This window comes from Balaenoptera borealis (genome assembly GCF_965194805.1).
Source record: "Balaenoptera borealis genome assembly, chromosome: 5".
NCBI classification, from domain to species: domain Eukaryota; kingdom Metazoa; phylum Chordata; class Mammalia; order Artiodactyla; family Balaenopteridae; genus Balaenoptera; species Balaenoptera borealis.
In genome coordinates, this window is record NC_138862.1 from 133,196,149 (window position 1) to 133,250,644 (window position 54,496).

General features: G+C 43.9%; 1 pseudogene across 1 annotated transcript; it reads left to right on the forward strand.

The window, feature by feature from the left end:
• Positions 1-13,523: 13,523 nt before the first annotated feature.
• LOC309629100 (ras-related protein Rap-1b pseudogene) lies at positions 13,524-31,675 on the forward strand (annotated as a pseudogene). Its single transcript, XR_014249507.1, has 2 exons — positions 13,524-29,773; positions 31,583-31,675. The product of XR_014249507.1 is annotated as a ras-related protein Rap-1b pseudogene (transcript).
• Positions 31,676-54,496: the final 22,821 nt, after the last annotated feature.

Sequence of the window (54,496 nt, forward strand, 5' to 3'; positions counted from 1 at the left end):
TTAATTTCTTTCATCAGTGTCTTACAGTTTTCTGCATACAGGTCTTTTGTCTCCCTAGGTGGGTTTATTCTTGGTATTTTATTCTCTTTGTTGCAATGGTAATTGGGAGTGTTTCCTTAATTTCTCTTTCAGATTTTTCATCCTTAGTGTATAGGAATGCAAGACATTTCTGTCCATTTATTTTGTATCCTGCAACCATACCAAATTCATTCATTAGCTGTATCTTTAGGATACTCTATATATTGTATCATGTCATCTGCAAAAAGTGACATTTTTACTTCTTCTTTTCCAATTTGTATTCCTGTTATTTTTTTTTCTTCCCTAATTGCCATGGCTAGAACTTCCAAAACTATACTGAATAATAGTGGGGAGAGTGGACATCCTTGTCTTATTCCTGATCTTAGAGGAAATGCTTTCAGTTTTTCACCATTGAGAATGAAGTTTGCTGTGGGTATGTTGTATATGGCCTTTTTATGTTGAGGTAGGTTCCCTCTATGCTCACTTTCTGGAGAGTTTTTATCATAAATGAGTGTTGAATTTTGTCAAAAGCTTTTTCTGCATCGATTGAGATGATCATATGGTTTTCATTCTTCAATTTGTTAATATGGTGTATCACACTGATTGATTTGAGTATATTGAAGAATCCCTGCAACCCTGGGATAAACCCCACTTGATCATGGTGTATGATCCTTTTAATGTCTTGTTGGATTCTGTTTGCTAGTATTTTGTTGAGGATTTTTGCATCTATATTCATCAGTGATATTGGACTGTAATTTTCTTTTTTTGTAGTATCTTTGTCTGGTTTTGGTATCAGGGTGATTGTGGCCTCATAGAATTAGTTTGGGAGTGTTCCTTCCTCTGCAAATTTTTGGAAGAGTTTGAGAAAGATGGGTGTTAGCTCTCCTCTAAATGTTTGATAGAATTCACCTGTGAAGCCATCTGGTCCTGGACTTTTGTGTGTTGGAAGATTATTAATCACAGTTTCAATTTCATTACTTGTGATTGGTCTGTTCATATTTTCTATTTCTTCCTGGTTCAGTCTTGGAAGTTTATACCTTTCTAAGAATTTGTCCATTTCTTCCAGGTTGTCCATTTTATTGGCATAGAGTTGCTTGTAGTAGTCTCTTAGTATGCTTTGTATTCCTGTGGTGTCTTTTGTAACTTCTCCTTTTTTATTTCTAATTTTATTGAGTCCTCTCCCTCTTTTTCTTGATGAGTCTGGCTAATGGTTTATCAATTTTGTTTATCTTCTCAAAGAACCAGCTTTTAGTTTTATTGATCTTTGCTATTGTTTTCTTTGTTTCTATTTCTTTTATTTCCGCTCTGATCTTTATGATTTCTTTCCTTCAGCTAACTTTGGGTTTTGTTTGTTCTTCTTTCTCTAGTTCCTTTAGGTGTAAGGTTAGATTGTTTATTTGAGATTTTTCTTTTTTCTTAAGGTAGGCTTGTATTGCTATAAACTTCCATCTTACAACTGCTTTTGCTGCATCCCATATGTTTTGGATTGCTGTGTTTTCATTGTCATTTGTCTCTAAGTATTTTTTGATTTCCTCTTTGATTTATTCAGTGATCTCTTGGTTATTTAGTAACGTATTGTTTAGCCTCCATGTGTTTGTGTTTTTTACTTTATTTCCCTGTAATTCATTTCTAATCTCATAGCATTGTGGTCAGAAAAGAAGCTTGATAGGATTTCAATTATCTCTGAATTTACTGAGACTTGATTTATGACCCAATATGTGATCTATCCTGGAGAATGTTCCATGCAAGCTTGAGAAGACAGTGTAATCTGCTGTTTTTTGGATAGAATGTCCTATAAATACCGATTAAATCTATCTGTTCTATTGTGTCATTTAAAACTTGTGTTTCCTAATTTATTTTCGTTTTGGATGATCTGTCCATTGGTGTAAGTGAGGTGTTAATGTCCCCCACTATTATTGTGTTACTGTCTATATCCTCTTTTATAGCTGTTAGCAGTTGGCGTATGTATTGAGGTGCTCCTAAGTTGGGTCCATATATATTTATAATTGTTATATCTTCTTCTTGGATTGATCCCTTGATCATTATGTAGTGTCCTTCCTTGTATCTTGTAACATTCGTTAATTTAAAGTCTATTTTATCTGATATGAGTATTGCTACTCCAGCTTTCTTTTGATTTCCGCTTGCATGGAATATCTTTTTCCATCCCCTCACTTTCAGTCTGAATGTGCCCCTAGGTCTGAAGTGGGTCTCTTGTAGACAGCATATATATGGATCTTGTTTTTGTATCCATTCAGTAAGCCTGTGGCTTTTGGTTGGAGCATTTAATGCATTCACGTTTAAGGTAATTATCGATATGTATGTTTCTATGACCATTTTCTTAATTGTTTTGGGTTTGTTTTTGTAGGTCCTTTTCCTCTCTTATGTTTCCCACTTACAGAACTTCCTTTAGCATTTGTTGTAGAGCTGGTTTGGTGGTGCTGAATTCTCTGAGCTTTTGCTTGTCTGTAAAGCTTTTGATTTCTCCATTGAATCTGATTGAGATCATTGCCAGGTAGAGTAATCTTGGTTGTAGGTGCTTCCCTTTCATCACTTTAAGCATATCATGCCACGCCCTTCTGGCTTGTAGAGTTTCTGCTGATAAATCAGCTGTTAACCTTCTGGTAGTTCCCTTGTATGTTATTTGTCATTTTTCCCTTGCTGCTTTCAATAATTTCCCTTTGTCTTTAATTTTTGCCAGTTTGATTACTATGTGTCTCAGTGTGTTTCTCCTTGGGTTTATCCTGTATGGGACTCACTGCGCTTCCTGGACTTGGGTGGCTATTTCCTTTCCCATGTTTGGGAAGTTTTCAACTATAATCTCTTCAAATATTTTCTCTGGTCCTTTCTCTCTCTCTTCTCCTTCTGGAACCCCTATAATGTGAATGTTGTGTTTAATGTTGTCCCAGAGGTCTCTTAGGCTGTCTTCATTTCTTTTCATTCTTTTTTCTTTATTCTGTTCTGCAGCAGTGAATTCCACCATTCTGTCTTCCAGGTCACTTATCCGTTCTTCTGCTTCAGTTATTCTGCTATTGATTCCTTATAGTGTAGTTTTCATTTCAATTATTGTATTGTTCATCTCTGTTTGTTTGTTCTTTAATTCTTCTAGGTCTTTGTTAAACATTTCTTGCATCTTCTCTATCTTTGCCTCTATTCTTTTCCAAGGTCCTGGATCATCTTCACTATCAATACTCTGAATTCTTTTTCTGGAAGGATGCCTATCTCCACTTCACTTAGTTGTTTTTCTGGGGTTTTATCTTGTTCTTTCATGTGGTACATAGCCTTCTGCCTTTTCATCTTGTCATTCTTTCTGTGAATGTGGTTTTTGTTCCACAAGCTGCAGGATTGTAGTTCTTCTTGCTTCTGCTGTCTGCCCTCTCTGTGCCACATCTTGTTTATCCATTTATCTGTTGATTGACACTTAGGTTGCTTCCATGTCCTGGCTATTGTAAATAGAGCTGCAATGAACATTGTGGTACATGACTCTTTTTGAATTATGTTTTTCTCAGGGTATATGCCCAGTAGTGGGATTGTTGGGCCACATGGTTGTTCTTTTTTTAGTTTTTTAGGGACCCTCCATACTGTTCTCCATAGTGGGTGTATCAAATTACATTCCTACCAACAGTGCAAGAGGGTTCCCTTTTCTCCACACCCTCTACAGCATTTATTGTTTGTAGATTTTTTGATGATGACCATTCTGACCTGTATGTGATGATATCTCATTGTAGTTTTGATTTGCATTTCTCTAATGATTAGTGATGTTGAGCATGCTTTCATGTGTTTGTTGGCAATCTGTATATCTTCTTTGGAGAAATGTCTATTTAGGTTTTCTGCCCATTTTTGGATTTGGTTGTTTGTTTTTTTGATATTGAGCTGCTTAAGCTGCTTGTAAATTTTGGAGATTAGTCCTTTGTCAGTTGCTTCATTTGCAAAAATTTTCTCCCATTCTGAGGGTTGTCTTATTGTCTTGTTTATGGTTTCTTTTCGTGTGCAAAAGCTTTTAAGTTTCATTAGGTCCCGTGTGTTTATTTTTGTTTTTATTTCCATTTCTCTGGTTGTGGGTCAAAAAGGATCTTGCTGTGATTTATGTCAAAGAGTGTTCTTCCTATGTTTTCCTCTAAGAGTTTTATAGTGACTGTCCTTACATTTAAGTTTTTAATCCATTTTAAGCTTATTTTTCTGTATGGTGTTAGGAAGTGTTCTAATTTCATTCTTTTACATGTAAATGTCCAGTTTTCCCAGCACCACTTATTGAAGAGACTCTCTTTTCTCCATTGCATATTCTGCCTACTTTATCAAAAATAAGGTGACCATATGTGCGTGGGTTTGTGTTTGGGCTTTCTATCCTGTTGCATTGATCTATGTTTCTGTTTTTGTGTCAGTACCATACTGTCTTGATTACTGTTGCTCTGTAGTATAGTCTGAATCTAGGAGCCTGATTCCTCCATCTCCATTTTTCTTTCTCAAAATTGCTTTGGCTATTCGGGGTCTTTTGTGTTTCCATACAAATTGTGAAATTTTTTGTTCTAGTTCTGTGAAAAATGCCATCGGTAGTTTGATAGAGATTGCACTGAATCTGTAGATTGCTTTGTGTAGTATAGTCATTTTCACAATGTTGATTTTTCCAATCTAAGGACATGGTATAGCTCTCCTTCTATTTGTATCATCTTTAATTTCTTTTATCAGTGTCTTAGAGTTTTCTGCATACAGGTCTTTGACTCCTTAGGTAGGTTTATTCCTAGGTATTTTCTTCTTTTGTTGCAGTGGTAAATGGGAGTGTTTCCTTAATTTCTCTTTCAGATTGTTCATCATTGGTGAATACGAATGCAAGAGATTTCTGTGCATTAATTTTGTATCCTGCTACTATACCAAACTCATTGATTAGCTCTAATAGTTTTCTGGTAGCATGTTTAGGATTTTCTATGTATAGTATCATGTCATCTGCAAACACTGATGGTTTTACTTCTTTTCCGATTTGGATTCCTTTTATTTTTTTTTCTTCTCTGATTGCTGTGGCCAAAACTTCCTAAACTATGTTGAATAATAGAGCGGAGAGTGGGCAATCTTGTCTTGTTCCTGATCTTAGTGGAAATGGTTTCAGTTTTTCACCATTGAGAGGTATGTTGGCTGTGGGTTTGTCATATATGACCTTTATTATGTTGAGGTAAGTTCCCTCTTTGCCTACTTACTGGAAAGTTTTTATCATAAATGGGTGTTGAATTTTGTCAAAAGCTTTTTCTGCGTCTATTGAGATGATCATATGGTTTTTAGCCTTCAAGTTGTTAATAAGGTGATCACATTGATTGATTTGCTTATATTGAAGAATCCTTGCATTCCTGGGATAAACCCCACTTGATCATGGTGTATATTCCTTTTAATGTGCTGTTGGATTCTGTTTGCTAGTGTTCTGTTGAGGATTTTTGCATCTATGTTCATCAGTGATATTGACCTGTAGCTTTCTTTTTTTGTAACATCCTTGTTTGGTTTTGGTATCAGGGTGATGGTGGCCTCGTAGAATGAGTTCCAGCTCTTTTGGAAGAGTTTGATATGGATAGGTGTTAGCACTTCTCTAAATGTTTGATAGAATTCGCCTGTGAAGCCATCTGGTCCTGGGCTTTTGTTTGTTGGAAGATTTTTAATCACAATTTCAATTTCAGTGCTGTGATTGGTCTGTTTATATTTTCTATTTCTTCCTGGTCCAGTCTTGGAAGGTTGTGCTTTTCTAAGAATTTGTCCATTTCTTCCAGGTTGTCAATTTTATTGACATATAGTCAATCCTCTCATGCTCCTTTGTGTTTCTGCAGTGTCAATTGTTGCTTCTCCTTTTTAATTTCTAATTCTATAGGTTTGAGTCTTCTTCGTTTTTTTCTTGATGAGTCTGGTTAATGGTTTATCAATTTTGTTTATCTTCTCAAAGAACCCACTTTTAGTTTTATTGATCTTTGCTATTGTTTCCTTTATTCCTTTTTCATTTATTTCTGATCTGATCTTTATGATTTCTTTCCTTCTGCTAACTTTGGGGGTTTTTTGTTCTTCTTATTCTAATTGCTTTAGTTGTTAGGTTAGGTTGTTTATTTGAGATGTTTCTTTTTTCTTGAGGTAGGATTGTATTGCTATAAACTTCCTCTTAGAATGGCTTTTGCTGCATCCCATAGGTTTTGGGTCATCCTGTTTTCATTGTCATTTGTTTCTACGTAGTTTTTGATTTCCTCTTTGATTTCTTCAGTGATCTCTTGGTTATTAAGTTGTGTATTGTGTAGCCTCCATGTGTTTGTATTTGTTACAAATTTTTTCCTGTAATTGATATCTAGTGTCATAGCATTGTGGTCAGAAAAGATACTTGATACGATTTCAATTTTCTTAAATTTACCAAGGCTTGATTTGTGACTCGTGATATGATCTATCCTGGAGCATGTTCCATGGGCACTTGAGAAGAAAGTGTACTCTGCTGCTTTTGGATGGAACCTCCTATAAATATCAATTAAATCCATCTTGTTTAATGTATCATTTAAAGCTTGTGTTTTCTTTATTTTCATTTTGGATGATCTGTCCATTGGTGAAAGTGGGGTGTGAAATTCCCCTACTATGATTGTGTTATTGTTGATTTTCCCTTTTGTGGCTGTTAGCATTTGCCTTATGTATTGAGGTGCTCCTATGTTCAGTGCATAAATATTTACAATTGTTGTATCTTCTTCTTGGATTGATCCCTTGGTCGTTATGTAGTGTCCTTCCTTGTCTCTTGTAATAGTCTTTGTTTAAAGTCTATTTTGTTTGATATGAGAATTTCTACTCCAGCTTTCTTTTGATTTCCATTTACATAGAATATCTGTTTTATCCCCTCACTTTCAGTCTGTATGTGTCCCTAAGTCTGTAGTGGGTCTCTTTAAACAGCATATATACAGGTCTTGTTTTTGTATCCATTCAGCCAGTCTGTGTCTTTTGGTTGGAGCATTTAATCCATTTACATTTAAGGTAATTATTGATATGTATGTTCCTATTACCATTTTCTTAATTGTTTTGGCTTTGTTTTGTAGGTCTTTTCCTTCTTTTGTATTTCCTGCTTAGAGAAGTTCCTTGAGCATTTGTTGCAAAGCTGGTTTGGTGGTGTTGAATTCTCTTAGCTTTTGCTGGTCTGTAAAGATTTTAATTTCTCCGTCGAATCTGAATGAGATCCTTGCTGGGTGCAGTAATCTTGGTTGTAAGTTTTTCCCTTTCATCACTTTAAATATGCCCTGCCACCCCCTTCTGGCTTGCAGAGTTTCTGCTTAAAGATCAGCTGTTAACCTTATGGGGATTCCCTTGTATGTTATTTGTTTTTTTTTCCTTTGCTGCTTTTAATATTTTGATAGTTTGATTAGTATGTGTCATGGCATGTTTCTCCTTGGATTTATCCAGTATTGGACTCTCTGCACTTCATGGAGTTGATTAACTATTTCCTTTCCCATATTAGGGAAGTTTTCAACTATAATCTCTTCAAATATTTTCTCAGTCCCTTTCTTTTTCTCTTCTTCTGGGACCCCTATAATTCGAATGTTGGTGCGTTTAATATTGTCCCAGAGGTCTCTGAGACTGTCCTCAATTCTTTTCATCTTTTTTCTTTATTCTGCTCTGTGGTAGTTATTTCCACTATTTTTTCTTCCAGGTCACTTATCCATTCTTGGCCTCAGTTATTCTGCTATTGATTCCTTCTAGAGAATTTTTTTTTCCATTTTTATTCTTGCTGTTTTTTGTTTTTGTTTTTCCTTCCAGAGAATTTTAAATTTCATTTATTGTGTTGTTCATCATTGTTTGTTTGCTCTTCAGTTCTTCTAGGTCCTTGTTTAGCACTTCTTGTATTTTCTCCATTCTATTTCCAAGATTTTGTATCATCTTTACTATCATTATTCTGAATGCTTTTTCCAGTAGACTGCCTATTTCCTCTTCATTTGTTTGGTCTGGTGGGTTTTTACCTTGCTCCTTCATGTGCTGTGTGTTTCTGTGTCTTCTCATTTTGCTTATCTTACTGTGTTTGGGGTTTCCTTTTCACAGGCTGCAGGTTCGTAGTTCCCGTTGTTTTTGGTATCTGTTCCCAGTGGTTACGGTTGGTTCAGTGGGTTGTGTAGGCTTCCTGGTGGAGGGGACTAGTGCCTGTGTTCTGGTGGATGAGGCTGGATCTTGTCTTTCTGGATGGCACGTCCACGTCTGGTGGTGTGTTTTGGGGTGTCTGTGGCCTTATAATGATTTTAGGCAGCCTCTCTGCTAATGGGTGGGGTTGTGTTCCTGTCTTGCTCGTTGTTTGGCATAGGGTGTCCAGCACTGTAGCTTGCTGGTCGTTGGGTGGAGTGGGTCTTGGTGTTCAGATGGAGATCTCTGGGAGATTTTCGTCATTTGATAATTACGTGGAGCTGGGAAGTCTCTGGTGTACCAATGTCCTGAACTTGGCTATCCCACCTCAGAGGCACAGGCCTGACACCTGACCAGAGCACCAAGGTCCTGTCAGCCACACAGCTCAAAATAAAAGGGGAAAAAATAAAAATAAAAATAAAAATAAAATAAAATAAAGTTATTAAAATAGAAAATAAAAAATAATTATTAAAAATAAAAAAAATTTTAAAGTAATAAAAAATTTTAAAAAAGGAAAAAAAGAAAGAAGAGAGCAACCAAACCAAAAAAGAAATCCACCAATGATAAGAAGTGCTAGTAAGTATACTAAAAAAAAAAAAAAAAGGGCAGACAGAACCCTAGGACAAATGGTAAAAGCAAACCTATACAGACAAAATCATCCAAAGAAGCATACACATATACATTCACAGAAAGAGAAAAATGAAAAAATATATATATTGTTGCTCCCAAAGTCCACTGCCTCAATTTTGGGATGATTCATTGTCTATTCAGGTATTCCACTGATGCAGGGTACACCAAGTTGATTGCGGAAATTTAATCCGCTGTTCCTGAGACTGCTGGGAAAGATTTCCCTTTCTCTCCTTTGTTCGCAGAGCTCCTGAGGTTCAGCTTTGGATTTGACCTCTTCTCTGTGTGTAGGTCGCCTAAGGGCCTCTGTTCTTCATTCAGACAGGACGGGGTTAAAGTGGCAGCTGGTTAGGGGGCTCTGGTTCACTCAGGCCAGGGGGAGGGAGTGGTACAGAATGCAGGGCGAGCCTGTGGTGGCAGAGGCCAACGTGACATTGCAACAGCCTGAGGCACACTGTGTGTTCTCCTGGGGAAATTGTCCCTGGATCACAGGACCCTGGCAGTTGTGGGCTGCACAGGCTCCCAGGAGGGGAGGTGCGGATAGTGACCTGTGCTTGCACACAGGTTTCTTGGTGGCTGCAGTAGCAGCCTTAGCATTTCACGCCTGTCTCTTGTGTCCGCGCTGATAACCACGGCTCATGCCTATCTCTGGAGGTCATTTAGGCAGTGCTCTGAATCCCCTTTCCTCGCACACCCTGAAACAATGATCTCTTGCTTCTTAGGCAGGTCTGGAGTTTTTCCCGGTCTCCCTCCCAGTTAGCTGTGGCCATTAGCCCACTTCAGGCTGTGTTCATGCAGCCAACCCCAGTCCTCTCCCTGGGATCTGACCTCTGAAGCTTGAGCCTCAGCTCCCAGCCCCCACCCGTCCCGGCGGGTGAGCAGACAAGCCTCTTGGGCTGGTGAGTGCTGGTTGGCACCGATCCTCTGTGAGGGAATCTCTCTGCTTTGCCCTCTGCACCCCTGTTGCTGCTCTCTCCTCTGTGGCTCCGAAGCTTCCCCCCTGCCACCCCCCATCTCCACCAATGAAGGGGCTTCCTAGTGTGTGGAAACTTTTCCTCCTTCACAGCTCCCTCCCCCTGGTGCACGTCCCATCCCTATTGTTTTGTCTCTGTTTTTTCTTTTTTCTTTTGGCCTACCCAGGTCCGTGGGGTGCTTCTTGCTTTTGGGGAAGTCTGAAGTGTTCTTCCAGCATTCAGTAGGTGTTCTGTAGGAGTTGTTGCATATGTAGATGCATTTCTGCATCATCTGCAGATGTATTTGCGGGGAGGAAAGTGATCTCCACATCTTACTCTTCAGCCATCTTGAAGGTCTCCCCTGACAAGGATTTTAAAACAAGAAAAAATGCTCCAACTAGCAACTGCCCATGAACACACTTGAAACAGATGAAAAATGGAAAGCCTCAGCAAAAAATCAGAAGTCTCAGCAGAAGACACCTCAGTGGCCAGGACGGGTCACAGAACCTTCCCTAACAGGAAGGCGGGAAACCAGTCTTGTCTCTTTTTGAAGACTCCTCTTTCTTCTTGGGGTCTCCAGTCAAAGGAATCAGGAAGCTTACATTGAGTCCAATCTTGGTGGACACGTGTGACTTCCTTTTCCAAGCTGGCGGGGCCTCGTGTAGGCCGTGTCCCCCTGCTTCTCTGTGGTTTCTTTATATTTGATCTTGGACATCCCTTATAACTCCATTTAACTTAGTTATTAAGTTCTTAAATTAAAAGTGGATGGGCAAGGGGGAACCTGGCTTGACAGGAAGTCTTGGAGACAGTTCTAAGAGGATGAAATTCCTAAAGAGAAATAGAGAATAGGCTTGCCTCCCAGAAGCCTACTGGGAAGGAATTGGATAGGCTCAGGAGAGGTTAGAAGATGGAAAAGCTTTTTGTAAGTGCTGAAAATCTCACTGAGTCTCATTGTTAGTGGCCTTATGTAGAGTTCCATCTTCCTCATTTGTCTGGGACTGATGGGCTCTCTCCTTCTAGACAAAAATGTAACAGGGAATGGAAGATGTCACTACCAAGTGGGTTCTCTAACCACCATGCTCAGGAAAAGAACATGGAAGGCTTCCTATACCCAGAAGCAAATTTTTGGGTGCCAATCATCTTGAATATTGGCTAAAGAAGATAACCCTCCTGTGACCCAAGGTAGGACTGGCTGGAGGCTGAGGCAGCGGGATAGACTAGGGAAATTTAGGGCTGATTAGAAGGAAGCACGATGAATGACATAGGGCAGAAAGAGCAGAAGTGACCAGGAGTGATAAGCATCTGGTTTGGATCTCAAAGGATCACCTTTTAGACACTTCCTCCTCCAACCTCCATAGCTTCAAATAAACCATCTGACTCATGATGTGAAAACCCACATCATTCAGCTGCACCATCAACAGCAGCAACAGAGACCACTGGCTCTGCAGGACCACTGCTGATGCAGTTTATATTCTTTTGGTCTCTAACTAATGAAAAAACAAAAAGTCTCAACAGGTATTATTTAAATCCCTGTGGACACTCTCTCATTGTCTAAGGCAATGGTTCTTAAAGTGTGGTCCCTGGACCAGCAGTGTTAGCATCACCCGGGAAATGTTTAGAAATAAAAATTCTCGAGACCCAGTCCGAATCTACTGTATCAGACACTCTGGATCTTAACTCTGAGCCTTATAAGTGCTCAACACCTAGCAATCGAAAACATATCACCCCCAAAGTTCTGTAATCCCTATGCCCCTTAGCTTTAACCAGGTTACCCTTTTAGAATTTTTAGGAATTTGGGGGGGCATATTTCACCCCTCTCACTTGTAGCATACAAAGGAATAAATTGAACAACCTCAGCGTTTCTCTCTCCTCACCCATTTTTAGAGCTCTTAGCACATAAAATGAAAATAAAAGACTTTTTTTAATTAAAGAAAATCCATAGCAAATTGGAAAGCAGCAGATGCCACATTAAGATCAACATCTTGCAAAATGTATATTCTTATGGAATATACAGATATTTTGTAAAATTCATGGAACGAGAAGAAAGCAGGGTAGAGAGGAGTAGGCTCCAGAGGGTCAGCACCACCTGCTGCTCAGCCTGTGTACATTCCTGGCAGGTGTCCTAATTACTCATCCTTGATAAGGGTGCTTCTCACCCTGAACAGAAGGACTCTCCCAGCAGGCCTGCCCCTGACTTTCTTGTGCAGCATCATCTTCTACTGCCCCAAGTACTGGCCATATTTTCTCTCTTTGCCTCCATTTCCTCCTTCTTTCTTTTGTGGGATTGCCAGTACCTTCCTGTCTATGCTGGGCCAAGGTAGAACACATCTTGGCCCTTCCAACCTCTACTGGCCACCTGAAGACATGTTCCCCTCCCATTACCTTAATTGTGGTTCTCATAGGAGAGAGCTATGTTCACTCACCACTTACATACTCTCTTTTAGCTAAAGAAGGACTCAATTCCAATAATTCCTCTCAGGTTGATAGATTTACCAAATAGAAATACAGGAAGCCCAGTTAAATTGAATTTCAAATAAACAATGAAATATTTTTTGTAGTGTAAGTATGTCCCATGTAATACTTGGGACATACTTATACTAAAAAAGTATTCATTGTTTATCTGAAATTCAAATTTAGCTACGTGTCTTACATTTTACCTGGGAAGCTTACTTCTAGGGAACAGGGGTTCCCATTTCATTTGCTTAACACAGGAGAGTCACTTCCTTTCAGAAAGGAACAAAAATAAGGACAGGCTTACCTGCACACTAGCCACATATTGATTAAATATTGAAATGACAATATTTTTCATATATGGGATTAAAATGTATTATGCAAATTAATTTCACCTGTTTCTTTTTACTTTTTAAATGTGGCTATTAGAAAATCTAAAATTTTATATGGAGCTCTCATTTGCAGTTCACATTACATTTCCAATGAACAGCTCTGGCTTAGAGTCAAAGCCAAGTCAGGGAGACCTAATAATGACCATCAGGCCAGGAGCCAGGTGCCAGCCTGCCCAGAAGGAGTTAGATTTTCCTCATTAGAAGCATGTGTGGCTGAAATGGTTGGGGATGTACAGAATCCTTGAGTGTAGTTTATGTTCACATAGTTTTAGTTTTCATTGTTTTTCTTTTCTATTCTGATCAAACCTTGGTGGTTTTTGAGTGATAACAGAACAAATAGGATTAGGACTGATGTTTCCTATTAAGTATATTTGCAGTTGAATTATGACATTAGATTGAGACACAGTGGGAGGAGGCAGGATGGGGCTGATGAAAGACGGTTAGTTGGGACAGGTTCTGGTTCCTGGAAGCTGTGCTGAGTTGTTCTTGTTTACTCCTTCTTTTTCTTCTTTTGGTTTTATGATTGCAAATTGGTGGTGGCAGGACAGCTCTGATTATATTTGCTAGAGGCAAATGAAAATTTCATCAGTCAATCTCTGTGAGTCTCTTCACTTCTGAAAACTATTTACAGAACTGGGTTCCTGAAAGTGGGACTTTTTTAAAAAATAACTCACAGGGCTTCCCTGGTGGTGCAGCAGTTGAGAGTCTGCCTGCCAGTGCAGGGGACACGGGTTCGAGCCCTGGTCTGGGAGGATCCCACATGCCGTGGAGTGGCTGGGCCCGTGAGCCACAACTAGTGGGCCTGCACATCTGGAGCCTGTGCTCCACAGCGGGAGAGGCCGCGACAGTGAGAGGCCCGCGCAGCGCGATGATGAGTGGCCCCCGCTTGCCGCAACTGGAGAAAGCCCTCGCACAGGAACGAAGACCCAACACAGCCAAAAATAAATATAAATAAATTTAAAAAAATAAATTAAAAAAAAAATAACTCACAATATTTTAGGGTTTCAAAGTTTAGATCTAGGACTTTAATTCTCTTTGATCTCCCACTTTCTTCCTCCCCCAACTGTCTAAGCTCCTTCTGAAGTTCTTGGGAGGTAAAGAAACATTAGTGAAAGCAAAGCAAATAAAAATTCAAGACCTTATGGAGACCAAGGGTTTGGTCTATGGTCAAACAACTTGACCTTTACCAAGTTCCATTTGAAATCTATATGTCAACCATGTCAAACTGAAGAATCAGATCTCAGCTGCAGGATCCACCATCTGTCCATTTCCACTTTTTCTTCTTAGTCTCACTACCCGCTGCCCAGTTTTCCACATTGCCCTCCACAGGCTTTGTCACCTGGTTCTATGATAAGCTATCCAAGATCTCAGGCCAGTGGGAAGGAGTTGCTGTCACAGTTAGCAGCTGGCAATCTAGTGAATCTAGTGGTTATTTCATCTAATCCTGCAGACCTCCCCCAAACCTAGGTCTTCTTGTTGGCATTGCTGTCATTATTTTGAAGACTTTGTAGTACATGTGTGACAGGTACTACCGTAAGAGGAGCTGATGGCATTGGCTGGAAGAATGAGGTGTAGGGGCTATGTGCCAGATTCCATTTTGGGAGAAGGAGAACATCTCACTTTCCTTAAAGCCTTGAGATCTCCGACCCAAAGGAGACTGAGACTGAATGTGTAGAAGGGATGGTGGGTGCTGACAAGGAAATTTGAAAGTGTGAGAAAGTAGTGTTACTAGCTGCACTCTTTCCCTCATGGGGAATCCTGGCTTGTCTAGAGGAGTCTGAGGCAATTGTATCTGGCTTGGAGTTCTGTCAAATGAAGCTGGAGATTTGCCAGAAACTCACCATCTACTGGTCACTGGTCCTTGTCCTGGATGAAATGGAAACTGGACATGTAATGTAACTTTCTAAATATAGGTGCCAGGACAAATAAAAACAAAACAAAAAATTCAGAAGTCTCAGGCTCAGCCCATCATACCATATTGCCAAGTGTCAACTATTAGACTCTGTCTTCCTTTGCCTTAATTACTACCTACTCATAATCATGTTACTCATGATTATGTTTTTGTGCTATCTTGGGTTTCATCCATAAGGCAGTGCAGTTTAACATGTAAAATCAGAGCCAGTAAGGGGAGGGACAGGGTCTGGATCTTAGCTTCATATATTGTGATCGTGGTTGGAGATAGTCAGCAAGACAGGAAAGGAACAGGACCCAAGGGCACTGAAAACTCCAGTCCTGGTTGAAGCATAAAGTGGTGGAATACCTCAGCAGCTACAACAGTGACTGCGAATATAGATAGGTGGTTCCGGTTATGTACTGCAGAAAAATAAACCATCCCAAAGTTAATGGTGTAAAACCAAAGTTATTATGCTCAGGAATTCTGTGTGTCAGGAATTTGGAAGGAGCATGATGGAGATGGCTTCTCTCTGTCCACATTGTCTGGGGCCTCAGCTGGGCAGATTTGAAGGCTGAGGATGACTTGACAGCTAGGGCTGGAATGACTTAAAGACTTGATCACTCACATGTCTTGTGGTTAGACTTTAGCTGGGACTGTTGGCCTGACCTTTCCATATGGCAACTTGGGCTTCTTCAGAGCCCGGTGGCTGTGATCCAAGAGCAAGAATAACAAGAGAAGCAGGTGGAAGCTGCATATCCCTTTCTGACCTAACCTTGGGAGTAACACATCATTACTTCTGCCATACTCTCCTGGTTACTTCTACTCTCCTGTAGAAGTTCCAAGTCCCTGGTCAGAATCAAGTGGCGGGGACACAGACACCACTTTTCAATGGGAGGAGTGATAAAGAAATTTGGAGTCATGTTTTAAACCACAATATCCTCTGACCACAATTTACATTCCTCCCACGTGCAAAATATATTTACTCCTCCCAAGTCCCTACAGAAGTCTCACCCCATTATGAAATCAGGTTCAGCCTCAAGGTCTAAGTGCAAATGAGGTTCCCTGGGTCTGGTTCCTCAAATCCAGCTCCTTGAGTACTAATCTTCTCAATCTGAAGACCTGTGAACTGAAGAGATTATCTGTCCCACTGTAGTGGAACAGGCATGTGGTAACTGCAATTGACACTCCCATTCAAAAAGAGGGAAAACAGGATGCACACAGCAGCCACTGAAATTCTCAAATTCTGAAATCCAGCAATTCTGCAATCCAACAAGGCACATTTGACTAGTTTCTTATCAGGGCTCAATACTACTATCTGGGAATATTAATTCCGTGGCCCTTGACTCTGCTCTCTGGGCTCTTAGTTTTACCCTCAGAGTTACCTTTCCTTGTCCTCAAGAAATAGACTCACAGGTAATGCAAGGAGTTTGGGGAAGGGAGGCAGCTGACACCTGGGCTACTTGTCCATAGGGAGCAGAGCTTTGGCCCCTGGGTTTGGTTTTGGAGCAGGAATCTGGCTGTTCCTAGGCATAGAGACTGGTGGTACAGTGAGACATACAGCCCCGGTCCTTCTTCAGGGGACTAGATAGAAATTAGTGTCCAACATCCCTCACACAAAGTGAGGTAGAGTGGAGGATCCAGGTAGATGGCGGAATATTATTATAAGACAAAGAGTGAAGCTATTTCACTCCATATGAAGTTGGTTAAATCAGCAAAAACTTTATGCTTGCTTTTTTTCCCAAGCTTAATTCACTTCCTAAGAGTCAATCAGGGCCCTTTGAGAGCTGTATTCTTCACAGTAATATTAAAATAATGCATTAACTTGCTGTTTCCAGGTGACACAGTAAAGGAGTTTTAACCTGAAGAAGCTTTCCTTCAGAGCTACTAGGATATTTTAGTTACCTCCTTACAGTTTATATTTCACATACTTCTAAATAGTATTGAGGCAGTATACTTAAAAAAAAACCAAGATTATCAAAATAAAAATAAAGGATCAAAAACTATGCAAACTGTATGCTAAAAATTAGAGTTAATTTATCATTAGTGATTGAATATTAAATTTGCGCTGAGCTTCATTCCAGAAAAAGCTTTAACACAGCTATGTCTGACATATCTTTGAAAATGTACAAACAGCTAAGTATTTGCTTCTGGAAATATTTACTTCCAGCTCCTTTAAAGATGAAATTTCTCTTAGTGTATTTAGAACATTGTTTAGAAGTTTATTCTGAATAGAATGTTTGAAGTTAGAGAGGTCTTGAGCGGTCATCAGTTCCGGTTCTTTCTGTCTGCAGATGAAGGTTGGAAGATCTAAAGAGATTCAGGGCTTTGTTCAAAGGCCAGACTGATTGAGCAGAACTGGGGTTGACTGCTAGCTCCATGTTCTTCCCCTTATACCATAGAGGAGAGATTCTTACCTCTGAAGTTTTCAGAGTTACTGCTAAATAAAGCTTAATGAGAAAAAAATTTTAAACTATATATTTGCAGTAAGAAATTATGATTTGTTATACACTGGTCTTATTTCAGATATAAAGGGACTCTAAAGAAACATGAACCAGCATGGCTGGACAGTGGTGAGTACCAGGGGACTAAGGTAGCAGAATAGAGAGAGAGCAATAGGGTGAGATTGTGGAGAGAGGCCCCAAGGAAGCCAGAAGTCATTCTTCTGGTCGCTGCCTTGCAGGGAGGCTCTAGAGAAAATGAGAGATTGAGTCTGGATGCCACTACCCTCCATTGAGGCGAAGGGCTTTACAAAGCAGAATTTGATCAGATCAAAGAATTTCAGCTTCGGTAAACCAGCCAGATCGGCAGCGGCAGCGGTAGCAGCAGGACCACGTGGCTCTGGGAGCAGCAAGCCGGAGGGAGTGGGAGGCGACGTTTGGCTGCGGGGACCCGGTGACAGCACAAGAGGTACTAGTTTTTACAAGTTTGCACCATGCATGAGTATAAGCTAGTCGTTCTTGTCTCGGGAAGAGTTGGAAAATCTGCTCTGACTGTACAATTTGTTCAAGAAATTTTTGTTGAAAAATATGATCCTATGATAGAAGATTTTTACAGAAAGCAAGCAGAAGTAGATGCACAACAGTGTATGCTTGAAATCTGGAATACTGCGGGAATGCAACAATTTACAGCAATGAGGGATTTGTACATGAAAAACGGACAAAGCTTTACATTAGTTTATTGCATCACAGCACAGTCCACATTTAATGATTTACAAGGTCTGAGAGAACAGATTCTTCGAGTTAAACACACTGATGTTGTTCCAATGATTCTAGATGAAAGAGTTGTAGGAAAGAAACAAGGTCAAAATCTAGCAAGACAATGTGCAGTCTTAGAATCCTTTGCAAAATAAAAAATAAATGTTAATGAGATCTTTTGTGACCTAGTGCAGCAAATTTACAGAAAAACTCCAGTGCCTGGGAAGGCCCGCAAAAAGTCATCATGTCAGCTGCTTTAATATACTATCGATAAATGCATTGCAGCTCTGAGCCAGGTCTGAAGAACTGTTGCTCACTTCAACGGTGCCAGCATTCCAATTTTGTTAAACCTACCAACATGTTAAATGGACTTTCTGTGGCGGTACACTTTAAGAGGCAGATGAAAGCTACTACATCAGTTTGCACATTCTAATCACTTTCCAGTATCACAAGAGAGATTTTTACTTATATAATAGTCCTAGAGTATGCAGCTGGTAAAACCAGAGGCTACAATCCAGTATTACTGCTAAGAGACATTTTTCATCCACCAATGTTGTATATGTATGAAAATGGTGAACACACCCTATACTTTGTATTGGAGAGTACAATAATGTAAATCCTAAAAGCACCACTATTTTACCATAATAAAAGAAAGCCCAAAGAGCTCCTATATAGACTACTCCAGATAACTTTGCTTCTTTGATACTTGTAGCGTATTGTAATTTTTTTTAAAGAAATTCAAGGTCATTATCATTGTATTGTACTCGCTTACATTGTATTGTAATCACTTTGATGAACACAGCTATACAGTTTTTTTAATTAAAAAAAAATTGTGGAGATAGTGATCTTGCCTTTAAAATATGATAGTCCTTTCAGTATAATGTCGTAGATTAAAGACGTTGCCTTTAATATCTGTTGGGAAGGAAATGTCCAGACTTTTCAAATCTTTTATTATATGTTTCTTCTTTTGTTTACATAGGGAACAATGTTTATAGTTGTGTGTACAGTGGGGGGTCTACAACAGGAAGTGTATATATTCAAACAATTTTTTAATGATTTAACAACTTTGTAAATCATGTTCAGGCTTCTACAGCTGTAGATTCTCACGGTGACTCCCCTGCTTGCTCATGCATAAGTGTATTTGCAATACCAAATATACAGGTTTAGTATTTTTGCCTGTTAGTGATTTTTTTCACATGTGTAATGTTTTGGTTCGATGTTAAATGGTGAACGAGTACTGTGGATGTGAATGTGGGAAGTAATTTTAATCATGTGTAATTGGTCACAAGGCCTAAGTTGCAGTAACTATTGCTATTTTATTTAACAATGCCTGTTGCTTTGTATGCATTAACATTTGGGTGTACAGATTGTTGTGTGTCTATCCAATAGGTAGCCACAGTATTTAAACTGACCAACCTAATGTTACAACTACTTTGAGGTGGCCAAATGTAAACTAAAATTCTTAAAGTGGTGCAATTTTGTGTAACTTAGCATCAGTAGTTCAATAAATTTGGATTGCTGTGCAAGAGCTTGCATTATATTAAAAAAGAAAAAGAATTTCAGCTTCTACATGTTGTTTGCTGACTTATTTCCTCCAGTAACTAGTTAGAATTCAAGCAGAAAGGTAGGACCATGTAAGTGATATAAAGGATTTATTGCAGGGACAAGACCTCATGCAGGTTGAGCTGGTTGAGCAGTGTATGTGAGTCTGCTGCCCTGTGTCTGTGCTGGGCCTGCGGTCACTGAGACCAGCAGTCCAGAGGGGAAGATGAATGTGAAGCAGGGGCAAGAAAGGACAAACTAGAATCACAAAGACAAACTGGAACCCACAGCAGTCTCTCAATGTCTCCAAACCTCCAACCTCAACGATGTGGGTGACCTGCTGGCACACTACACTCTAACGCTGCTCATGAACTTGGCCCAGGATTCAAAGAGTTAAGGAGGAGCTCCAGTGCGAAGTGGACAAAGTTGTGAGCCTGGGGCTGCCCAAAGCCAAAGTGGGCCATGAGATTGGTGAGTGTGAGTGGACTGTAGCTGCACCTGCCCTGAAACACGTCACTTCCACCTTCACGTCTCCTGCACATTTCCTGTGGGTGCAGCCCTAACCCAGAACCATGCAGGGAAGGGAATTCTGGGAGATGTAGTTCCATCTTAGCTAGAGACTTCATACCCACCACCACCTCTATGAATTAAATTATCCTCCTTATCCTCACAAAAACCTCATATTCAGTGTGCTAGCCAAAGGGTTAGCAGGTTGGCTATTTTTTGGAGATTTTTAGGAAAGCTTAGAGAGGGGGCATGTATGTCAGCAAAGACAATATTTCATGAAACAAATTAGCAGAAGCATTCATGGAAGGGCACACTGATGGGGGTGTACACAATAACTTAAGGACCAAACTTTCACACAAATGAGGCACATCTCTACCTGATATTGTAACTTCTGAACTAGAACACTGCAATCTGAGTAACTTGAAAGTACTTTGTAAAAGAGCTCTTGTTTCATTTACAGAATAAACTGAACTTGGGAAAACCTAGATTTGAGAGAAAGAAAAAAAGAGGGAAGGGAAGAGAGAAAGGGAGAAAGAGAGAGTGAGTTTGAAAATAAAATACAGCACTTACTATGACCTCAGGGCTAAGTAGAGCAGATAGATTTCCCTTGAAGGTTCTTGAGATATGAACTGCAAAGGCAATTACTAAAAATACCGTTTGGCTAATCTTCCCCTTGACAATTCACTTGGGTGCCCTTTGACTGGGACATTCTCCACACCACCCCACACCGCCACCCTTGCTCTTAATAAAGCTAACATGCACAGTCCCCGACTTTCTTATCTGTCTGCAGGCTTAACAAAACTTGAAAGACTTCCCTAGACCACACGCCACAGAAGAGAAAACCTGGGCACGGGACAGGTGGATTTGCAGCTTTGCTCAGGGGGCTAAATCCAGAGGCCATTTCTCCCAGAACAGAAAAATAGAGGCTAATATTAGCTTTATTTTGCTTTGTTGTTAGGTGGATACTGAAAAGGGACTAAAATCGATGCCCCAGTGACCATCTAGGGAATGAACAGCATCACCTGGTGCTGTGCCCTGTTGGGAGCAGTGAGAGGCATTGGGTTTGCTATTGAGGAAGAGTTTGTCTTGGTCTGTGAATCAGGCAACCTCTGTTCACTTAGTTGGAGGCTGAGGAGTTTACCATCCAGTGAGACAAGTGCTTACATGTTCCTGCCATTTCTACAATATGCGTTTGGTTTTTTGAGGTGGCATGCTTCATTAATGAATATTTTCTAATACCAGAACATAGATGTTGGTTTGTGTTTTTGGTAAAAAGTACATAACATTAAATTTATCATTGTAATCACTTTTAAGTGTACAGTTCATTAGTATTAAGTATATGAAACTCTACATTAATTAAAAATGAATTCCTTCCTCCCCTCAGCCCTTGACAACTACTCTTTTTTCTTTCATTTTTTTAAGCCATTTTATTGAGGTATGATTGCCATAAAAAACTGTGCATATCTAAAAAAGGAAACAATAACTTGATAAGTTAGGAAATAAGTATACACTCATGAAACCTTTACTACATTCAAGGCCATCCAACATCTCGCCTCCAAAAGTTTCCTCCTACCCCCTTTATATTTTTAAATTTTTATTTGTTTATTTTTAATATAGTTTTTCTTTTGTGGTAAGAGCACTGAACATAAGATCTACTGACCTAGCAAATTTTCAAGTATACAGCACAGTACTGTCAACTACATATACACCTTATGTTGTACAGTAAATCTCCAGAATTTATTCTTCTGCTTTAACTGGAAATCTGTACACTCTGACCAATACCTCCCCATTTCCCTGTCTGCCCAGGCCCAGGTAACCACTATTCTATCTACTATCCTATTCTGTGAGTTTGACTATTAGATTCCTCATAAAAGTGGGATCATTCAGTATTTGTCCTTCTGTGTCTGGCTTATTTCACTTAACATAATGTCCTCCAGGCCCATCTGTCTTGCTGCAAAAGGTAGGATATCCTTCTTTTTAAAGGCTGAATAATATTCCATGTATATGTATCACATTTCTTTAGCCATTCATTTGTCAATGGACTTTTGGGTTGCTTCCATTTCTTAGCTATTGTAAATAATGTTGTAGTGAACATGAGTGTGCAAATATCTCTTCAAGATCCTGCTTTGAATTCTTTTGGATATATAACCAGAAGTGGGATTGCTGGATCATATGCTAATTTCATTTTTAATTTTTTGAGGAATCTCTATACTGTTTTCCATAATGGCTGCACCATTTTACATTCCCATTAGCAGGAGGATGCACAAGGGTTCCAACTTCTCTGCATCCTCACCAACACTTGTTATCTTCTATTTTTTGACAAGGGCTATCCTAATGGACGTGAGGTGATATTGATAGCAAGCAGGACCCTGTGGGGCTCCTGGGCACAAAAGTCCTTCTGTGTCCCCCATTTCTTTTCTTTTGTTTTTAAAAAATAGTTATTTATTTATTTGGTTGCACTGGGTCTTAGTTGCGGCAGGCACGCTCTTTACTTGTGGCATGCGTTAGTTGAGGCATGCATGTGGGATCTAGTTCCCTGACCAGGGATCAAACCTGGGCCCCTTGCATTGGGAGCGCAGAGACTTATCCACTGTGCCTACAGGGAAGTCCCCTGTCCCCCATTTCTTGATTATAGGAAATAAGCTTTATGCAGCCTCCATGATCTTCCCTGAGGGCAGGTTCAAACAGATGCTAATTAGGGAAGGGAGGGGATATGAGATAAGGGAGAAACAGTCAAAAGAAACAATAGTGCAGCCTTGGGGCAGGGTCCTGTTTCCCCCTCAAGGGATATACATTACAATGTCTTTGAGCTGTTTTGCAGATACTGAAACCCCCCACCAGGTGGGAGAAGTTAACTGTATGTTGCCCACAAGCCGGGAGTAGACCCCAGACCAGTTGGAACCAGAAGGCTGATGATGCTGACTCCCACTTACCTCACCACTAACCAATCAGAAGAATGTCCATGAGCTGATCATGCCCTCTTTGAGTCATTACTATAAAACTCCTCACTACCCCCTCCAGGTAGGGACACACAGTTTTGTGGGCATTAGCCTGTTGTGTCCCCCTTTGCCTGGCAAAGCAATAAAGCTATTCTTTTCTACTTCACCCAAAACTCTGTCTCCAAGATTTAATTCAGTCTCAGGGTACAGAGGCTAGATTCGGCTTCAATATCTCATTGTGGTTTGCATTTCTTTTATGATTAATGATGTTGAGCATCTTTTGATTGAGCATAGGTATTTATAAGAAAAGAAATCTTGTGCAGAATAAAATGAAGAAAAGTTAGGGTAGTAACATTGATGGTGAATCTTATGGCCATGATAAGAACATATTCCCTTTCTTTTTCTTTTAATTTTTAAAATTAAAAAAATTTATTTGGTCATGCTAAGCAGCATGTGGGATCTTAGTTCCCCAACGAGGAATCAAACCCATGCCTCCTGCATTGGAAGCATGGAGTCTTAACCACTGGACCACCAGAGAAGTCCCTCCCTTTCTTTTTTATGTTGCACTGTATGTGAAACCTCCCACATAGCTTAGTCATCTTTTCTGCTGTTATTTGAGCATACTTGTACTTTCTGACCTGATCCCCCACTAGAAGCTAAATTTCAAATTTATGAGTCATCGATTGCTGGAACTGGAAAGGATATAAGAGATATTCTAATTACAACATCCCCATTTTACAGCTGAGAAAACTGAGGATTAAAAAGTGAAAAAGAATTCAACTGAGAAGAAATATCTTAATATAAGAGGAAAAAATCTTTCTAATTACTGAAAAACCTAAATTCTATTTCATCCCCATTATGAAAAATTTCTATCAAATCTGGAAATATTGGAAGACTCAGTTTCCTGTGGTTGAGCACATTTTGAATGATTATCACAATTTTTCCAAGGTCTCTGTAAGATGTTTTGTGCTGTAATCCCCTCCTCTTTGTAGCTCCAATGTGACTCTTTGAGTATAGGCTTTGGAACTCAGGACAGATTATTGGCTCATATACCTTATAGTTATAACATGTATTAACTTTTTCTTTTGTTTAAGTTTTGACAAAGAGAGTAAATTCAGATACGTGATGTCATGATGGTGAAAGGAACATGAAGTTAGGAATAAAACAGCAGGTCAGCTTAACCATCATTACTGAACCCCCATCTTGTGGCAGGTGCTGTTCTGGGCCTCATGAAGTATATGAAATCTCAGCAATATGGATAGGAGCCTCAAGGCCAGTACAGGCCCAACAAATCTTCCCAGAGCATGTCCTGTGTATTAGGGGTCTCCTGAGAAACAGAAACAATAGGATGTATGTATGTATATAAAGATACTTATGATAAGGAATTGACTTACATGATTATGCAGGCTGAAAAGTCCCAAAATTTGTAGTCAGCAAGCTGGAGACCCAGATGAGCTGATGTTTCAGTTTGATTTCTGATGCCAAAATATTGGCTCTCTGTACACTGTTGCCAAATAGAAATACAGAGACAGAATTTAGGAGGAAAGAAAAAGAGTAGCTTTATTTCTTTGACAGGCAAAGAGGGAACACAGCAGGCTAGTGCCTCCAAAAACTGGGCCCCCTTGGAGAGGGTAGTGAGAAGTTTTTATAGTAATGGTTCAAAGAAGCCATGATCAGTTCATGGACATTTTTCTGATTGGTTGGTGGTGGGGTAAGTGGGAGTCAGCATCATCAACCTTCTGGTTCTAACTGATCTGCAGTCTATGTGCTTGTGGGCAGCATATCATCATTAATCCTTCACTTTTCCTACCTGGAGGGGGTTTCAGTATCTGAAAAATAGTTCAAAGATATTGTTGTACGTGTGTCCATTGATGGGGAACCAGGACCTTGCCCCAAAGCTGAACTACTGTTTCTCTTGACTTTGTTTCTCCCATGTCTCATATCTCCTCCCATCCCTAATTAACAGCTGCTTGAATCTGCCCGTTGGAACTCAGGGAAGGTCATGGAGGCTGAATGAAGGTTATTTCCTGTAATCAAAGTAATGGAGACACAGAAGGGCTTTCTGCCAAGGAGCCCCACAGGGTCCTGCTCAGCATCATTCTGAAGGCAGGAAAAGATTGATGGCTCAGCTCAAAGTAGTCAAGCAGGAGGAGGTACCTCTTATTTGATTATTTTTTAAATTATTGAAGTATAGTTGATTTACAATATTAGTTTCAGGTGTACAATATAGTGATTCAAAAATTTTATAGATTATATTCCATTTAAAGTTATTATACAATATTGGCTATATTCCCTGTGTTGTACAATATATCCTTGTAGCTTATTTATTTTATACATAGTAGTTTGTGCCCCTTAATCCCCCTCCCCTATCTTACCTCTCTTCTCTTTTCTCTCCCCCTGGTAACCACTAGTTTGTTCTCTATATCTGTGAGCCTGTTTCTGTTTTGTTATATTCCTTCATTTGTTTTATTTTTATATTCCACATATAAGTGATAACATACAGTGTTTGCCTTTCTCTATCTGACTTATTTCACCAAGAATAATACCCTCCAATTCCCTATCCATATTGTTGAAAATGGCAAAATTTCGTTCTTTTTTTTGGGTAATGTTCCAATACCTGTATCTTCTTTATCCATTCATCAGTTGATAGATACTTATCTTGGCTTCTATATCTTGGCTATTGTAAATAATGCTGCTTCCATATTTTGGCTATTGTAAATAGTGCTGCTATGAACAGTGGGGTGCATGTATCTTTCTGAATTAGTGTTTTCAGTTACTCTGGATATATATCCAGGAGTGGAATTCCTGGATCATATGGTAGTTCTATTTTTAGCTTTTTGAGGAACCTCCATACTGTTTTCCATAGTGGCTGCCTCAATTTACATTCCCTCCAACAGTGTACTAGCGTTCTCTTTTCTCCACATCGTCTCCAAAACTGGTTATTTGTGGTCTTTTTGATTTACTTGATCTTTCAGTCTTTCAGTGAATTGGAAGAGGCCCACCTAAAAAGAGATCAATCTGCTTTACTCCTTTACCGATTCACATGTTAATCTCATCCAGAAACACCCTCATAGACACATCTAGACACCAAATGTCTGGGCACCCTGTGGCCCAGTCAGGTGGACACATAAAATTATCATCACACTGTGATTATCACTGAGGGTTTCCAAGATAACTTTGGGGAACATGGATAAATTTACCAGCTGTGTGACCTTAGACAAGTTATTTAACTTCACTGTGCCTCAATTTCCTCACTGTAAAGATGACAATAGTTCCTCTCTCATTGGATTGTTTTAAAGATTAAATGAATCAATACTTGTAAATCACTTAAAATGGTACATGGCAAGTAGTTAAGTGCAACATGTGTTAAATACAATTTTAACATATTTCAAAAGCCGTGTATTTATTTTGATGTGCACTACAAAGAAATACAGTTGGCATGATTTCAAGAATATTTTTGCTTAGGATGAAACTAAATATAAAAAAAAAACAGTGGGTTGATTTCAAGACAAATATTAAATAAATATTAGTATAGGAGGTATGTGATAATGGTAAAAAAAAAAAATTGAGACAGTGGAAAGTGAATGATTAGGTTTTGGAAATACTATGAATGAGAAAAAATAAGGTCATATCTGTGGTGACCAAACAACCCCAGCCTGGTTTTCTAAGGGATTTCCCAGGATGCAGGACATTCAGTGCTAAAACCAGGAGAATCCCCAGCAAACCAGGATATTTGGTCTACCTGTATAACTACAGTTTGATATTTATTCCACAAACATTTGATGAGCACCTGCATCATTCCAAGCACTGGGGGCTTCCAAAGAGCCTCTAAGGAGTTGGCAGTGGAATGGACCCTTGGTTCTGTTGCTTTTGCTACTGTTATGTCTGTGACTTTAAGCAGGGCTTTTCATCTTCCCTCCATCTGTTTCTTAGTCTGCAAAGGAAGTGGTTGGAATAAATGATCTCTAAATCCTTTCCAACGCCGGGGTTCTTCGATACAAAGCACACAATACATCTGTTACTGCTAAAATCTCTACTCCCACTGATGTCCCAGGTGAGAAAAGAACAATGAGCAAAGAGTACATGTGATTCTTTTCTTAGCTCTCAATTCCAGCCTGAGGTAGGGGAGAAAATGAATGTAGTGGAGACTCCCCTCTCCTGGGCTCCCAACAAACCACCACCCTGACGCACTAGGATCCTTTGAAAAGATCTCAATAATGTATGTGGTCAGAAAATTGGCAGAAGAGAGCCTTCCCAACAGGTCTAAGATTCCATAAGAAGCACATGAAGAATTTATTAGGGAGAGAGGGGATGTTTATGATGCCCAGAAATACAGGTTGCTCCAACTGTGGTGGTGTTTGGAAGTTGAAAAGGAATGGTAAGACCATGATAAATAATTTACTTGATTAAGAAGCTCTTATTTGGAATCTTGTTTCTCTTCATAAAATGACATTTTGGAGTTGGCAGTATTCCAAGTTTCAGGCAAGTTATGTTACATAAGAGTGTATCTCCTTGGCCATCTGTTTTTGTGTGAGTAAAAACATCTTACAGTCACGTCTTGGAAAAGCTATCTCACACAAACAATTATTTATACATATTTTTTCCAGCATCAATTTAATGCAACAAATGTCTATTGAGTGCCAGTTACAAGCTCAGTTCTGTGAAATCAGAAGAGCAATGAAGATCTCAGTTTCTGGGAGCCGTGGCTAAGGAAGCATGACAGGAATCCAATCATCACATTATACTGATGATGCTATTTGTGGAAAACCTGATGATTTTTACCTGGAACAGAGGTTCACTTTGTATAAGATATGGCAGACAGAAGAGGCTTTGAGTATGGAAAGTCTAAGAGAGTTTCTAGACTCAGAGAACTTAATTCTCAGGAGTCAGGTCTTTTTTCATAATGAAATTCTCTGATGCCCAGACTCCTTCCAGGCAACATTCTCTCTAATTATAGCTTCCCTGAGTCACTGCAGGTGTTTAGAGCTATAATGCTGAGAGAGAGATAGATTATAAAAACAAGGCCATTTCACTGGGGGTATAGCTCAGGGGTAGAGCATTTGACTGCAGATCAAGAGGTCCCTGGTTCAAATCCAGGTGCCCCCTGCACATTTTTCTTTTTGCTTTAGAAGAATATGGATTGATTTTGACTATATTATCTTCTGTAGCTCATGACTGGTTGAATAATAACTAATGTCCCTTGTATATATTCCAGGCAGCAGACTAGGTTCTTTACATTAATTATCTCCTTCATTTCTCACTAAAATTTTACAAGATACATTATCTCCATTTTACACAAGGAGTCTGAGACTTGGAGATGCTACAAAGGACAGGCCCAGGATTTGAACTAGGAGAACACGTTCTCAATGACTTCATTATACTACTCATTCTGTTCTCCCTTCTGTTAAAAGCTTTGTCACAAATTTCCACTTAGCAATGCTCCCAAAGTGCTAGGACTGTCCATAGCCTTTTAGAACCTTTTGGCTGCAGGGCAAACCCAGTAACTTAGTGATGGTGCCCACACTTTACAGTGCCCTGGGGTCAGTCAGGGAATAGAGTCCTTGTTCACAGAACACTGCTGTGGATAAACATGAACTGGCCTACAGTTTAGGTAACTGCACTCCTTTCCTGTTCTAAAGCTTGAGGACTTTCTATTACCTTTCCACCCCCAGTTCATTTCCTGCAGCGAGCACCCCACCTTGGGTGCCTGCATTCCGGACCCAGGCTGGGGTCAGAGGTCAGGCCTTAGTCTAGGTTTAACTCCTGCCTGCAGCTCAGGCACTGCTGCATTTTTAAATCAGCTTGAATGACATACATTGAGTACCTACTCTATGCCAGAATTGTGCAAAGTGTGAATCCAGAAGTGAATAAGACACAGCCCCTGGACTCAGTGTGCTCTCAGCCAGGAAGCAGGCCTGTAAAATAAGAAGTCAGACAGCTGTGGGCTGGACTGAGCTGGGCCAGCTTCAGGAATGCAGAGGAGACAGCTATTACCTCTGTCCAGAGGAGGGAGGTTACAGGAGGCTTCCAAGAGGAGCTGATGGCAAGTCAGGGTCTCACAGAAGAACAGTATCACACCAGAGGGAGGGTGGAGGAGAGGCAGGGGTGCGGTGAGTGAGGGTTGGGTCCCAGGCAGAGAGAACTGCATGGGCAGAGGCTGGAGCCAGATGGATGCAGTTGGAGGCAGCTGGAGCACAAAATGTGCTATGGGGAGTGTCAGCAGAGGAGGCTGAAGCTGAGGAGGCAGCCAGGGATCAAAATGTAAGAACTCTTGTTGTGCTGAGAGGTTTGCAGTTTATCATGGAGGTCTTTAAGAGGAGTGGCCTAGATGCACCTGATTTTAAAATGACTGCTGTGGGAGCAGTAGGGGATGGACGTGAGGGGTGGAGGCTGGGAGACCATTTAGGAGGTGGTGGCACTGCGGTGCAAGGGTGGGGGTGGGCATAAGTGATGTCAAAGCTAAAATCAGCAGTACCCAGTGATTAACTGGCACTGGAGAGGAGAGGTTGGAAGAAGTCCAGAGTTGTGTTACATGCTTTGGCCAAATGACAGTACACAGTGGTGTCACCAACCAAGGCAGGGAGGAGGCTGATCAGATGGTTATATAGGCAGGCCTGGCACCCAGCTCTGAGCCCACACTGAAATCCTGGCCCCACCACCTCCCAGCTGCATGGCCACTCTGTGCTTCAGTTTCCTTACTTGCAAAATCAGTATGCTAACAATAATACCTGTTTTGTGGGATTTTTTCTGATGATTCAGCCGGAAGTTATGGCTAGAACTGAGCCTGGCACATAGCAAGTGTTTAGTAAATATGGACTATTATTATCACAACAAAGCAAAATAGGAGGAGATGCAGGTTTGAGCAGGAAGACAGCAAGTGTAGTTTGGGGTTTGCACTGGGTTTGCAATCTGAAGCTTCTGTAGAACCTCAGAGTGGAGCGGCTGGGAAGGGTCGTCTACGGCCCTCAGAGAGCTGTGAGCTGGAGCTCTGGGGGCTGTGGGCTCCTTAGCTTCACAGCAGCTGCCAGGCTTCATCAGGGAGAACTTACTGCAGTGACAGAGATTTCCTTGACCTTTCTTCTCCATCTTGGAGATACACAAGATTGAAAGTTCTCAGACTGGAACTCAAGGAACTAGGAACCAGTGGTGTTCAAAGGTGAATTTTGGACTTCTTAACTGTTATTTTTTTCCAGCTGTAAAATGAGACAGTTCACCTGGATGAGATCCTCTTGAAAATCTGATGAAATCATGTACAATATACAATCCATGCACACATACAATATTTGCCTGTAATTCAGAGTTGAACATGAACCTCTGTAGTCCAGTTGTGGATTCCCAGTTAAGACCACCTCCATGTCCAATACTTGATGGCAGCACATGATATTTACAACATTCACTGATGTGCCTGGATATTTATGGGCAGTTGGTGGTGTATTTTAAACACTGGCGAGTTAGACTGAGAATATAGCACCGAGCTTTAAGTTCGGAGAAGAGAATGAATATACATGCTCTGGGAAAAGTAGGAGGTGATGTGGCTAGAAGGGAATCAGGGATGAAATTAAATCTAGGAGGAATCTCAGCAACACAGATATTTATGAAGTATGATGAAACTCATAAAATTTGGAATAAGTGCTTATAGGGGGCATAATAGCATCTGGGGGTATAGCTCAGTGGTAGAGCATTTGACTGCAGATCAAGAGGTCTCTGGTTCAAATCCAGGTGCCCCCTTCTTTATTTTTTCTTTTGCTCTTCCTGCCAGCTTCATTAAAAGACTGGATCTAGGGTGAGGTAAGCAAGGTGCCTAGGGCTCAAAATTTAAGGAGGCACTCACTCTCAGGTTCATGGAGGCGCCTTGGTTTATTAATTCCCTCACGGTAGAACTATGTGCTCATGTAAACCCACCCTGCCTGCACCAGATGCACACAAACACAGCCACATACCCAGAGACACCCAAAGACACCCACCCACACACACACAGATCCACACACAGTCACACACAGACACAACAATAGACAAAAATACACACACACATGCACTTTCTCAAATGTACCTTTATTTCTCCGGTTCTGTATATTCAAGTCTTATCAACCAGAAATTTCCAGCTTCCTTTCTACAAACTTTTTATCTTTTAGTAATATTAGAGTTACAGAAGAGTTGTAATGATAGTACAGAGAGGTTCCCTATAACTTTCACTCAGCTTCCCCTAATGTTGACAAGCTTATGTAACTGTGGCATATTTCTCAAAACTATGAAACATCAGTGCAGCACTATTAACCAAACCAAGACTTCATTCAGATTTCACCAGTTATTCCACCAGTGTCTTTTTTCTTTTCCAGGACTGAATACAGTGTACCATGTTGCATTTAGTTGTAATGTCTTCTTAGTCTCCTTCAGTCTCTGACAATTGCTCAGTCTTTCCTTGAGTTTGTTTGTTTGTTTTGTTTTGTTTTTTTCTTTGGTTTTTTGTTTGTATTAACACTTTTTAAAAGTCCTGGTCAGATATTCTGTAGACTGTACCTCACTTTGGGTTTGTCTGATGTTGTCTCATGATTAGACCAGGGTAATGAACTTCTGGGAAGAACATTACAATGTTGCCATGTCCTTTCTGTCACACCTTCTTAGGTGTGGAAGAAAAACACTGCAACAGTTTAGGAGTCTGCTACATTGGTAAAATTTTTAGAGGTCTGATGTGTGAGGTATGTCAGGTTATGCCTTCTAAAGTGAGAGACACTACACAAAACAAGGTACGTCGCTTGGTGAGCCTCTTTGGGTTTTGGTGGCACTGTATTTGGGTGTGTTTCTCTGCTATGTTTACTAGACAAAAATAACCCATGAGATTGTCAGGTTTTGTGTGGATCCCAAAGCAAGAAAATAGTCTGTACTCAATCTGTGGTGAACAATAAAGATTTGTATCCTATTCATGCAAGGTCTGATGCAGGTCTTGTGGTCCTTGTCCCTCTTGTAGCTATGTCATCTAGCAAAATGTGGCCCTTAGGATCATCGCTCCAGGGGGAGAGGACATCAGTTCATAGTTGCCTTAGTCCAAGGGTGACATACAACTCTTCTGCTCACAGTTCCTTGGACAGAACTAGTCATGTGGCCCCAACCTCATTGCTCTGGAGGTTGCAAAAAGTAAGAAATCTTTTGGGTACTTGGTGAGTATGAATTTTCTTTGCTATAACCCATCTACCATTCCAATATGGGCCCCTAGTTGGTGGAAATTTTTTCTGATTCTTCTTGTTATCACCAGTGACTGGCAAGGACCTTGCCCATAATGGGGGCTTAGAAAGTATTTGGTGAATAACAGCTATTCAGTGAATGAATAAATAATGAAGCAAGATACATAAAGAAAGTACATTTTAAAATTACTTGGAAACTAATTTTATTATAAGGCAAGAGTTATCCTTCTCACATTTAAAAAACTACTTATTGATACTTTTCTAAACAATCTCTTAAAATATTCAACCTTCATTAAAGAAGGTAATGTTGTCTGTGCCCATCAAGTAAAATACAGAATAATAATCGTTCACTGGTTTGTTTTACTTTGGAAAATAAATTTTTCCTACTCTGCCTCCCTTTCTAAAACAGTCCACATGAACTTTACCTATTATAAAATCAAAACACCTTTATTATATAAAATTTTAAACATATATCAAAGAAAAAAGGAGGGAATAAAATGTGGTTGGCTCTTCACCACTGTCTTTTTAAAAAACTGTTGTTTTTTTTATATGGGATTGTGTTTGTACATGTGTGTGCTTTTTGTGTGAATGTATGTAAATATTTATTAAACAAATATGCATTAGGCATGTCTTAGGCAGCATCTCAGATCCTCTTGGCCTTGACCATTTCTGAGGCCCTTGACCACCTTTTCTGCCCTGGCTGCCACGGGGGTAACTGAGTATGAAAGGACCTGTCAGCTCCACCCAGGCATGCCCTGCAGCCTTCCTTCCTGTCCACGCTGGATGCCCCGGCCTCCCACTCTTGGCTTCTTTCATGCTTTTGAGGTGTGAGAGGTCATGGGCCCAGTTGGTGCCCCCACATACAGAACCTGGAAGTGTTAAGGAGCTCATGCACCATGGGGAAATTTTTCACCAATGAGATGTAGAAACTGAGGCTAAAATCTTCTCCTCATTTCTTAGGACAGATTGTCTGGGGATGCAGTTGTTCACACATCCTCTCAAGAGACAGTTTTCTGAGATCAAGCAACTAGTGCATTTGTTACCACATGGAGGCCATATTGGAAATTCACCCTTGAACTGATTGAACCTTCTTTCTCTGCCTTCCTCCCTTTCCCCTCACTCCTGCTCCCTGGGATGGCACTTTCTGAAAAACAGTACACAGCTTTTCTCAAGCTCTAGGTTCTGGGGTACAGGGGTACAGCAGACACTCTGGATGCTTTGCCAATTTTCCTTTCAGCCCTTCCCACACAGTTCACCCTGGCTTGATTCTAATTGCCAGCATCTACACCTCTTCCCCTAAGGGTTTTTTTTTTCCCCCCATAGCCTACTTTGCATCGTTCATGGCAAGCTGGAAGTGCCAGAGAATTAATGGCCCTTGGGAACAACCCTCAAACAGTGACTGACAGAAGTTGCTGTTTAAATACCGGATTCTTTACCCTTTCTGCAGGATCAGGCTGAGCCATTATGCCGTCTGGCTGGGCTCCAGAGTTCCCAGTGGAATTGATTTGGGTTGTCCACGGTAGTAACTTGCATGACTGTGCAAACTTTATTTGCTTCTCCTTTCCTGTCCCACTTCCCCTCTCCTCACAGTGTGCCTTGTTGTCACCTCCCAAATAAGTTACTTGAACTTGAATTCTTGACTCATAGTCTGCTGCTGTGGGAACCCAAACCAAGATAGCAGTCTGACATTTTTTTAAGTTGATATAAACTGATTTTTCTTTCATTTAATAATATATCCTGTACATGATGTTAAATATTTTAAAACTTTTCTAAAATATATGTTTTGAATGCTGCATGTTATTTATCATATGGATTATATAAATAATTCATTGGACATTTCAGATGTTTTCAATTTTCCTATCCAACTGTAATTAACCCAGTGCTAAATGGAGCTGGAGAGACTATGTCTCTAGGGCAGAGATAAGCCACAGATGGGTCATTTGTACACATGATAGGAAAGAAATAACCAATGTAGAGATTTCCCCTGACTTCTATTTGATGTTTCTTGAAGGTTGCCATAAAACAAGAGTTCTTTAGAGAAAGATCCAAGGAATCTCAAATACATTCTACTTTAAAAGGATATGAGCTGCATCCAAGCTTTCATTAAACAATGAAATTCTTTTCTCTTTGAAAAGAAATGACAGCTAAAGTTCATTATGTGGTACTTTGGTGCCCAGTGGATTCTATTTTTCTGTGAGGAAACTTTGGCTTCCTGCTTCCAAAGAGATATACCTTTGTCACTGTTACACAGTTAGAATAATGTCTAAAGGTTTATTCCAATTTCCTTAATGATTTGGGCCCACCCAGTTAATTAACCACTATAAACTCTAGGTTCTCTTCATTTGTACATTGGGGATAATAATAGTACTCCCCTTACTAAGTTTAATGTCAGAATTGTATAATATAAATAGGGTACATAGTAATGGCTCAATAAATGATAGCAATTATTTTACAGTTACTTCATTTTCAATGGTAAAAGGAGTAGCATAGAGCAGAGGGTGGGGCTTAAGAAATATGAAGGGGCATAAGGGTGGGACATGCAGATGTCTAATTAGATTCAGGGAACATGAACGGTTCTCTGCTCAAAGCGATCTTCTTTACAGATTCTTCCTGGTGACAGACCCAGGACATAGCCCTGCATAATCCCAGCCTTCCTGCCTTGCTCAGTGCTTCTCAAAGTACCCCAGGAGCATCAGCAACACCTGGGAACTGATTATAAATGCAGATTGCCAGGCCCCCCCCCCCTTTGATTTTTAGGTTCAGAGTCTCTGGGGGAGGGCAGTAATCTCCGTTTAAAGAAATCTGCTGATGCACATTAAGGGCTTGGGTATTTGTACCTGGCCTGCCCTGGGGCTCCTGCCTGATTCAGGTCCCCCCTCTTACAGCCTTCATCCTGAGATGTTACTATTTGCTCTGTCTCAATTATGTATTCCTCTCCAGCTCTGATTTTGACTTCTCAACTTTCAAGTTCTACTAAGACCTTTGATCTGCCATGGGATGTGATTTCTACTTGTCTGTTGGTCCCTGTATCTGGCGGCTCCACACAACTCATCCTGGGACAGTTTAACCCCTGGGACCTCAGTCTGCCTGGAGCCAGACCAGGAAGCCAATGTTTCTACCAGGTTTCGGCCCCTGCAGGAGGACTGGCCCATTACTAGCCCAACTTCCAGGCCCAATCCTGCCCCAGCCTCTGCAGCAATGGGACTCCAAGTCAGGGAAATAAAAGAACCTCTGGATTCATAGCTCTGTCCCAAGGACTCAGTCCAACATGTGGTTCCTGTTGCTTTGACTGCTCCTAATTTCCACCTGAGTCCCTGTCTTCGTTTCCTGCTCAGTGCCCCCTTTCCTCTAGGGCTGGAGCCCTGCTCACCTCTCATTAGTCTTAGTGGTTGGAGTCTTACTGCTCTCAGTATATTAGTTACCTACTGCTGCATAAAAATTTACCCCATCACTTACTGACTTAAAATAATGATGAACTTTTTTTACCTTACACATCTTCTGAGGTGCAAGAATTCAGGAGCAGCTTTCCTAGGTGGTTGTGGCTCGGGGTCACTCATGAGGTTGCCATCAAGCTATTCATGGAGGAAGGCTTGGCTGCCACTGGCCGTGCTGCTTTCAAAGGGGCTCACTCACTCATACAGTAAACAAACTAATGCTGGCTGTTGGCAAGAGGCCTATGCTCTTTGCCATCTAGACTTCTCCACAGGAGGGCCTGAATATTCTTAGGATGTGGCAGCTACCTTCCCCTGCATAAACCATCATTTCTGTCACATTTTATTTGTTAGAAGCCAGTCATTAAGGATAGTCCACACTCAGGGGAGTCTGTACCTTCTAAAGGGAGGAGTATCAATTAATTTGTGGCCTTATTTTAACACCACCAATCTTTGGGGAAAAGCTTCCTTCCACATACCACTCAAATTATATATTCTTTTTCAGATTCTTTTCCATTAGAGGTTATTATAAGATACTGAATATGGTTCTCTGTGCTATACAGTAGGTCCTTGTAGTTTATCTATTTTACATATAGTAGTGTGTATATTTTAATCTCAAACTCCTAATTTATCCCTCCCCCACCCTGCTATCCCCTTTGGTAGTCATAAGTTTGTTTTCTATGTCTGTGAGTCTATTTCTGTTTTGTAAATAAGTTCATTTGTATCATTTTTAGATTCTACGTATAATTGATATCATATGGTATTTGTCTTTCTCTGTCTGACTGACACTTAATATGATAATCTCTAGGTCCATCCATGTTGCTGCAAATGGCATTATTTCATTCTTTTTTATGTCTGAGTAATGTTCCACTGTGTGTATGCATATATATATATAATTTATTATATATAATATATATATTATGTATCATAAATTTTTCTACATTATAAATATATAATACAAATGTATATTATGCATGATATATGTACATATATATGTATATACACATCACAGAGACACACACACACACAAACGATCACAGGCGAGAGGAATTGAGTAGAAGTCACAGACTTTTCCTAAATCCATCTAGGGGCAAGGACCAAATCACAATGTCCATGCATTCTGGAGGGATGGGGATTTCCACAAGTATATGTGACCAGGAGGCAAGGATGCTGGGAGCCATTGCAGGGTCAGCCCAACCCAGAGACGAAGAGGTGACACTTGGACCTGAATCTACCTGCAACAGGAGGACCTGGAAGGTTGTATGCCACAGTGGGTTATGTCTTAAGTTTCTTGACTTTCAGTCTTCGCACGGCAGGACTGGGAAGTAGGCCGGAAGACTAGTGACTCTCTCTAGATCCCAGAGTAGACCCAGGCCAGTTTCAGTTGTATTCTGCTCTAGGCCAGCCCCTGAGTGAATCCTTCCTTTGTGCAGTGTGTGCCTGAGCTCCATGTGATACCAGGCCACAGGTTGGACAAGCACTGTAGGTGTTTCTAGGTCTATCCACCTGAAGGCTTCCCTAGAAAGTCAATGCCAGAATGAGCACCACTGTGCAGATGGGGAGATTGGGGAGGCCCTGAGAAGTGCCATGGCTTGTCCTGGACCACACCCCTGCTGAGAAGGAAGAGAGCCCTGTCTGAAAGCAGCTGTGTCCACAAAGCTGGGGCCCTGGCTACACCTAAGCTGCCCCACGGCTGTCGGGCAAGCTGTGTTGGTGTCACTGGAGTAAGGAAGAAACCCGGGCCAGGGAACCCCCAGACGTTACCTCACTTCCCTGGCAATAGAGCACAACTGAACCTGGAACCTGGGTAACTGGACATCCATACCCTAGAAGAGCCCCCTCCTCAGCTCACTTGGCTGGAAACATGGTTCTGCTGTGTCCCGATGTGCTGAGGTTGTGGCCTCAGGAAAGGTCACAGTCAAGGTGTCCTCCAGGGCTGTAGACGTTGGGTAAGGTCTCATCCGAGAGACCTTGGGCCATTTCTCCAGAAGGCTCCAAAGGTAAGTCTGGGAGCCCCAGGCCAGGCCACCACCCTGATGCCAGCTAGGTAGACCTCAATCCCTTCCCTGGATGTGTGGAGTAGGGGGGGTGGTCCTGTCCTGTGAGGTGGGTAGCCTACAGCAAGAGCAGGTTGATGAGGGGCCAGAAGCCTGGTGGGTTGGTCATGTCATCACCCCAAGCCCAAGCTGGCTAGGTGGGATGGAGTGAGCCAAGGCAGTACCCTTGGGCCCAAGGTTTATGCCAAGCCCTCTAGGTGGATCTCTTTTGTGCCAGGTGGATATGTGCGGAGATCCAGATCTGTGCCTAATCTAGGAGCAGAAGGTTGACTGGGTAGAAGAAGCAGTGATAATGGCTGGGAAGGCCCATCTGCTGTTCACTGTCATGGCAGAGCACCACATTGGAGATAGGCGAGGAGTTCATCGATGGGGACACCTAATGCATCTCCCTGAGTGAGGGGTGGGGCGCCCCACTCCCACTGACCATGAAGGCTCCGGGTGAGTGTAGCCATGGAGGGTTCTCCAGAACCAGGGCCCAGAGGTCCATGGGGCTCAAACTCGGGCTTCCACGGAGCCCAGCACAGCCGGATCTGAATTGGAGCACTGTGTCAAGCTTTGCCCAGAGTCAGTGGCAGGAACTGGAGCCCACCAAAGAAGAGCACATAGGTGAGCAGTCCGGGGCTCACAGGGAGGAGCCCCCAGAGGCTGGTGCTGGGACTGGAACAAAGGCTGACCTAAGACCACCCATCTGGTGGACTGCAATTTGCCAACACATACATAACAAAGAAAGGATTGGTCTCGAAATGTACACAGACCTCCCATTCAAACAGGGAAAGATCTGAAGTGACCCTTGGCCAGAGAAGGGACACAGAAGGTATACCAAATTATGCAAGGGACAGAGGGCAGACAAACAGCACTGCAATGAAACTCGCTGAGTCTTGTGGGGTCCTGGTCTAGTCCTGAAATTCCTGGAGGTCTCAAAGAGATGGAGAGGGAGGAGGGAGAAGAGAGCCAGATATTGCTTATGCCTAACTCTAACCCTGACCACGCTCACTTCTTTCATTCACCAAGGTGGAGGAAGTCCTTGCCAAAATAACTACATGGAAAGAAGTAAATCTTGGAATCCGATGGCAGAGGAGAGAGTCCAACTGACCTGATTCTCTACATAGAAAATGCTGAAGGTGACCCCCTGCCCCGCCCCCCCCAAAGAGATAGAACTCCTCAGAAAACTCAGTTCAGTTGCAGGGTACAAATTTCATCAACACTACAGAAATTGGTGTCTTGCTGTACACTCACAGTAAACTATCCAAATGAAAAATGACAAAGACAACCCCATGGACAATGATGGTAACAACAGAAATAAAACACCTAGGAGTCTATCTAACCCACGACAAAAGACCTGTAAGTCAGAAAACTGGACGAGAGACATATTGATGAAAGAAAACGAAGACAACACACACAACATGAAAAGATAGGTGGTGCTCATGGATCGGAAGAATCCTTCTTGTGGAAATTATTCCACACTCCCAAGGCAATGCAGAGAGTCAATGCCATTCCTCTCAAAATACCCATAGAGTTTCTCAGACAACTACAATCAAGAATTCCAAAATGCATTTGGAAATACAAAAGAACCTAGAGAGCATTGATACGCTCTTTAAAAAGAGGTACAGACTTTGGAGGTCCCATGCTGCCTGATTTCCAACTAGACTGCAAACCTACCATCATGAAGACAGCATGGTATTGTCACACCAGACTTTCACATAGATCCACAGAAGAGAACTGAGAGCCCAGAAAGAAACCCAAGGTGGTGCGGTCCATTCGTCTCTGACCAAGGAGGTGAGAAGATCCAATGGGTACAAGATAGCCTCTTCAATGAAAGGTGTTGGGGAAACTGGACAGCTCCATACACAAGCATCACACTGGATTCCTTTCTTGTGCCACCTATAACCACAACCTCAAACCAAACTGACTACTGCAATGTAAAACCTGAAGCCAGGAAAGGACTAGAAGGAACCATAGGCAGTATGCTCTTGGACATCAGTCTTAGAAACATGTTTGTAGATTGGTGTCCTCAAGCAAGGGAAACAGAACCACAATAATCCCAGTTGGGGCTCCAGACAACTGAAAAGATTTTCAACGGCACAGGCAAGTGACCGCACGATGGAAAGTCATCGGACTGAACATGAGAAAATATTGATTTGCAAGTGATGTATCTGATAAGGGGATCATCTGGAGAACAGGCTGAGAACTCGCACAGCTCAACCCTTCGAGACACAAAAACCCTAACCTGAAGCTTAACCCTAACAATGTGTGCATGTATGGGCACCTATATGTATTATACACATAATGTAGGTATACGATATATAATAAAAGTATTATGTATCATAACTTTATTATATAGTGTAAGTTAATGATACATAATATATATTATGTATAATAACTAAAATAGTTATATTTATAATTATTATATTTATATTTATTTATTTGTTATTATAGAATAACTATTATATATAATGTTTATATATCATAAATCTATCTACATAATAAATATATAAAACATATATATATTACATATCATATGTGTATATATATATAAAAATATGCGCACACGCACATGCCACACACACATGATCACAGGAGAGAGGAACTGAGTAGAAGTCACAGAATTTTCCTAAATCTATCTATAGGCGAGGAACAAATCACAATGTCCATCAATTCTGGAGGGGTGGGGATTTCCACATTGATATGTGAGTAGGAGGTAAGGATGTCAGGAGCCATTGCAAGGGCAGCCCACCCCAGAGGCCAAGAGTAGACACTTGAACGTGAATCCATCTGCAACGGGAAGATCTGGAAGGTTGTATGCCAGAGGGGGTGATGTCTGAATTTTCTTGACTTTCAGTCCTCCCACAGCGGGACAAGGACGTAGGCCGGAAGACGAGTGACTCTCCTAGATCCCAGAGCAGACCCAGGCCTGTTTCAGTTGTATTCTGCACTAGGCCAGCCCTTGAGTGAATCCTTCCTTTGTGCAGTGTGTGCCTGCGCTCCATGTGATACCAGCCCACAGATTTGACAGGCACTGTAGGTGTTTCTAGGCCTATTTGCCTGAGGGCTTCCCTAGGAATTCGATGCCAGAATGATCACGAACTGTGAAGATGGGGAGGCTGGGGTGGCCCTGAGTGGCTTGTCCTGGGCCACATCCCTGTTGAGAAGGAGGAGAGATGGGACTGTGTTCACAATTTTGGGGCCCTGGCAACACCCAAGCCTCCCCAAGGCTGTCAGGTGGGCCGTGATGTTGTCACAGGTGTAAGGAAGAAACCAGGGACAGTGGAGTCCAGGACGTGACCTCACTTCCCTGGCAATAGGGCTCAATAGAAACTGGAACCTGGGTATCCAGGCATCCACATCCTAGAGGAGCCCCCTCCCAGCTCACTTGTCTGGAAACATGGTTCAGTTGTGTCCCGATGTGCTGGGGCTCTGGCTCCAGGAAAGGTCATAGCTAGGGTGTCCTCCAGAGCTGTTGAGGTTGGGTCAGGTCTCACCCAAGAGGCCTTGGGCCTTTTGCCAGGAGGACCCCAAAGGTAAGCCAAGGAGCCCCAGGCCAGACCACTAGCCTGATGCCAGCTGGGTAGCTCTCTGTTCCTTGCCTGGATGTGTGGAGTGTGGAGGGGGTGTGTTCCCTCTCCTGTGGGGTGGGTTTGCCTCCAGCAAGGGCAGGCTGATGAGAGGCAAGAAGCCTGGGAGCAGTTCATGTCCACACTCCAGGCCCAGGCTGGCTGGGCGGGATGGAGCAAGCCCAGGCAGTGCCGTTCAGCCCGAGGTTTATACCAAGCTCTCTTGGTGGATCTCTTTCATCCCAGGTGGATATGTGAGCCAACCCAGGTCTGTGACAGATCCGGGAACAGAAGGTCGAGTGGGCAGAAGAAGCAACAATAATGGCCGGGCAGGGGCCTGATCCCTCTGGCCAGGCCGGGCCGTCTGCTGGTCACTGTCATAGCAGAGCCCTCAGTTGGAGATCAGCAAGGAGCTCATCGATGGGGACAACCAATGCATCTCCCAGAGAGAGGCGCTGGGGTGCCCCTCCATGCCCCCCACCCCCCTTGCTCCCGAGGGCCAGCACAGTCTCTGGGTGAGTGTGGCCATAGAGGGTTCTTTGCAAACCAGGGCCTAGAGTTCCATGGTGTCCTATTCCAGGCTTCCAAAGAGCTTAGCACAGCAGCCTCTGGCCTGGAGCACCTTGTCAAGCTTCCCACTGAGTCAGCTGGAGGACCTGGAGCCCAACAAGGTGGAGAGAAAAAGTGAGCTGTCTGGGCCTGAATGCTGGGCCTGAACCCCAGGGGCTGCTTTTGGGCCTGGAACAAAGGCCAGCCTCAGACTACCCATCTGGTAGACTGCAATTTGTCAACACAAAATGAATCAAAGATTGGTCTCAAAGTGTTCACAGAGGGAAATATTTGAAGGGACCCCCTGGCCACAGAAGGGATACAGATGGTATACCAATTTTTACCCCTGATGAAGGGGCAGACGAACAGCAGTCCAGCTCAACCTGCTGAGCCCTATGGGGCCCTGGCTTAGTCCTGCCCTTCGTGGAGACCTCAGAGAGATGGAGCATGAGGAAGGGGAAGAGGGCCAGTTATTGCTTACGCCTAACTCTAACCCTGACCACAGTCGCCGCTTTCATTCACTAAGGCAGATGAAGGCCTCGTTATAGTAACTACATGGAAGAAAGAAAATAGAGGAATCTGACAGCAGAGGAAAGAGTCCAATCGACCTGATTCTCTACATAGAAAATGCTGAAGGTGACTCCCACCAAAAAAAAAAAAAAAGAAAGAAAATGATAGAACTCGTCAGAGAAGTCAGTTCAATAGCAGGATACTAACTTCATCGACACTATAGAGGTCGGTTGCCTTTCTGTACACTCACAATGAACTATCCAAATCAGAAATGAAGATAAAAACCCCATGGACAATGGTGGTAACATCATAAATAAAAAACCAAGAAGTCCATGTAATCCATGACATAAAAACAAGTAACTCAGAAAACTGGAAGAGAGACCTATTGATGAAGGAAAATAAAGAAGAACAACACAACACGGAGAGATAGGCGGTGCTCATGGATCGGTAGTATCAATCTCATGGAAATGAGTCCACAACCCAGAGGCAATTCAGAGAGTCCATGCCATTCCTCTCAAAATTACACATGGATTTTCCTCAGACAACTACAACCGAGAATTCCAAAATGTGTCTGGAAACACAAAAGAACCTAAAGCATGTCAATGCACTCTTCAGAAAGAAGCACACACTTTGGATGTCCCACGTTGCTTGATTTCCAATTAGCCTGCAAACCTAACATCATCAAGACAGTATGGTATTTTCACACCACACTTCCACATAGTTCCATGGAACAGAACTGAGCAACCAGAAAGAAACTCATGCTTGTGATGTCCATTCGTCTCTGACAAAGGAGGTGAGAATGTCCAGTGGGGAAAAGATAGCCTGTGCAAAGAATGTTGAGGAAACTGGACAGCTCCATGCACCAGCATCACACTGGATTCCTTTGTTATGCCACCTACAACCACAAGCTCACACCAAATCCACTACTGCAACATAAAAGCTGAAGCCAAGCAAGGCCTAGAAAGGAACCATAGGAAGTACGCTCTTGGACATCAGTCTTAGAAACATGTTTGTGGATCAGTCTCCTCAAGCAAGGGAAACAAAAACACAATAAACCCAGGGCTCCAGGCGACTGAAAAGCTTTTTGATGGTACACGCAAGCATCCACAGGACAGAAAGGCATTGGACCAAACGTGAGAAAACACTGATTTGCAAACTATGTATATGATAAGGGGATCATCTGGAGAACAGATCGAGAACTTGCACAAGTCAACACTTTGAGACACAAAAACCTACCCCAAATCTTGTCCTAACGATGTGTGTATGTATGTGCACCTATATGTACTATATTCATAATATACATCTGTTATGTATGATAATCATATATCATAAATTTATTATATAGAATAAGTTTATGATACCTAATATATAGTATATATAATAATTATATATATATTAGCTATCATAAATTTTTCTACATAATAAATATATAATACATATATATTACATATCAAATGTATATACACATATATATATATACACACACACACACGCATACGACACACAATATAGGAGAAAGGAATAGAATAGAAATCAGACTTTTCCTAAATCCATCTATAGGTGAGGCACAGACCACAATGTCCATCCATTCTGGAGAGGTGGGGATTTCCACAAGGAGATGTGACCAGGAGGCAAGAATGCTGGGAGACAATGTATGGACAGCCCACCCAAGAGGCCAAGAGGAGACACTTGGATGTAAATCTATCTGCAACAGGAATACCTGGAAGTTTGTATGCCAGAGGGGTGATGTCTGAATTTTCTTGACTTTCAGTCCTCCCACAGCAGAACTGGGAAGTAGGCTGGAAGATGAGTGACACTCCCTAGATGTCAGAGAGAGCCAGGCCTCTTTCAGTTGTATTTTGCACTAGGCCAGTCATTGGGGGAATTCTTCCATTGTTGCAGTGTGTACCTGTGCTCCATGTGATACCAGCCCACAGGTTTGACAGGAACTGTAGTTGTTTCTAGGCCTATCTGCCTGAGGGCTTCCCCAGGAAGACGATGCCAGAATGACTGCCAACTGTGTAGATGGGGAGACTGGGGAGACCCTGAGAGGTCCATGGCTTATCCACTGCCACATCTCTGATAAGAAGGAGAGACGGGTCTGAAAGCAACTGTGTCCACAGAGCTGGGGGCCCTGGCTACACCCAAGCCGCCCCAAGACTTTCAGGCAGGCTGTGTTCGTGTCACTGGTGTAAGGAAGAAACCCAGGCCAGGGGAGCCCAGGACGAGACCTCACTTCCCTGTCAGTAGGGCCCAACAGAACCTGGAACCTGGGTAACCAGGCATCGATATCTTCGAGGAGCTCCCTCCCCAGCTTACTTGGCCAGAAACATGGTTTGGTTGTGTCCTGATGTGCTGGGGCTGTAGCCTAAGGAAAGATCACAGTCAGGGTGTCCTTCAGAGCTGTCGAGTTGTGTGAGGTCTTATCCAAAGGCATGGGCCATTTGCCTGGAGGAGCACAAAGGTAAGCCTAGGAGCCCCAGGATAGGCCACCACCCTGCTGCCAGCTGGGTAGCCCTCTGTCCCTTGCCTGGATGTGTGGAGCGTGGAGGGAGCTGGGGGATTTTCCTGTCTGGTGGCTTCTGCCTCTAGCAACATTAGGCTGAACATGGCTGAGAAGCCTGGTTACCCTTCAGGTCCAGACTACAGGCCCAACCTTGCTGGGCCAGATGTAGCGAGTGCAGCCAGTGCCCTTTCAGCTTGAGGTTTATGCCAAAGCATTTGGGTGGATCTTTTTCATCCCGGGTGGATATGTGAGCCAACCCAGGTCTGTGCCTCATATGGGAGCAGAAGGTCGAGTGGGCAGAAGATGCAGTGATAATTGCTGGGCCTGGCCATGATCCCTCCGGGATACCCAATGCATCTCCACAAAAGAGGGGCAGGGGCGCCCTCCCCACCACCCACTACTTTTGCCCGTGAGGGCCAGCCCAGGCACCGGGTGAGTGTGGCTATGGAGGGTTCTCCTGAACCAGGGCCCAGAGGTTCACAGACTCACTCCCAGGCATCCACGGAGCTCAGCACAGCCAGCTCTGAGATGGAGCAACATGCTAAGCTTCCTCCCGAGTAAGCTGGAGGTCCCAGAGTCCACCAACGTGGAGCACAAACCTAACCAGGCTGGGCTGAATGCTGGGCACCAAAGGGTGGAGTCCCCAGAGGCTGGAGCTGGGCCCGAAATAAAGGTCAACCTCAGACTACCCATCTTGTGGACTGCAATTTGCCAACACATAACAAAGAAAGGATTGGTCTCAAAATGTTCAAAGAACTCCCATTCAAAAGAGGGAAAGATCTGAAGGGACCACCCTGCCCACAGAAAGGACACAGGACTCCCATTCAAAAGAGGGAAAGATCTGAAGGGACCCCCCTGGCCACAGAAAGGACACAGAAAGGACACAGATGGTAAACCAAATTATGCCCGGGATGGAGGGACATACGAACAGCTGTCCACCTCAACTCCCTGAGCCTAAGGGGCCCTCGCCTAAACCTGCCCTTTCTGGAGGCCTCAGAGAGATGGAGAGGGAGGGAGGGGAAGAGGGACAGATATTGCTTACGTCTAAATCTAACCCTGACCCCTCATGCTGCTTTCATTCACCAAGGTGGAGGAAGTCCTCACCATGATAACTACATGGAAAGAAGAAAGAAGAGGGATCCGATGATAGAGGAAAGAGTCCAGTTAAACAGATTCTCTACATAGTAAATGCTGAAGGAGATCCCGTCACCCCCTGAAAAAAAAGCAACGATAGAACTCCTCAGAAATATCAGTTCTATTGCAGGGTACAAACATCATTGACAATACAGAAATCGGTTGCGTTTCTGTACACTCACAACAAAATATCTGAATGAGAAATGAAGAAGACAACCTCTTGTACAATGACTAAAATGGAAATAAAATACCTAGGAGAGCTTGTAACCCACGACATAAAAGACCTGTAACTCAGAAAACTAGACTAGAGACATAGTGATGAAAGAATATGAAGACGACACACAACATGGAAAAATAGGTGGTACACATGGATTGCAACAATCCGTCTCGTGGAAATGATTCCACACTGCCAAGGCAATCTAGAGACTCGGTGTCATTCCTCTCAAAATTACCCATGGATGTTTCTCAGACAACTATAACCGAGAATTCGAAAATGTGCCTGGAAACACAAAATAGCCTAGAGAACGTCAATACGCTCTTCAGAAAGAAGCACAGACATTAGACGTCCCACACTGCCTGATTTCCCAACTAGCCAGCAAACCAACCATCTCAAGATAGCATGGTATTGGCAAACCAGACGTCTACATAGACACATAGAAGAGAACTGACAGCCTAGAAGGATACACATGCTTCAGTGGTCAGTTCGTCTCTGACAAAGGATGTGAGAAGGTTCAATGGGGACAAGATAGCCTCTGCTCTGAGTGGTGTTGGGGATACTGGACAACTCCATGCCCAAGCATCACACAGTATTCCTTTCTCGTGCCACCTACAACCACAACCTCAAACCAAATAGACTAGGCTCTGTAAACTCGGAAGCCAGAAAGGGCCTAGAAGACACCATAAGCAGTATGATTTGGACATCAGTCTTGGAAACATGTTTGTGGATCAGTCTACTCAAGCAAGGGAAACAGAAACAAAATAAACCCAGTTGGGGCTCCAGGCGACTGAAAAGGTTTTCAAAGGCACAGGCAAGTGTGTGCAGGATGGAAAGGCAACAGACCAAACTTGAGAAAAATTGATTTTCAAACAATGTATCTGATAAGGGGATCATCTGGAAAACAGACCCAAAACTAGCAGAACACAGCCCTTCGAAACATACAAACATAAAAAACTTACCTCGAATCTTAACATTAACAATGTATTGACAAAGTGAGAGAGTGGCATGGACCGAAGAACCTAGGTCCAGTATGTTGGTAGGTCGCCTAAGAAGTGGCATCCGGTACACACTGTGTTTCCATGAGACGTGGTGAGGACGCGGGAGTCCCAGGAGTCCTGCAAAGCACACTAGCGTTTAGCCACTGCTTTGAGTGAGGCTCCCTGGGAAACGCTGCATGGCTGCCCGGCGCTGTGGATGCAATTCCCGGACCTTGCCTTCAGCTTGGCGCTCAGCGTAGTGTTCCTTTTAGGTAGAGGCGACCCTGGGGTGCCTCAGGAGTGGACGTGGAAACACACTATGCCTCTCAAGGAAAGCCCACTTTCCTTCCAAAGACATGCCAGCAGGCACGCGTGGGCTGACAGAGCACTGTATTTCAGGCAGCTTTCACGTTGAACCATCCTTCTTTCCAGTTGGGAGGTACTACAGTGCTCTGACGGTCCCAATCTCAAAGTTGAGCACGGCCCCACGTACCCATAGGTTCTCCCGCACCGAAAGGGACACAAGGAGGACTGTGGCCCCTCCTCTGAATAACTTGGTAGCCGGGGTGTGGCGCACTGTGCGAATGGCACGAAATATTGGAGGGGCTAGGTCGAGTGAGTTAGGTGTCCCTGCAGCTGCCAAAAGCCTAGCAGTGTGCAGGGGGAAACCGTCCATTTTCCAGACTGCAGCTAACGTCGAGTGACTGCTCGCCAGAACGAGCCGGTAGCTAAGTACACCCAGAAGGAACACTACGCACCGGCTTTCTCCTTGCTCCTCAGCGGCAGCCCTGAGAGACACACTAGGCCATTACACCTAAGACCTTCTACACCTCTGTTCGGGGAGCACTTTTGAATGTCTTGGCTATCTAGCTATCCAACAAAGAAAAGAGTGTGTTGCCTCTCACTCGGCATGCAAAGAGATGATCCGGAGGGCTTTGGTAGCGGCACGGTGCTCAGGGGGCCAAGAAGAGTACTCGGTACACAGTGTTCTTCCAGGGGACATGCTGAGGCAGCGGGGGTCCTGGGAAAGGCCCACGAACATTCATGCACTACTTGCCTAAGGTTTCGTGGAAAGCCTCTGCACGCCTCAGTTCGTGGAGGGAATACCTGAACCTTACTTTGGTCCTCGCGGAACAGCACAGTGTTCCCTTTATGTATATAGGGCGCCGGGAGGCCTCCTGCACGGTACAGAAAGCAGAGTGTTTCTCTAGGAGAGCTCCCTTTCCCTCACATAGCCATTCTACTTGTGAAGAGAACACGAGCAACCACACTGTGTCTCAGGACGCTCTGAGGCCGCACTTTCAGCTCTCCCGCTGGGAAAGTAATGCTCTTCGCTCTAGGTAACCAATATCAAAATTGAACCCAGCACATGCACCTGTAGTTTCTGACCAACCAAGAGAGACTCAAGCAGCACGCTGGACCTTCCCTGATAAAACTTTGGCGCCAAGGGGCTCCGGCATGGGCTGAATGGCTTCAAGGACACGATTCCCGGGGATAGGCCAAATGGTCCCTGTAGCTCAGAAAACCCGAGGTAGCGTTCAAGGGGCAAATTGTACGTTTGTCGGGCTGCCTCTGTAGTCGGCCTTCTGCTTGGCAGAGAGAAGACGGCAGGTAAGGGTTCCCAGTCTGAACAATAACCACAGCGTTTTGTCATTGCAGCAGTGGTCCAGCAGTGGGGACCTTTTGCATTACACCTGAGACCTGCTAGGCCTGTGCTCGGGAGGCCTGTTGAAAGCCTGGCAATCTCCATGGGCACCGAAGAGAGAGAGCAGAGCGTTGCCTTTCCTTCTCCATGCAGAGAAATGATCCGAAGGGGCCTAGGGACCTGTGTTTGGGTAGGTCGCCTAAGAAGAGGCATTGGGTACACAGTGTTTTTCCACGCCCAGGGGGTGAGGACCCAGGAGTCCTAGGAGTCCTGAGCGGCACACTAGCGTTAAGCCACTGCCATGACTAAGGCTTCTGGGCAAATGCTGCCTGCCTGCCAGCACTGTGGCTGCCGTCCTGGACTTTGTTTTGATCTTGGTGATCAGCGTAGATCGCCCTGTATGTAAAGGGGGCTCTGGCATGCCTCAGGCAAGGAAGTGGAAACACCTTTTGTCTTTCCTGTAAAGCACCCTTTCCTTTGAGGCACATTCCAGCACGCAAGGAAGGACTCGCAGAACGCCCTATGTAGGCACCTTGGAGGCTACGAGGATTCCTCGTTCAACTAGGGAATTCCTCCGTTTCTCATAAGGCCCCAGTATCAAAGTTGAACCCAGCCCACGTACGTGTCGTTTCTGAAGAACCAAAAGAGGCACGAGGAGCACTGTGCTACCTTCTCAGAATAATGTTTTATTTAGGCAGGGAGATTTGCACTGTGCGGCTGACCTAAGCGATTTAAGGCGCTAGGGAGGTCTAGGTGGCCTTGAACCTGCCAAAAGACTAGCAGGGCTCAGGAGGAAACGGTTGATTTTCCAGGCTGCATCTAAAAGTCGTGTTTCTGCTTGGCAGAGAGAGACGGCAGGTGTGTAAAGCGAGAAGGAACACGAAGCACAGAGTTGTTTCACTGCAGCTCAGGGTCCGCCCTGAGAGCCACTGGCATTACACCGAGGACTTTCCAGAACTCTGGTCGGGGCACATTTGAAAGACTTGTCAGTCTATCGATCCAACGAAGAAAACACTGCCTTGCCTTCCACGGTGCACTCAAAGAGACGACCCGGAGTACCCAGGTAGCGGCACGGTGCGCAGTCGGCCAAGAAGAGTCACTGAGCACACAGCGTTCTTCCAAGGGACATGGTGAGGCGGCGGGAGTCCTAGGAAGGGCACACTGGCCTGAATGCCCTACCTTCCCGGCCGGGGTCATGGAACTCGTTTGCACACGGCCACCCGTGGATGGAAACCCGGACATTACGTTGAGCCTGGGGGACAGGTCTGCTTTTCCCGTTATGTGAAGAGGGCTGCTGGAGGCCTCCTGCCACGAGTAGGAAACACTGTGTTAATCGAGGAAAGCTGCCTCTCCCTCAGTCGGCCTTGCCACTGTGTAGAGATGACGGGCAACCGCATTGGTTTTCACTTAAGTTGGAGGCCGCAGGTGGCCTGCTTTCCCGTTGGGAAAATAACGCTTCCCTCCTTAGGTCCCGATGCCAGACTTGGCACAGCCCACGGACGGGTAGTTTCTGAGCAACGAAAAGAGACTCACGCAGCCCCCTGGACCTTCCCTGATAAAACTTTGGCACGAAGGGAGTTCTGCTTGGGCTGAGTGGCGTGACCGACATAATTCCTTGGGTTAGGCCAAAGTGTCCTTTTCCCTTACAAAAGCTTAGGCAGTGTTGCAGGGGCAACAAGTCCGTATGTCAGGCTGCATCTAAAGTCGACTGTCTGCTTGGCGAGCGAGGGCAGGCTGGCGTTCCCAGGATGAACAGCGAGCCGAGGGTTTTTCCCATTGCAGTTCGGGTTCAGCGGCGGGGACCACCTGCAGTACACCTAAGACCTGCTAGACCTGTGCTCGGGAGGACTTTCGAAAGACTGGCAATCCACCTGTGCGACCAAGAGAGCGGTGTTTTGCCTTTCACTCTTCATTCCAAGAGATGATCCGAAGGGCCTAGGCCCCTGTATGTTGGTAGGTCGCCTAAGAAGTGGCATCCGGTACACACTGTGTTTCCATGAGACGTGGTGAGGACGCGGGCGTCCCAGGAGTCCTGCAAAGCACACTAGCGTTTAGCCACTGCTTTGAGTGAGGCTCCCTGGGAAACGCTGCATGGCTGCCCGGCGCTGTGGATGCAATTCCCGGACCTTGCCTTCAGCTTGGCGCTCAGCGTAGTGTTCCTTTTAGGTAGAGGCGACCCTGGGGTGCCTCAGGAGTGGACGTGGAAACACACTATGCCTCTCAAGGAAAGCCCACTTTCCTTCCAAAGACATGCCAGCAGGCACGCGTGGGCTGACAGAGCACTGTATTTCAGGCAGCTTTCACGTTGAACCATCCTTCTTTCCAGTTGGGAGGTACTACAGTGCTCTGACGGTCCCAATCTCAAAGTTGAGCACGGCCCCACGTACCCATAGGTTCTCCCGCACCGAAAGGGACACAAGGAGGACTGTGGCCCCTCCTCTGAATAACTTGGTAGCCGGGGTGTGGCGCACTGTGCGAATGGCACGAAATATTGGAGGGGCTAGGTCGAGTGAGTTAGGTGTCCCTGCAGCTGCCAAAAGCCTAGCAGTGTGCAGGGGGAAACCGTCCATTTTCCAGACTGCAGCTAACGTCGAGTGACTGCTCGCCAGAACGAGCCGGTAGCTAAGTACACCCAGAAGGAACACTACGCACCGGCTTTCTCCTTGCTCCTCAGCGGCAGCCCTGAGAGACACACTAGGCCATTACACCTAAGACCTTCTACACCTCTGTTCGGGGAGCACTTTTGAATGTCTTGGCTATCTAGCTATCCAACAAAGAAAAGAGTGTGTTGCCTCTCACTCGGCATGCAAAGAGATGATCCGGAGGGCTTTGGTAGCGGCACGGTGCTCAGGGGGCCAAGAAGAGTACTCGGTACACAGTGTTCTTCCAGGGGACATGCTGAGGCAGCGGGGGTCCTGGGAAAGGCCCACGAACATTCATGCACTACTTGCCTAAGGTTTCGTGGAAAGCCTCTGCACGCCTCAGTTCGTGGAGGGAATACCTGAACCTTACTTTGGTCCTCGCGGAACAGCACAGTGTTCCCTTTATGTATATAGGGCGCCGGGAGGCCTCCTGCACGGTACAGAAAGCAGAGTGTTTCTCTAGGAGAGCTCCCTTTCCCTCACATAGCCATTCTACTTGTGAAGAGAACACGAGCAACCACACTGTGTCTCAGGACGCTCTGAGGCCGCACTTTCAGCTCTCCCGCTGGGAAAGTAATGCTCTTCGCTCTAGGTAACCAATATCAAAATTGAACCCAGCACATGCACCTGTAGTTTCTGACCAACCAAGAGAGACTCAAGCAGCACGCTGGACCTTCCCTGATAAAACTTTGGCGCCAAGGGGCTCCGGCATGGGCTGAATGGCTTCAAGGACACGATTCCCGGGGATAGGCCAAATGGTCCCTGTAGCTCAGAAAACCCGAGGTAGCGTTCAAGGGGCAAATTGTACGTTTGTCGGGCTGCCTCTGTAGTCGGCCTTCTGCTTGGCAGAGAGAAGACGGCAGGTAAGGGTTCCCAGTCTGAACAATAACCACAGCGTTTTGTCATTGCAGCAGTGGTCCAGCAGTGGGGACCTTTTGCATTACACCTGAGACCTGCTAGGCCTGTGCTCGGGAGGCCTGTTGAAAGCCTGGCAATCTCCATGGGCACCGAAGAGAGAGAGCAGAGCGTTGCCTTTCCTTCTCCATGCAGAGAAATGATCCGAAGGGGCCTAGGGACCTGTGTTTGGGTAGGTCGCCTAAGAAGAGGCATTGGGTACACAGTGTTTTTCCACGCCCAGGGGGTGAGGACCCAGGAGTCCTAGGAGTCCTGAGCGGCACACTAGCGTTAAGCCACTGCCATGACTAAGGCTTCTGGGCAAATGCTGCCTGCCTGCCAGCACTGTGGCTGCCGTCCTGGACTTTGTTTTGATCTTGGTGATCAGCGTAGATCGCCCTGTATGTAAAGGGGGCTCTGGCATGCCTCAGGCAAGGAAGTGGAAACACCTTTTGTCTTTCCTGTAAAGCACCCTTTCCTTTGAGGCACATTCCAGCACGCAAGGAAGGACTCGCAGAACGCCCTATGTAGGCACCTTGGAGGCTACGAGGATTCCTCGTTCAACTAGGGAATTCCTCCGTTTCTCATAAGGCCCCAGTATCAAAGTTGAACCCAGCCCACGTACGTGTCGTTTCTGAAGAACCAAAAGAGGCACGAGGAGCACTGTGCTACCTTCTCAGAATAATGTTTTATTTAGGCAGGGAGATTTGCACTGTGCGGCTGACCTAAGCGATTTAAGGCGCTAGGGAGGTCTAGGTGGCCTTGAACCTGCCAAAAGACTAGCAGGGCTCAGGAGGAAACGGTTGATTTTCCAGGCTGCATCTAAAAGTCGTGTTTCTGCTTGGCAGAGAGAGACGGCAGGTGTGTAAAGCGAGAAGGAACACGAAGCACAGAGTTGTTTCACTGCAGCTCAGGGTCCGCCCTGAGAGCCACTGGCATTACACCGAGGACTTTCCAGAACTCTGGTCGGGGCACATTTGAAAGACTTGTCAGTCTATCGATCCAACGAAGAAAACACTGCCTTGCCTTCCACGGTGCACTCAAAGAGACGACCCGGAGTACCCAGGTAGCGGCACGGTGCGCAGTCGGCCAAGAAGAGTCACTGAGCACACAGCGTTCTTCCAAGGGACATGGTGAGGCGGCGGGAGTCCTAGGAAGGGCACACTGGCCTGAATGCCCTACCTTCCCGGCCGGGGTCATGGAAATCGTTTGCACACGGCCACCCGTGGATGGAAACCCGGACATTACGTTGAGCCTGGGGGACAGGTCTGCTTTTCCCGTTATGTGAAGAGGGCTGCTGGAGGCCTCCTGCCACGAGTAGGAAACACTGTGTTAATCGAGGAAAGCTGCCTCTCCCTCAGTCGGCCTTGCCACTGTGTAGAGATGACGGGCAACCGCATTGGTTTTCACTTAAGTTGGAGGCCGCAGGTGGCCTGCTTTCCCGTTGGGAAAATAACGCTTCCCTCCTTAGGTCCCGATGCCAGACTTGGCACAGCCCACGGACGGGTAGTTTCTGAGCAACGAAAAGAGACTCACGCAGCCCCCTGGACCTTCCCTGATAAAACTTTGGCACGAAGGGAGTTCTGCTTGGGCTGAGTGGCGTGACCGACATAATTCCTTGGGTTAGGCCAAAGTGTCCTTTTCCCTTACAAAAGCTTAGGCAGTGTTGCAGGGGCAACAAGTCCGTATGTCAGGCTGCATCTAAAGTCGACTGTCTGCTTGGCGAGCGAGGGCAGGCTGGCGTTCCCAGGATGAACAGCGAGCCGAGGGTTTTTCCCATTGCAGTTCGGGTTCAGCGGCGGGGACCACCTGCAGTACACCTAAGACCTGCTAGACCTGTGCTCGGGAGGACTTTCGAAAGACTGGCAATCCACCTGTGCGACCAAGAGAGCGGTGTTTTGCCTTTCACTCTTCATTCCAAGAGATGATCCGAAGGGCCTAGGCCCCTGTATGTTGGTAGGTCGCCTAAGAAGTGGCATCCGGTACACACTGTGTTTCCATGAGACGTGGTGAGGACGCGGGCGTCCCAGGAGTCCTGCAAAGCACACTAGCGTTTAGCCACTGCTTTGAGTGAGGCTCCCTGGGAAACGCTGCATGGCTGCCCGGCGCTGTGGATGCAATTCCCGGACCTTGCCTTCAGCTTGGCGCTCAGCGTAGTGTTCCTTTTAGGTAGAGGCGACCCTGGGGTGCCTCAGGAGTGGACGTGGAAACACACTATGCCTCTCAAGGAAAGCCCACTTTCCTTCCAAAGACATGCCAGCAGGCACGCGTGGGCTGACAGAGCACTGTATTTCAGGCAGCTTTCACGTTGAACCATCCTTCTTTCCAGTTGGGAGGTACTACAGTGCTCTGACGGTCCCAATCTCAAAGTTGAGCACGGCCCCACGTACCCATAGGTTCTCCCGCACCGAAAGGGACACAAGGAGGACTGTGGCCCCTCCTCTGAATAACTTGGTAGCCGGGGTGTGGCGCACTGTGCGAATGGCACGAAATATTGGAGGGGCTAGGTCGAGTGAGTTAGGTGTCCCTGCAGCTGCCAAAAGCCTAGCAGTGTGCAGGGGGAAACCGTCCATTTTCCAGACTGCAG